At 44.0% G+C, this 72,089-nt stretch overlaps 1 protein-coding gene across 1 annotated transcript; it reads right to left on the reverse strand.

The window, feature by feature from the left end:
* Window positions 1-8,304: 8,304 nt before the first annotated feature.
* On the reverse strand, window positions 8,305-43,032 carry LOC144825084 (uncharacterized). The gene is made up of 5 exons (XM_078683989.1): window positions 43,001-43,032; window positions 32,257-32,330; window positions 16,407-16,844; window positions 11,619-11,834; window positions 8,305-8,579 (listed from the first exon to the last, which is right to left on the reverse strand). Exons 3-5 carry the CDS (start codon window positions 16,842-16,844, stop codon window positions 8,322-8,324), a joined length of 912 nt encoding a protein of 303 aa, XP_078540115.1. The 5' UTR covers window positions 32,257-32,330; window positions 43,001-43,032; the 3' UTR covers window positions 8,305-8,321.
* Window positions 43,033-72,089: the final 29,057 nt, after the last annotated feature.

A 72,089-nucleotide genomic window follows, 5' to 3' on the forward strand; every position in this document is an offset into this window, starting at 1 on the left:
GGGAAGCGGGCTGGTGGCCCCTCTCCAACTCAAGATTGCTGCCATCCAGGCCTGGCAACCCCCTACGAGCCAAACGGAGGTCCGGGCCTTCCTGGGGCTCACCGGATACTACCGGTGGTTCGTGAAGGACTATGGCAGCATCGTGGGGCCCCTCACAGAGCTCACCTCCAAAAAGAGCCCCAAAACCGTCAACTGGACCCCGGGCTGCCAATCAGCCTTCGAGAAGCTAAAGACCGCCATGTGCACGGCCCCCGTGCTCCAGGCTCCCGACTACAGCCGGGAATTCATTGTGCAGACGGACGCCTCCGATCATGGTGTGGGGGCCGTCCTCTCCCAACTCAACGCCGAAGGGGTCGACCATCCGGTGGTCTTCATCAGCAGACGCCTCTTGCCCCGAGAACAGCGCTGGAGCACCATTGAGAGGGAGGCCTTCGCCGTAGTCTGGGCACTCAAGAAGCTCCGGCCATACCTCTTCGGCACCCACTTCCGGGTGCAAACAGACCACCGACCCCTGCAATGGCTGATGCAAATGCGGGGGGAGAACCCGAAGCTGTTGCGCTGGTCCATCTCCCTGCAGGCGATGGACTTCACGGTGGAACATCGTCCAGGCCAGGACCACGCCAACGCCGACGGCCTGTCACGCTTTTTCCGCCTCAGCGAGGAGAGTCCCCAGGAAGATGGCTGACTCTCCCCGCCTTCAGCTGGGGGGGACGCATGTTGGACAGGCCGCATGTTCGAGCTGTACCCCCTCCCCGCAATGGGACCAGGACCCTGGCTCTCCCTGCATCCCCAGCCAGAGTCCACCAACGACCACCCGAAGTACCCTGCAATCCCTCCACTACAAGACACCAGCTCCGGACCCCGCTGGCCCGGGTCACCATCTACCCCACGACATCGACCCGGCCGCCATCTTGGGGCGCTGCAGCACGAGGCCGCGTGGCCTCAACTCGACCCTCACCCTGGGCCCGGCCGGGCCCGACATCGAGGCACCAACCTCCCCCCAGGAGGCAGAGTGACCACTTGGCGAGTCAATGGGAGAAGGAATCGTCAACGGCTCTCCTCCACCAGGTGTCGATCACCCCAGGCCGCCTGGGCACTGGCTCCACCCCCCTGCTGGGTGTCTGGACTCCCTCATCCCGGACCTCCCGGCCCCCAGGCGCGAGGGTCCGGACATCAAAGGGGACCAGACCTATAACTGGGGCAGGACCAGACCAGGAAGGCAGTTGTATCCTGGAGTCGAGAGACCCGAGAAGAACTCATCCGTGACTTGGCCTGCTGGCGCTGCCGCGGCCCTCTGCCTCGTGAAACCATCTTGGCCTGCTGGCGCTGCCGCGGCCCTCTGCCTCGTGAAACCATCGTCTTGGCCTGCTGGCGCTGCCGCGGCCCTCTGCCTCGTGAAACCATCGTCTTGGCCTGCTGGCGCTGCCGCGGCCCTCTGCCTCGTGAAACCATCGTCTTGGCCTACTGGCGCTGCCGCGGCCCTCTGCCTCGTGAAACCATCTTGGCCTGCTGGCGCTGCCGCGGCCCTCTGCTTTAGGAGACTATCACCTTGGCCTGCTGGCGCTGCCGCGGCCCGATCCACAGACCCTCCAGCTCGAGGATTGTGAGCTCGCCTTTTACCACCACCTGTACCGACCCGGTACTAAGACTGTCCCGCTACCCCCTTTCCCTACAGAGACTAGAAGTGAGAGGACCCCCGGGTCCAAGTTATCCTGTATCGCTGATATCCTTGCCTTAAGAACCTTATATAAAGCCTTGAACTCGACTTGGTGTGGTGCCTGTTTGTGGGGAGGGAGGGTACTTGTCTGTACGATCGCCGGAGACGGTCCCCCTCGGGGATCTCTCCCTCGGTATCCGGCCGACCCTCAGGGTCCCCGTCTAACACACTTCCTCCAAGTGTTTCTCATCCAATGCAATCAAAATTCACTCACCTGGTGCACTCAGGTCGATTGCGAATTCTCCACTGCCGACTCCTAGACAGACCGACACAGTCTGTGTTTCTCTCGGGTTAAGCCCGTAGGACTCCGGCGTAGGGTCTTCAGCAGCTGGGAGGGATACTGGGCTCGAAAGTGGAATTTCTTGTTGTTCGTACCACAAGCGGGTGTTTTAAATCAGGATCCACTTTCTGTCCACCCCCTCGGCCAGAACTCCTCCCTGTCCCTTCTACGCCTGTTTACAGGAGGGGACGACCCTATCGCGGAGTCCCGGCGGAGTCGCCAACTGAAGGAATCAAAATATTACACTAATGGACTATACTCACCAATAGCCCATACACCTAAATTCCAATAATAAGTCAGTCGGCAATGGAGAAGGTTCAATCGTTTATTCTGCATATACAAAACCCTGACAGGGGAGCCTCAGTCTACACGACCCTCAAGGGTGCGCAGAGGAGACTGCTTAAATACAAGTGATACAAGGCATATATACGTTTCACACATAACACGATGACACCTTACTAGGAAAGATACAACTTGTCAGTGAGCCAGCAGGAAGACCCATATAAGGCACAATTGATTGCTAGTAGCTAGGCCCAAGCTATTCCGGGGGCAGGTCAGTAAGGTGCCTCCCTTTCTATCTGTAGCTCGAGGAGTGCAAGAACGGGATCTACTAGAATGTGCGCATCCCACAAGAAGGGCAGGTGTGACCTTGGGTTTCCCTGAGCTACAAGCTAGCAAGTTGAGCAGACAGCTAAGTCAGCCATCGTGGTTTCGTGCAGAAGGCTTAATCACGTGATTTCAGGGAAACGGCACATGGAACAGAGAAACGAAACGCAATGGGCCCGGTCACACCAATATGTTTAAGCAGAGGGAAAGTGAATCATTCCTAACTACAATAATACAATGTGAATAATGCAATGCTAACGTGTGGTTATAAGGTTATATTGTATATATTAGGCCAATAACATGTATTTATCGAATTTATATCCCATCAACACACATGCCTTGGAAGGTTCCTGTATGGTGCACAGGCATGCACATTGCAGCAGGTGAGCAGGGCGACTAAATCAGGAGTAGCAGGAGTCTTCCCGGTTGCAGCATTGATGCCCAGAGCGAAGTCCAGAGTGCCCAGATGGTTGAAGAAGAAGTGGTGTCGAAAATGTATCTTGTCCCACGACGAATCTAGGGACTCGCCCTCAGGTAAGCCCTTAAATACCCTAAGGAAAGGGTTGGGACGATACAGGGGTCCCTCCCTAAGGAGGGGCTGGACAAGGGGGAGGATACTCCACTGTCCTTTGTCCAGGTTTATGCCAGAGGGGGAGCCCATGGCCCCCTGAACTGGTTTGAACTGGACTATGCATGGAGGGCACCTAGTGTGCCCTGCACGCAGACAATGTGGCACTGGCAAGCACCCGCACCCTGCCCCAATACACGAAACCTTGTGTGGGAGGTGGTCACACCTCCCTGTGACAGGATACCTATTGTTCTGCCTTCCCCTGCCTGGGCTTGGCTCAGCAGCAGGAGAGCTGAAACTTGTCTCTGGCCGGCAGCAGCCCTAGCTTGCTGTCCGGGTCTGGAAGACTGGTACCGGGAGCACTGAGAGCTTCCCAAAGAAGCTTTATGGTGCATGGAATCATACCTCTGCACCGCTTACGGTGAGGAGGTATGATTCCAACATGTTTGATACCAAACATGAACAGATTTGTTACAGCCAGTAATGACGGGGTGCCCCTCTAAATGTCATATGTCTGTCTCACAACCCAGGAGAATGGCCTCCATGGGCTGTAGGGGTGTCCTGCTCATGCAGGGGTACCCTCCCACTTAGAACCAAGCACCCTGCCTTCAGGTTTGTAAGGCCTGCCTTAGGGGTGACATATAGGTTTTAAGTGTAGTGACCCTAGATATAGGGAAACAAATAGCCTTCGTAAGTGGTGCTAGCACCAGCTTACACAGGCTGCAATGGCAGGCCTGTAGTTGCAAATTGAGTGGTCTCCCGTGGGTGGCATAATGCATGCTTCAGCCTATGGGGGACCCTTGGTGTACCTATGCTCTGAGTACCTTAGTACCATATACTAGGGACTGATAAGTGTACACCAGTGTCCAATCGGGGATGTACCTGATTACTTACCAAACCAATGTAGGGGAGAAAGCACAGAGAGTGGGGTCCTGATTAGCAGGATCCCAGTTAGACTAGTCAGAAACAGCATTATATCAAGCAAAAAATGGGGGTAACCATGACAGCAGATCCTACTTTCCTCTAATTATGGTGATCGCTTGCCGGTAACACTTTTTATTGGGGCGTTCAATCGTACCATGGAGCATGGACAAGTATTTGTGTCCTTTCACTGCTTATTTTGTGGTAGCTACTTTTTTCTTTATCTTAAAATTGTCCTTGAGAGTGCACCTGGATTTGTCGGCGGCGTTCGACACGGTCGACCACGCTGTTCTCCTCGATCGGGTCGAGAGCGCCGGCATCCGGGGCCCACCGCTGAGATGGATCGCCTCTTTTCTCCAAGACCGCTATCAAGCTGTCTGCCTCCCCCCCCTTCGCCTCAGAAGGAACAAGACTCACCCGTGGAGTCCCTCAGGGCTCCTCCCTATCCCCCCTTTTGTTTAACCTGTATATTCTTCCCCTGATCTCAGAACTCCAGAAAAGATCAGTAGTCATGTTCAACTATGCCGATGACCTGCAGCTCATTTTCAACATTGACCCCTCCCCCTCCTCTATTGAGAACGTTCAATCCACCATGACCTTCATCAGCAGTTGGATGAACGCAAACCAGCTCAAACTTAACCCCGACAAGGCTGAGCTGGTCCTTACGGGGCCCCTAGGTAACCCCTGGAACTCGACTTTCTGGCCCCTTTCCCTGGGCTCCCCTCCATCCCCTGTTAACTCGGTCAAGAGCCTAGGCATTACCATCAGCGACGACCTCTCCATGAGGGTTCAAATCAATTCGGTGGTCTCTGTCAGCTTTTTCCACCTACGCCAAATTAGGAAAATTAGCAGACGGTTGTCACATGAAGCTCTCGTTCAGGTCACCCTGGAACTAGTCATGTCCCGTATTGACTATGCGAACTCTTTGTATGCCGGTATACCCGCGTACCAATCCCACCAACTCCAACTCATCCAGAACCAAGCATCCAGGCTTATCCTTGGCCAGCCCAAGTTCAGCCACACTAAACCCCTCCTTAAGAGCCTCCATTGGCTCCCGGTGGCCAGCGCAGCCTTTTCAAATTGGGCTGCCTGATCCACAAAGCCCTTTCCTCCCAGGGACCCTCCTTCATTGCTTCCCGAATACACCGCTATATCCCTTCCCACGTCCTACGCTCCTCCTGTTCCAATCTCCTGTCCCCTTGCTCCTTCAGACGCAAGAAGCATGGTGGCCTGAGATTTTCCACCCAAGCCCCACTCTTCTGGAATTCCCACCCTCCAGAACTCCGCCTTATACCCTCCTATGCCCAGTTCAGGAAATCACGTAAGACCTGGCTTTTCTCCCTAGCCTTCAACTAATTCCAACACACTGCTGTGCCCCTCAGCCCCTCCACTTAAGCACCAAGAAACCGCTGGTGAACGTGCGCTCTATAAATCCCCTTTATCATATCATATCATTATCACGACTCACCCGCATACTGGGTTTTATCTCTTTTTTGTAAATTGCCTTTTTACTTTACACTTTCATTTTTCTTAATTTTGTTTTTACATTACTTTTATTGTTGTCACTAACGTTTAAACATACATTTATGTACCTGATTTGTTGTTACCTTTTTAACCACATTTCTTTATGTTCTTCCTCCCATGTTTCTTTCCTGCTTGATCCAGTCTCATGCTTTTACGGATTACAGACTTCTGACTGTGTCCTTTACACACTTTTGCGCAATTGGTTGTTACAAATACACTACTGTTCCTCCTTTTCCCTCCTCTGCCCCATCCATGTTGCTTTTTCTCTTCCCCGTTCATATTGCTTCTATTCCCTCCCTGCCTCATCCATTTTGCTTCTTCCCACCACCCATGTGGCTTATTTTCCCCCTCATCCATCCTGTCCCTTTTTCATCTAATGTCCCTGTTTCTTCTCCCCCATCCGCCTACATCCCTGTTTCTTCTTCCATCCTTCCAACAGATAACAAGCATTTACAATGCAATGGTTTCGCCTTTGGAAAATTTTGAGTTATTGGCATTGTATATGCCTAAATTTTGTTTATCTGTTTTTGTTTTTAAAACAGATAAGTAAATGGCATTGTCATTTACATTGCCCTTATTTTTTTTGCAGTTACTCTGCACTCCCTATGCACTCTGCACTCTTTATGCAGTCTGCATTCCCTATGCACTCTGCACTTCCTATGCACTCCCTATACACTGTGTACTCCCTATGCAGCACTCTGTACTCTCTATGTACTCTGCACTTTCCACTTCCTATGCACTCCCTATGCACTGTGCACTCCCTATGCAGCACTCTGTATGCACTCTGCACTTCCTATGCACTCATTATGCACTTTCTATGCACTCCCTATGCAGCACTTTGTACTCTATGCACTCTCTGTGCACTGTCTATGCACTCTGCACTGCCTATGCACTTTCTATGTTTTCTGTATTTCGCACTCTCTGCACTCCCTATGCACTCTGCACTTTGTATGCATTCTGCATTATCTATGCACTCTATGCACTTTTTTTTGCAGTCACTATGCACTCCCTATGCAGTCTGCATTCCCTATGCACTGCACTTCCTATGCACTCTGCACTCCCTATGCACTCTTTATGCACTCTGTACTCCCTATGCAGCACTCTGTACTCTCTATGTACTCTGCAGTTTCCACTTCTTATGCACTCCCTATGCACTGTGCACTCCCTATGCAGCACTCTGTATGCACTCTGCACTTCCTATGCATTCTGCACTCATCATGCACTCTCTATGCACGGTGCACTTCCTATGCACTCCCTATGTCCCTATGCAGCACTTTGTACTCTCTATGCACTCTGCACTGTCTATGCACTGTCTACGCACTGTTTATGCACTCTATGTACTTTTTTTTCCTGTACTCCGCACTCCCTATGCACTCTGCACGTATTATGCACTCCCTATGCACTGTGCACTCTCTGCATTCCCTATGCACTCTGTACTCCCTATGCACTCTCTCTGCACTCCCTATGCACTCTGCACTTTGTATGCATTCTGCATCACCTATGCACTTGCTATGCACTTTATTTGGAGTCACTCTGCACTCTACACTCCCTGTATTCCCTATGCACTCTGCATTTCCTATGCACTCTGTACTCCCTCTGCAGCACTCTGTACTCTCCACTCCCTATGCAGCACTCTGTATGCACTCTGCACTTCCTATGCACTCTGCACTCCCTATGCACTGTACACTCTCTGCATTCCCTATGGACTCTGTACTCCCTATGCACTCTCTCTTCCCTCCCTATGTACTTTGCACTTTGTATGCATTTTGCATTACCTATGCACTCTGCAATCTCTATGCAGTCTGCATTCTCTATGCACTCTGCACTCCCTATGCACTCTGCACTCCCTATGCAGCACTCTGTACTCTGAACTTTCCACGTCCTATGCACTCCCTATGCAGTGCACTCCCTATACAGTACTCTCTATGCACTCCGCAGGGTCTATGCACTCTGCACTTTGTAAGTTTTCTGTACTCCGCCCTCTCTCTGCACTTTGTATGCATTCTGCATTACCTATGCACTCTGCACTCTCTATGCACTTTATTTTTTGCAGTCACTCTGCATTCCCTAGGCACTCTGCACTCCCTATGCACTCTGCATTTATTATGCACTCTCTCTGCATTCTCTATGCACTCTGTACTCCATATGCACTGTCTATGCACTCTGCATTACCTATGCACTCTCTAGGCACTGTCTATACATCCTGCACTCCCTATGCACTCTACACTCCCTATGCACTTTGCATTTTTAATGCACTCTGCACTTCCTATGCACTCCTTCTGGACTTTGCATTCCCTATGTACTCTGCACTGCCTATGCACTCCCTATGCACTCGTCATGCTCTATGCACTCCTTACTCTGTACTCCATTTGTTAAAGTTTGAGCTTTTGATAAATGGTGTTTTGTATTTTCTTTCAATTATGTGTAAAACGTTGATGTGTTTTACTTTACACATAAATGTGCAGTGCATTTATAATGCAATTATTTGCAGATGCACTTTGTATTACAATACAAGTTATTTGATAAAGCATGTTAGCATTTTGTTTAGAGATGTAATATATATATGATAGCACAGTAATATATATTTATGTACTTTGTTTATAAGAATGAAAGGACATGAAAAAAAGTTTATCATTTTTTTATTAAAGTATATATATTGACTTTTTATTACTTTTTATTAATGCAAAGTTTTGTGCAGTATTTTTTTAGGAAAGTATTTTGATGATGTATCCATTCTGGAAAATCACATTTACTGTTTTTGGTAGGTGTTCTATTAATGCTTCTTCCAAGTCATCAATGTCGGCTGGTATATTGAAGTAGTCCATTATAACTGTATTGTTTATGTCAGCGTTTTGACAGTTTTCAGCATTTTCTATTTGTATAGCAATAGTACAATGTTCTTGATTTGTTTTTTCTATTGCATATATTGTTAACGTAATTTCTTCTTGTGGTGGTTGTATTTTCTGTGGAGAAAAAAGAAATGAGTTAGTTGCTGTTTTTTTGTTTTTTATTGTTTTTGTTGCCCTAAAGATAAATTTTTTTTTTAATATTTTGGTGCAAATGAAGTTAATACATGGTGAAGGTAATAGAAGATAGCATTTATGAGAGTATATAGTAGTTCATAGGGAGTGCAGAGTGCATAGGGAGTGCAGAGAGAGTGCATAAGAAGTGCAGAGTGCAGAGTTCATAGGGAGTGCAGAGTGCATAGGGAGTGCAGAGTGCATAGGGAGTGCAGAGTGCATAGGGCGTGCAGAGTGCCTAAAGAGTGCAGAGTGCCTAGGGAGTGCAGAGTGCCTAGGGAGTGCAGAGTGCATAGGGAGTGCAGAGTGCATAGGGAGTGCAGAGTGCATAGGGAGTGCATAGGGAGTGCAGAGTGCATAGTGCATAGGGAGTGCAGAGTGCATAGGGAGTGCAGAGTGCATAGGGAGTGCAGAGTGCATAGAGAGTGCAGAGTGCATAGAGAGTGCAGAGTGCATAGGAAGTGCAGAGTGCATAGGAAGTGCAGAGTGCATAAAGAGTGCAGAGTGCATAAAGAGTGCAGAGTGCATAAAGAGTGCAGAGTGCCTAGGGAGTGCAGAGTGCCTAGGGAGTGCAGAGTGCCTAGGGAGTGCAGAGTGCATAGGGAGTGCAGAGTGCTCAGGGAGTGCAGAGTGCATAGGGAGTGCATAGGGAGTGCAGAGTGCATAGGGAGTGCAGAGTGCATAGGGAGTGCAGAGTGCATAGGGAGTGCAAAGTGCATAAAGAGTGCAGAGCATAAAGAGTGCATAAAGAGTGCAGAGTGCATAAAGAGTGCAGAGTGCATAAAGAGTGCAGAGTGCATAAAGAGTGCAGAGTGCATAAAGAGTGCAGAGTGCATAAAGAGTGCAGAGTGCATAAAGAGTGCAGAGTGCATAGGGAGTGCAGAGTGCATAGGGAGTGCAGAGTGCATAGGGAGTGCAGAGTGCATAGGGAGTGCAGAGTGCATAGGGAGTGCAGAGTGCATAGAGAGTGCAGAGTGCATAGGAAGTGCAGAGTGCATAAAGAGTGCAGAGTGCATAAAGAGTGCAGAGCATAAAGAGTGCATAAAGAGTGCAGAGTGCATAAAGAGTGCAGAGTGCATAAAGAGTGCAGAGTGCATAAAGAGTGCAGAGTGCATAAAGAGTGCAGAGTGCATAGGGAGTGCAGAGTGCATAGGGAGTGCAGAGTGCATAGGGAGTGCAGAGTGCATAGGGAGTGCAGAGTGTATAGGGAGTGCAGAGTGCATAGAGAGTGCAGAGTGCATAGAGAGTGCAGAGTGCATAGGAAGTGCAGAGTGCATAGGAAGTGCAGAGTGCATAAAGAGTGCAGAGTGCATAAAGAGTGCAGAGTGCATAAAGAGTGCAGAGTGTGCAGAGTGCATAAAGAGTGCAGAGTGCATAGGGAGTGCAGAGTGCATAGGGAGTGCAGAGTGCATAGGGAGTGCAGAGTGCATAAAGAGTGCAGAGTGCATAAAGAGTGCAGAGTGCATAAAGAGTGCATAGGGAGTGCAGAGTGCATAGGGAGTGCAGAGTGCATAGGGAGTGCAGAGTGCATAGGGAGTGCAGAGTGCATAGGGAGTGCAGAGTGCATAGGGAGTGCAGAGTGCATAGAGTGCAGAGCATAAAGAGTGCATAAAGAGTGCAGAGTGCATAAAGAGTGCAGAGTGCATAAAGAGTGCAGAGTGCATAAAGAGTGCAGAGTGCATAAAGAGTGCAGAGTGCATAGGGAGTGCAGAGTGCATAGGGAGTGCAGAGTGCATAGGGAGTGCAGAGTGCATAGGGAGTGCAGAGTGCATAGAGAGTGCAGAGTGCATAGGAAGTGCAGAGTGCATAGGAAGTGCAGAGTGCATAAAGAGTGCAGAGTGCATAAAGAGTGCAGAGTGCATAGGGAGTGCAGAGTGCATAGGGAGTGCAGAGTGCATAGGGAGTGCAGAGTGCATAGGGAGTGCAGAGTGCATAGGGAGTGCAGAGTGCATAGAGAGTGCAGAGTGCATAGAGAGTGCAGAGTGCATAGGAAGTGCAGAGTGCATAGGAAGTGCAGAGTGCATAAAGAGTGCAGAGTGCATAAAGAGTGCAGAGTGCATAAAGAGTGCAGAGCGTGCAGAGTGCATAAAGAGTGCAGAGTGCATAGGGAGTGCAGAGTGCATAGGGAGTGCAGAGTGCATAGGGAGTGCAGAGTGCATAAAGAGTGCAGAGTGCATAAAGAGTGCAGAGTGCATAAAGAGTGCATAGGGAGTGCAGAGTGCATAGGGAGTGCAGAGTGCATAGGGAGTGCAGAGTGCATAGGGAGTGCAGAGTGCATAGGGAGTGCAGAGTGCATAGGGAGTGCAGAGTGCATAGGGAGTGCAGAGTGCATAGAGTGCAGAGCATAAAGAGTGCATAAAGAGTGCAGAGTGCATAAAGAGTGCAGAGTGCATAAAGAGTGCAGAGTGCATAAAAAGTGCAGAGTGCATAAAGAGTGCAGAGTGCATAGGGAGTGCAGAGTGCATAGGGAGTGCAGAGTGCATAGGGAGTGCAGAGTGCATAGGGAGTGCAGAGTGCATAGAGAGTGCAGAGTGCATAGGAAGTGCAGAGTGCATAGGAAGTGCAGAGTGCATAAAGAGTGCAGAGTGCATAAAGAGTGCATAAGGAGTGCAGAGTGCATAAAGAGTGCAGAGTGCATAAAGAGTGCAGAGTGCATAAAGAGTGCAGAGTGCATAAAGAGTGCAGAGTGCATAAAGAGTGCATAGGGAGTGCAGAGTGCATAGGGAGTGCAGAGTGCATAGGGAGTGTAGAGTGCGTAGGGAGTGCAGAGTGCATAGGGAGTGCAGAGTGCATAGGGAGTGCAGAGTGCATAGGGAGTGCATAGGGAGTAGAAATTGATCATAGAGCTATAGTTGTATATAGTAATGAGTAAGTAGCAAAATTAGTAGTAGTGTGTTATTAGAGTTCCAGAAAGTTAGAAAAACTTTATTATAGATGTAGTAGCAAATGAAGGTATAATATTGTATAAATAGTTTTACTTACTTGAAATTGCGTATTCCGTGTTGTATTTAACATTTTATTATTCTGAAATTCGTGCACTGATAAGTGAGTTATTTTGACGTAGGAGCCGATTTGTATTTGGAAATCTGCGGCATCTCTCCAAAGTGTTATTTTGATTGAGTCAGTTGTATCGTTTACTGTAATTGATTTAAGTTTTGTTTCCTGCCCAGCAACCAAAATATTTTTTGTTTCTTCTTCCTGTAAGACAAATCGAAATATTTAGTGTGGTGTGACAGAGTGTGGGAGCGACAGAGTGTGGGAGCGACAGAGTGTGGGAGAGCAACAGAGTGGGGGAGAGCGACAGAGTGGGGGAGGGACAGAGTGGGAGTGACAGAGTGGGAGTGTACGAGCAACCGAGTGTGGGAGCGACAGTGTGTGGGAGTGTCAGAGTGAGAGTGTGGGAGCGACAGAGTGTGGGAGCAACAGAATGACAGAGGGTGGGAGTGTAGTAGCGACACTGTCGCTCCCACACTCTGTCGCTTTCACTCTCCCAGTTTGTTTTTCCCACACTCTGTCGCTCCCACACTCTCACAGTTTGTTGCTCCCACACTGTGGGAGTGACAGAGTGTGGGAGTGTAGTAGCGACACTGTTGCTCCCACAGTCTGTCGCTCCCACAGTCCCAGAGTGGGAGTGTGGGAGCGACAGAGTGTGGGAGTGACAGAGTGACAGAGTGTGGGAGTGTAGTAGCGACACTGTCGCTCCCACACTCTGACGCTCCCGCACTATGTCACTCCCACACTGGGAGCGACAGTGTGGGAGCGACAGTGTCGCTACTATATTTCCACACTTTGTTGCTCCTGCACTCTGTCGCTCCCACAGTGTTGGAGCGACACAGAGTGTGGGAGCGACAGAGTGTGGGAGCAACAGGCTGGGAGTGTGGGAGCAACAGAGTGTGGGAGCAATAGTGGCGCTACTACACTCCCACACTCTGTCACTCTATTGCTCCCACTCTGTCGCTCCCAGACTGTGGGAGTAACAGACTGTGTGAGTGTGGAAGTGACAGAGTGTGGGAGCGACAAAGTGACAGTGTGGGAGTGTAGTAGCAACACTGTTGCTCCCACACTCTGTTGCTCCCACACTCGATCGCTCCCACACTGTGGGAGCGACAGTGTTGCTACTACACTCCCACACTCTGTCACTTTGTCGCTCCCATACTCTGTCGCTCCTACACTCTGTCATTTCCACACTCGCAGTCTGTTGCTCCCACACTGTGGGAGCGACAGTGTGGGAGCAATAGAGTCACAGAGTGTGGGAGTGTAGTAGCGACACTGTGTGTGAGTGATAGTGCGGGAGCGGCAGAGTGTGGGAGCAAGTGTCGCTACTACACTCCCACACTCTGTCGCTTTCACACTCCTAGTCTGTTGTTCCCACACTCCCACAGTCTGTCGCTCCCACACTCGGTTTGTTGCTTCCACACTGTGGGAGCGACAGAGTGCGGGAGCGGCAGAGTGTGGGAGCGAAAGTGCCGCTACTACACTCCCACACTCTGTTGCTCCCAGAGTGTGGGAGCGACAGACTGTGGGAGTGTGGGAGCAAATGACTGGGAGTGTGGGAGCGACAGTGTGGGACTTTTTTGCTACTACACTCCCACATTCTGTTGCTTTCACACTCCCAGTCTGTTGTTTCCACACTCCCACAGTCTGTCGCTCCCACACTCTCAGTTTGTTGCTCCCACACTGTGGGAGCTACGGAGTGTCGGAGCGACAGAGTGTGGGAGCGACAGGGTCGCTACTACACTCCCACCCTCTGTCATTCTGTTGCTCCCACACTCTGGGAGCGACAGAGTGTGGGAGCAATAGAGTGACAGAGTGTGGGAGTGTAGTAGCGACAATGTCGCTCCTACAGTGTGGGAGTGATAGAGTGCGGGAGTGGCAGAGTGTGGGAGCGACAGTGTCGCTACTATACTCCCACTCTGTTGATCCTGCACTTTGTTGTTTCCACAGTGTGGGAGTGTGGGAGCGACAGAGTGTGGGAGCGACAGAGTGTGGGAGCGACAGAGTGTGGGAGCAATAGTGTCGCTCCCACACTCTGTTGCTTTCACACTCCCAGTCTGTTGTTCCCACACTCCCAGTCTGTCGCTCCCACACTCTGTTGCTCCCACACTCCCACAGTCTGTTGCTTCCACAGTGTGGGAGTGACAAAGTGCAGGATCAACAGAGTGTGGGAGTATAGTAGCGACACTGTCACTCCCACACTCTGCCACTCCCGCACTCTATCACTCCCACACTGTAGGAGCGACATTGTCGCTACTACATTCCCACACTCTGTCACTCTATTGCTCCCACACTCTGTCGCTCACACAGTGTGGGAGCAACAAACTGTGAGAGTGTGGGAGCGACAGACTGTGGGAGTGTGGAAACAACAGACTGGGAGTGTGAAAGCGACAGAGTGTGGGAGTGTGGAAGTGACAGAGTGTGGGAGCGACAAAGTGACAGTGTGGGAGTGTAGTAGCAACACTGTTGCTCCCACACTCTGTTGCTCCAACACTCGATCGCTCCCACACTGTGGGAGCGACAGTGTTGCTACTACACTTCCACACTCTGTCACTTTGTCGCTCCCATACTCTGTCGCTCCCACACTTTGTCATTTCCACTCTCGCAGTCTGTTGCTCTCACACTCTGGTAGCGACAGAGTGTGGGAGCAATAGAGTGACAGAGTGTGGGAGTGTAGTAGCGACACTGTGTGTGAGTGAGAGTGCGGGAGCGGCAGAGTGTGGGAGCGAGTGTCGCTACTACACTCCTACACTCTGTTGCTCCCAGAGTGTGGGAGCAACAGACTGTGGGAGTGTGGGAGCAACAGACTGGGAGTGTGGGAGCGACAGTGTGGGAGCAAGTGTCGCTACTACACTCCCACACTGTCACTCCCACACTCTGTCGCTTTCACACTCCCAGTCTGTTGTTTCCACACTCCCACAGTCTGTCGCTCCCCCAGTCTGTTGCTCCCACACTCTGGGAGCGACAGAGTGTGGGAGCAATAGAGTGACAGAGTGTGGAAGTGTAGTAGCAACACTATCGCTCCCACAGTGTGTGAGTGATAGAGCGAAAGTGTCGCTACTACACTCCCACACTCTGTTGCTCCCAGAGTGTGGGAGCAACAGACTGGGAGTGTGGGAGCGACAGTGTGGGAGCAAGTGTCGCTACTACACTCCCACACTCAGTTGCTCCCAGAGTGTGGGAGCGACAGACTGTGGGAGTGTGGGAGCAACAGACTGGGAGTGTGGGAGCGACAGTGTGGGAGCAAGTGTCGCTACTACACTCCCACACTCTGTCACTCCCACACTCTGTCGCTTTCACACTCCCAGTCTGTTGTTTCCACACTCCCACAGTCTGTCGCTCTCCCAGTCTGTTGCTCCCACACTCTGGGAGCGACAGAGTGTGGGAGCAATAGAGTGACAGAGTGTGGAAGTGTAGTAGCAACACTATTGCTCCCACAGTGTGTGAGTGATAGAGCGAAAGTGTCGCTACTACACTCCCACACTGTGTTGCTCCCAGAGTGTGGGAGCGACAGACTGTGGGAGTGTGGGAGCAACAGACTGGGAGTGTGGGAGCGACAGTGTGGGAGCAAGTGTTGCTACTACACTCCCACACTCTGTCACTCCCACACTCCGTCGCTTTCACACTCCTAGTCTGTTGTTCCCACACTCCCACAGTCTGTCGCTCCCACACTCGGTTTGTTGCTTCCACACTGTGGGAGCGACAGAGTGCGGGAGCGGCAGAGTGTGGGAGCGAAAGTGCCGCTACTACACTCCCACACTCTGTTGCTCCCACAGTGTGGGAGCGACAGACTGTGGGAGTGTGGGAGCAAATGACTGGGAGTGTGGGAGCGACAGTGTGGGACTTTTTTGCTACTACACTCCCACATTCTGTCGCTTTCACACTCCCAGTCTGTTGTTTCCACACTCCCACAGTCTGTCGCTCCCACACTCTGTTTGTTGCTCCCACACTGTGGGAGCTACGGAGTGTCGGAGCGACAGAGTGTGGGAGCGACAGGGTCGCTACTACACTCCCACCCTCTGTCATTCTGTTGCTCCCACACTCTGGGAGCGACAGAGTGTGGGAGCAATAGAGTGACAGAGTGTGGGAGTGTAGTAGCGACAATGTCGCTCCTACAGTGTGGGAGTGATAGAGTGCGGGAGTGGCAGAGTGTGGGAGCGACAGTGTCGCTACTATACTCCCACTCTGTTGATCCTGCACTTTGTTGTTTCCACAGTGTGGGAGTGTGGGAGCGACAGACTGTGGGAGCGACAGAGTGTGGGAGCGACAGACTGGGAGTGTGGGAGCAACAGACTGGGAGTGTGGGAGCGACAGAGTGTGGGAGCAATAGTGTCGCTCCCACACTCTGTTGCTTTCACACTCCCAGTCTGTTGTTCCCACACTCCCAGTCTGTCGCTTCCACACGCTCACAGTTTGTTGCTCCCACACTGTGGCAGTGACAGAGTGTGGGAGTGTAGTAGCGACACTGTTGCTCCCACAGTCTGTCGCTCCCACAGTCTGTCGCTCTTACACTCGCAGTTTGTTGCGCCCACACTCCCCCAGTCTGTCTCTCCCACACTCCCAGTTTGTCCCTCCCACACTCTGGGAGCGACAGAGTGTGGGAGTGACAGTGTGGGAGTGACAGAGTGTGGGAGTGACAGAGTGTTTGAGGAAGTGTCTTTGTGAAAGATTGTTGTTTTTTTGTGTGAAAGTGTGTGCGCGAATGAGTTTGTGCGAAGAGTGTGTGTTAAAGATAGTTTTGGAAAGGGTGTGTGTAAAGATTGTGTATGAGCTTACTTCAGTAATTGTTCCTGATATGCTCATTAATGTGCGTAATTTTGCTCCTTTGACAGTTTTTATTGGTGAAATAGGTGGAGCAGGTGGTTGTAGAATATTTTCCGCTTCCTGCAATATTTCCGGAGGTATAGTGAAGGGTTTTAATCTTGCTATCTTAGTTTGCTTTGTGATGATGACGACATTGTTTTTAGTTAGGAAATTCCGAATTATTATTGCATTTCCTTCTTTTGTTTGTTGATAAAAGTCTTCATTGTAGCATGTTGCTTTGATGGAAGCACTGTGATCAGCTAGAGCAAGGTGATATAATACTCTGTCCTCTTGTTTTGCGTTTTTATAGTTTGTTTTTGTTGAACATTTCACAACGTTCGCTCTGATGGATTTTTGGTAAGGTTTGCTTTCGGCTTCTTTCATTTGTTTAAGTTCTTCTATGGAAATCATCTGAAATGAGAGTAAATGTTAGTACACATTCTGGACATGTTTTCCCCTTTGTAATTAGCTGGAATAAAAGCACATGTTAAAGGAGATTGTTTGCATTTAAACTGCTACCCATAATGCTTTGTGATCACTATAATATGATTCTAATGTACCATAGAGCATTACATCTACATTAGTATAGATATGGTCTAATGTTGAATTGTAGTCTGTTGTGTATTGTTGTACTTTTTGCTGACATTGAAATTGTTCTAGCATATATTCTAATAGCAAAGTTGTGTTTAGTGTTCTTTGTGTTAAATCTATGTTGAAGTCTCCCATGATTACATATTTATAATTTGGATAAAAGTTGAGTATGGTAGTTAAATCGTGTAATAATGTTTGTAGACATACATGTGGTGGTTTGTATAGTGTAACAAATAAGTAGTCACAATTATTAAGATGCTGAGTGAAATATAAAAAGTCGATTTCATGTAGTGTTTTATATATTGGTAATAAGCAAATGTTTTTTCTGTAATAAATGGCAATTCCATGTTTTGTTTGCTGATTGTGAAATTTATCAAATATTACTAGATGATATTGTTCTAGTAAGAAACTATTCATATCTGCTTTTCTAGTGGTATTTATCTCAGTGAGGCATATTATGTCGCTATTCATGATATTTTTGTCAGATTTTATAGCAGTGTAATTTCTTTGCAGGGATCTTATGTTATGCACAATTATGTTACAGTCTTCGTTATAGCACTCTAACTGTGGTACTGATATGTGCAATTGCATGTCTGTGCGTAAGCGTGTCATTTCTTCATGTACTTTTGGATGAACAGCTATTTTGTCTTGCTGGAAGTTTTTTACATATATGTTGGCTAATGATTTAGCTCTGCTTAAAGCTACGTAATGCAAATGATGTACTTTGCTATTGTTAAAGTGTATGTAAAGTGGTTCTATAGTTTCTCCCTGTGTCCTATGTATAGTACGTGCAGATGATTGGCGCAATGGGAATTGTTTGCGTATTATTGTTATATATTTCTGTGTAAATTGAAAATGTCGTGTTATAGCATGAATTGGTGTCCAATGAGGCAAAATGTTACTGTGATATATGTGTCTGTTTGCTTGTCTTGTTAGTTTTCCAACTGTTTCTTTATCAAATCTTATCCAAATTACACTTGGGCTGTTATTTATTGTTTCTACAAATTCCACTATTCCTGTTGCACCATTTGTTAATCCATCATTGACATGTATATTGCAAGTTAAGTCATATCTTAATTGTAATGCAATATGCAATATTGATTGCAGGCCCATTGTTTTAGTACTGTCTGCTGGTAACTTGTTTAGTATTTTTTTATTTACTACTTCACTTAGGTCTGATGCAACTGTATCTATTGCTGTAGCTGTGTATACTGTGTATTGCGTTATATGTTCTAATAAAACTGCACTATTTATGTTATTCACTTCATTGTTAGTTCCCATAATATATGGTATAGTTTTGGGAATGTTTTCAGGTGGTTCTATTTCTCGTGTTTGTATCTCTCTTATATCTTCATTAGTTTGTTTCCCTTCTCTTAATCGGTTTAGTAGTTCTGCAAATGCTGAATCATTTTGTTGTCTTATGATTTTAGTTAACTCAAATAACTTAAAATGTGTTTGCCATAAATTGGTACTTACTGGCCTGTATGAATGTTTCGGATTGTCAAATATGTATGTGTCAAAAACTGGCTTTAATTGGTAAAAGTCTCCTATTGCTAAAATAGATATTCCACCAAAAGGGAGATTAGACATTTTTATTTCTTGTAGTCTATTATGTATGAAATTAAATACATTAGCTCCCACCATTGATATTTCATCTATTATTAGCAATTTTAGATGCATTAGCTCACTTTGTAGTCTACTTCTATTTTCATGAGTTAGCTGTTTATAAGTTAGTGTTTGTGAAATTGGTATTTTAAAGGTACTATGTAGTGTTTTGCCCTGAATGTTATATGCTGCTTTGCCTGTTGGAGCTGTAAGCAATACATATATGTTATCTGGGTTTTCTCCTGCTTTTGTATTGTAATAACGTACAAATGTTTGGTGAAGTGCTGTAATAAGGAAGCTTTTGCCTACTCCTGCACCACCAGTACAAAATGTGTAGCAGGGTGTTTCTTCTGTTTTAACCCAATGCAAATGATGATATATAAAGTTAAGTTGTTCTGCTGTAAGATTTTGCATTATACTGTCATATTGCTCTTTTGGCATTATTTTATTTGTTAGTGTTTCTTCTATACTTGTACTTCTAATGCCTAAATCAAATGATAGGTCATATAATGGCCTTTCATTATCTTGCATTTCATGGGATATGGAATCTTCTGCTTCACTATCTATTGGTGGTATTAATGTATCTAATACACTGTTTTCATTGCTAGCAGTTGTTAGTTGTCTACAATGCTTATTATATTTATTATGATTAAAGTCTACTGTGTCTTTAAGTTGGAGATAGCGTTCATAATATGTTTTGTTGTTATTAATTATTTGATTTTCATTTCGCCATGGGTAAAAAAGCATTAGCAATTCTCTATAGTAATTTTCTGAGTCATTTTTTACATTAAATCTGCAATAGCGAATTACTTTTGCTTTTTTTCTTTTTATGTAGTCTGTTTCGTCTAGTAAATTTATCTCAAGTTCTTCTTCATCTGAGCTATGGAAGTTATTTTCAGTAAGGAAATTGTCATGTCCTGTTTCTTGTTTTTTTTGACATTTTTTCTTTTCATTATACATAGATGCATAGTCAGCCAATGTACATGTTTCTAATTTATTAGGGCGTTTGCTGTACCTCACTATAACATTATCATATTGTATTTTACAAGATGTATCTGGTAACAAATTGATGGTTTCAAGGTCTTTTAATAAGTATGTACGCTTTCCATTAGGACTTGTATTAATAAATACAAAAGATCTTGAACTTTTCCGTAAAGGAATTTGAAGTATAAGATAGGCTGCTTCTTGTGCACTTATTTCGCTACAGTTTAAAAATTTGTTACCAATATGCTTAAGTTGTTCTTTAATACTTGGATTGTGATGTACTTCTTTAGCTGCTTGGGCAATTAGTTTGCTCATTCCTCGCTGTGATTTACTTATATATGATACAATATACACAGCACATGCATATGCATCTAAAATGTATTGTATATCTATGTTTGCTTGCCATGCTTGCAAAATAGTTGGATTGTAGTTATTTATAAAGCATTCAGCTGGTGTCCTTTTTAGGAAAATAGTATTTTTTTGGATTATAGATCGTATACATAAAGTATATTGATTTAGATCTATGTCCATTGTATCTAAAAACTGTTCAAAAGTATAAGTTTGGAATTCTTGGCTGTTTATAGTTAGATGTATTAGTTCAATTTGCTGTAAGAGCTCTGTATCTGTTTTGTCTAGTTCTATTGGTTCTAGGAGAAAAGTTTCAGGCATTGGATATCTGGGATAATGATATTTGCATGTTCTTTTATGTTTGATACGGCAGTTTTTGGTATGGCCGTGTCTTTGTAGGGGTAGTAAAGACTGTATAGCTGGTTCTTGAGATTTTGCACATGTAACATACTTATTAATGAAAGTAGTGACTTCATCTATATCTGAACTTTCATATAGAGGGGCATTTTCGATCCAAAGGATAGCATGTATATGTGGTGATCCACGTTGCTGGAATTCCACTCTATAAAAGTAATCAATAATTTTGCCAATTGGATTACTTTCATGCAATAAAAGACAATTAAATAATTTCCTAACTTGGAAGTCGAAATGTCTTGCACATGTAATGGGATTTTGCTGAATTAATTTGCATTTAGTTTCCCATGACATATTTTCAAATTCTTCTTTTGTGCATTCTGGTTGTTTTTCAATACGCAATAATATGTTAATTAAGTGATACCATTTTGTTTCTGCTGCTGATAAGGTTAAAAAAAACGTGGGTAATCCTAATTATCTAATCATAGCAAAGAGGTCTTTTTTGCATTGCTCCCAATATGGTGGTGAACTACGTATTGTTTTAAGGATTTTGTAACCTTCATTAAACTGTAAAATGGTATCTAATTTTTCTTTTATGTCTTTTGCAGTTATAATGTTTCCATTCGTTAAGTATTTTCTAAGCGAGATAAATATTTTGCTCTGTATTTGTTTAATTTGTAATGCTTTTACTTTAAAGAAAATATTAGTAATAGACTTGGCTACTCTTAGATCATTACTTCTTACTTCTGCTTGACAGATTGTGCTGTAATGTATTGGTACATGCCTTTCTTTATTAGTTGGCCTTCGTTTCCCGCAAAATATAGTTGGGAATGCTAAATATTCTGAATCTTTGTCTTCATATAAGCCTCTTGGGGTGTTATATTCTGCAGGTGCTAAACTTAAAATATTATTTGTTTCAGTAGTAATCGTTTCATTATTTAACATAGTATCTAAATTTCCTGCTGGAAGGTTGTCTGAAGAATCAGATGTATTATTTGTATCTGAAGTCTCATCACAAGACTGTATATCTTGTGTTGTATAATCCCAATCTTTATTAATAGTTATTCCATATTCTTGAAACAAACTGCTAGTAGTTGCTAAATGTAAAGCTGCATGTTTTACTTTGTTAGGTCTAACATTTTCAAAATGGGTATAAGATTTATAACTTAATTTCCGTTTCAATTTTATCGGAATTGTCATGTTATCATCCATTTGTCTTGGTAAAACAGTTACAGTTGTCATAACATCAGCAGGTACATTTACTACAGCACCTGATAGGGATTTTTGGAATCCACGTGGTAATGTTTTAATTTGTAAAAAAGGTATTCTTGGTGACACTAATCTTTCCTCTAAGTTATGCAAGTTTAATACTGGTGGGATATGTGGGAATGTCATCCCATTATAAACTGAACATGGAGGTATTTTGTCCTTACAAATATACGTGTAACATGTTTGGCATATCTCATCAGTTGTACACTTGCTAAAGTTACATTCTATGAATTTTGCCCGCTTACTAATATTGTTTGTTTTTAGTAGACTTTGCTTATGCCATAGTTGATTGCAAATAGTGCAAGTGTACTCAGGACCATATCTTATTTCAGCATGGAATATACTAATTATATCATTTGTTGTTTGATCTGTATTATTCATGCTATTAAGTGCATTTTCTGTGCGTTGTGTGTGTTTTCTTTTCCTATTCCTGAGATTTTGTGTACTATTTGTTGTTTGAGTCTCAGAATCATTATTGGCTGTTATTGTCTTTATTATATCAGTATTGGTAATAGCTATGTGTGAATGCAAATTAGTGTGTGTTGGTAAATCTAGTGTATTGGCTTGACTATTGCTGCTTTGTATGTTTATTATAGTACTTTCTACTTGTAAGTTACTTAAAGGAATCTCTGGTAATGCATTTAGAGATATAAGTGTCTTATGGACATATATGCTTTTCATAGACTTACACTTTCCATTTTTATGGTTTCTTTGTGTCTTCTGTAATGATATTTTGCTAATTTTTTTATGTTCACTGTAGTGAACTCTAAAGTAACACTTGCTGAATTTGTAATCTTTTCTCTATCAGCTAACTTTAGGATGTATTCCATAATAAGATTAATAGAGTCCATTGGTATAGCAATACATGTTCCATTAGGATGTGGTATTGCATTTTCATTTTGGCTATGTGAATCAAATATAGAGTATGGATGTATAGTTTTAAATACAGCAATTGTATATTTACCTATACAGATTAATACACCATTTTGCGAATTTATTGTAGAAGCTAATGTCGTTATCAATTTACTATGTAAAGTTTGTGCTGATTTTGTTACTTCGTCTTTAAAGCAAGTCTTTAGCTTAATAGAATATACTATGTCATTGCTAGCTATATAATAAGGTAAATTTTGAGGTTGCATACAATGTTGTTTATTAATAGAGTGCATGTCTGTGTACAAAGCATCTCCGAGATTCATAATACATTGGAAATCTCCAGTATCCCAAATATATGCTGGTTTACAGTAGTTCTGTAGAATAGCAAATATACTATTTTGTAAAGACTGTGTATATTGTATACTATTTGCATTCTGTGTAATTGTTTCCTGTGTATGTGTGTTATTTAAATAAGCTAATTCTTGTTGTGCTTCTGTTAAAATATTTTGATGTATGTTGGTATTATGTGTGTTAGTTTGCTTGTTGTGCAATGTGCTATTGTCTATACTTTCAGAAAGTATTATGGAATTACTTTCAGTAATACTTGAATATGTGTTGGTATGTAACTTCTTTGTTGATATTGTGTGTTGTTGTACATTTATGTGTGTGCTACTAATATGTTCTCTTTCTGTGTTGCCTTTAAGTGTTTTCTTAAGTATACTTGCATATGTGTTAGTAATAGTAGTGTCTTGTGGTATATTAGTATATTGTGTTGCAGTTATGTTTTGGCTGTTTGTTTTATGTATATCTCTAGGAGTTGTTGTTGGAGTTAAAAGTGTACTTGAATATGTAGAAGTACTAGGAGTATTATGTAAAGATAGTAATGGCTGTTCTGTATAACTAAATTGCTTACATTTAGATCGGTAAATGCTTTGTTTTGCAGTTTCTATCCGCGTTTGAAATGCCTGTGTGAAAAAATGCGGACTTACTTTAGTAGAATACACATAAAGTTTTTTCGGTGCTACAGCATTCTGATTTTGTTCATTAATTACCATTGCTTTTTGAAGTGACTCTTTTTTTATCGTACTAAGCTGTATTGGAGTTAATTCATAGAGTACGGAATTTATATTTGGTTTCTTAAGATAGTGTGCCAGATTTGTGATGTACTCGAAAAGTTTTTCAAATGTGAACTGTATAGTAATACATGTTCCATCTGGGTGAGGCATTCCAGTGCTATCACAACTATGTGAGTCAAAAACAAAGAATGAATTATTTGTTTTAAAAATGGATATTACATACATTTCCATGCAAATTAAAACACCTGAGTTTAAATCAAGTGCATGTTTTAATATTGTTTGCAAATTTGGCAAAGAAGGGTCAAATTGGTGTAATATGTCTCCATAAGAAGGTTCTTTAAGCTTAAGTGAATAGATAGTCTTATTGTGTTCTATAAAGTTTGGTAACTCATCAGGATGCATAAGTTTTTGTTTATGAATTGAATGCATATCTGTATATAAAGCATCACCTAATTCCATAATGTAATGCAAGTCTTCTTTTGTCCATGTATTGGCATGTTTGGAATAGTTATGTAAAATTGCCAATGTACTATTTGGTAAGCACTGACACCCTCTTGAATTAGCTGAAAATGTGTAATGGCCTTGATGATAATCTGCGTGTAGTATGTGCAGCATCTTTCACTAATTGTAATAGCAATTCCTTATTGGATTACTTTTGTTATTGATTTAATTTTTGTTTTACCTATGTGTGTATGTATGTGTATATATATATATATATATATATATATATTTTATTTGAAGGAAGTAATTATTTACTTTTATGTGAAGGTAGTACCTATTTGTCTTTATGTGACAGTAGCAAATATTAAGGTACTTTATTTGCAAAAATGCTTTATAAATATCTATTTATATATATCTATATATCTATATCTATATTCACTGAAAAAACCATAGGTTATAGACCATATATAGTTAGGAATTAGCATTTAGAAAACCTTATTTTACTCACACAAAACCATTGAAATTCCATATATAGTTAGTTGCACTAACTATATATCGCGCACCCGCAATCCACTGCTGATGATGTCACATATTACATCATTCATGACATGGTCAGTGACATCACTGATGACATCTCAAATGACATCACTGATGACATCACTGATGGCATCTCAAATGACATCACTGATGACATCATGACACACCAATACCAGTTACTACATACACACTCACTGATTCCTACGTCTACACACACATTCACTCATTCACCCATACAATCACTCATACATACAGTCACTCATTATTACAACACTATCATATGCACTCATACACCTATGCAGACAGTCACACACTGCCACTCATCCATGGAGTTACTCACACACCAAGTCAGTCCTGTAAAGAATCAATCACACTTCCATTTCTTCATCTATACAGTTAAACACAGAACACCATACTTCAGTGACATCACTGATGACATCACTAATGACATCTGAAATGACATCACTGATGACATCTCAAATGACATCACTGATGACATCATGACACACCAATACCAGTTACTACATACGCACTCACTGATTCGTACGTCTACACACACATTCACTCATTCACCCATACAATTACTCATACATACAGTCAGTTATTATTAGAACACTATCATATGCACTCATACACCTAGTCAGTCCTGTGCAGAATCAATCACACTTCGATTTCCTCATCTATAGTTAAACACAGAACACCATACTTTTCACACATATACTAACACATACTTACTCTCTTATACAATCACTGATACAAGTACACATTGATATGCACAGAGTCACACACCTCCCAGCCAGCCACACACACACTCAGTCTTCCATACATCCACTCATTCTTCAATATGTAAAACGTATTTAAACTTTACAAAAACACACAGACACTAGATGATGTCATCAGTGATGTCATTTGAGATGTCATCAGTGATGTCATCAGTGATGTCACTGACCATGTCATGAATGATGTAATATGTGACATCATCAGCAGTGGATTGCGGGTGCGCGATATATAGTTAGTGCAACTAACTATATATGGAATTTCAATGGTTTGTGTGAGTAAAATAAGGTTTTCTAAATGCTAATTCCTAACTATATATGGTCTATAACCTATGGTTTTTTCAGTGAATTTTCAAGGTTTTGTAAATGCTAATTCCTAACTATATATGGTCTATAACCTATGGTTTTTTCTGTGAATTTCATTGGTTTTTTAACAGCTAATATCTGTAGCTGTAAAATGTATTCTTCTTTAAATCCAAAAATATATTTTATATGTTTATGAATAATTTTTTTTTAAAATATTTTTTTTTCTTCGTTCCCGCTTCGCGAATCGGGAAGCTTCCCGTTAGCTGACCTTGATGCCGCGAAATAGACCGCGAGCCGGTAAACGTTTCTTTACCGCAAGTGCCGCGTTAGAAAACAACATCGTGACGCCTCCCGTCCGCATGACGTTTCACGTTGTCGCGTGATACGTCATATGACGTGCTACGTTAGCGAACTGGTACGCGAAGCGAGTCGCAAAGCGCAGGTTTCTGGAAGCAAACCGGGAGGCCCTGCAAAGCGCTTAACGTAAACACAGCAAGTCATGTGACTTGGTAATAACACTTTTCATTGGTTCATTTCACTTTTGGTTTCCTAATGATGTAAGACTAGGTCATATAATCTAAAATGAACACTTTTGATTGGTTGAGAACTCTTGTTTTTCCCAAATGATGAAAATCCCTCCTTCTTTCCTCACTCTGACTTTCATCATTGTGAGAGAAAGACCCTTTGTGATCACTGAGCAATGGCTTCTTTAGTAGCTTCAGCTGGTGCTTCCCCACCACCTCCACCACATCCAAGGAAGAGTGGACCACCTGCTCAAGTTATAATTCAACAAGAAGAGGAAGAAGAGGAACAGGACGACGAGCACGAAGAGAGGCAGTTTTTGCCTGAGCAGCCCAGGACGTCTCACCGGAAAGAAAACTTCATTTGGCAATTTTTTAAAATTCCCAAAGGTCAGAAAAAAGTAAATGCAAGATACGTAACTTGCCTTATATGTCAAGATAGACTGTCCAGAGGAACCGAGAAAAAATACAGTTTTGGAAACTACACAATGCATTGCCATATGACTAGGTGGCATCCTAACAACTACAGTGCTGCACAGTTTCGGAACGACCTAGATAATCTCCCTATTATGGCCAGAAGATCTGTTGTACCGGAAGTAACGGGACCAGAGGGCAGGGAGATGGTGCCAAATATACAAATGAAATTTGGTGAAGTAAAACACATCTGCGTATTTTGCGATGGATTCATTTCCTACGGAGAAAGAAGCATCACTCTGATCAACAGAGCTATTGACTATCATATGCAAGTTTGTACGAAACGCCCAAAATAATAAATACTTCTTTTTTTGTTTTGTTGCTCCTGTTGAGCCCTTTACAATGAATCGTTTTCATTGCCCCCTCCAAGAAAACCCCCCAAAAATATAAAACTGTTCAGAAAAATTCAAAAAAAGTAAAAAAATGTTCTGAAAAATAGTAAAAAAAATATAAAACAACAAAAACAATAAAAAAAAAAGTTCTTTTCAGAACTACCTCCCCGTTATTAAAAAATTGGTACAATATTTGGAACTGTGCCAACCTCTATTTCTCTTAGTTCGCTTCCCAGTTCGCTCGCCGGTACGCGAACCGGAAGCGAACCAAAAACAGTAAGTATAAGGGAAGGAAACAGACACTTATGTTAAAAGAAAGACAGCTATAGGGGAGTAAACTAGAGATACTATTACCCGTAATCCACTGCTGATGATGTCACATATTACATCATTCATGACATGCTCAGTGACATCATCAGCAGAGGATTGCGGGTTTTTTGGCAACGTGCCTTATCCACGGTTTAATAACGCTGCCTTTTGCTTTATATAAGTTTTCAAATTGTATGAAATATATACCAATAGGTCGTTATGAACCTTTAGGTAGTGCTTTTCTTCATGAGGTCTGGTCGCTTCCATACACATACAGATGTTTCAAAGATGATCAAGAAGTTTATCTGAATGGAGAGGAATGCACTGAGACGCCAGATCATTCACTAATGTGTAGGCACATACAGTTACACGGTTCATGCAACAAACACCGACCAAATATGGCTTGCGTGTTGCAAGGCACGCCAGTTCCTGCTATCATCCCCACGTTCAAGTTGTTGGAAAATGGTAGTTATTTGATGCTCAATAATGAAGATTGTTCTGAGTTAATTAAAAGTATTCCTTTTATCGTAACAGTAAGTGAACGGGTTATTTGCTGCAGAAATGTTCTATTTCCTCCCACACATGAACATAGGGAGTTTTCAATCTGGCCACAAATACCAACCTTGGGACAGATTTCAACGGCATGGCAAGAATAAGAGCTCTTTTGTCTCAGAGAGAGGTGGCCTTGAGTTCGGCCCGTGAAACTTTCGTGCTTCACATAGCGAACACCCGTACAGAGGTGCAGACCCTTTTCAATTCAGATTTGCCTTTCAATTTCAGCAAGATGGTTCCGACTATCTTTAACGCATCCTCCACAAAGGCCCTGGCGCACTTTTTTAAAGTTGTTACCAGTGGTCTCGTGACTTCATTTGAGAAAATCTTTGGAGTCATCCCTGCTTCCTTTCATTCTATTTTCTCCACTCTGGTTCGTGGATTGGCATTTTTACTTGCATTACCAGCGGACGCTCTTGTGCTTTTTTACATTTTTAAATATGGATGTCCCTCCTATGCAACCTCCCACCCTGCAGCTGCTGACACTGTTCCGCAATCGCATGCTAGAATATTATGGCACAATGCCGTTGGCGATACTAAGCACGGCATATGGATTATCTTTTCGATTCTCCTACTTCACCTGTGTCCAGCCTGTATTTCACTGCCTGACCTGTGATTTCGATTGGGCCATTGATTTGTGTCTCTGCGGACCGGCTTCTCCTGACGTCGACTTTAATCAGCTGATGACTCCTATCATTACTCACGAGTTGGTTTGTCCTGGCGAAAGGATTATGGCTGTGGCATTGATGCATGGACTACTTGGTCCCTGGAATTTACTGGCGGCAGCACAGTCTTTCTTGGAACAGAGCTTTCTTGAAAACCCACCGAGCTGTCCTCTGATGGTGATAGAGGATCCGGTGCTGGGAGAGCACGTATGTTCTTTTCCGCTTTTAAATTGGATGGCTGAACTGTTTTCGGATGAAGACGATGACTTCCTATTGGAGGCTGTTGCAGCTTATTTTGCATACAGTTATGTCATAGACCTTTTTCATGTTTGATATGCTGAGTACTAGCATTTCATTGACAATTCATTGACTTATTTGTCAAGTTTTTATTATTTACCTTGCCTATTGGCTTAAGACTCGATAAAGTACTTGGCTGTTTTATTTTTCTTTAGCATTATATTTTCCTAGTTTTTAATGCTTTACCTTGCGGACCGTCCACATATAAACTTGCAATCTGCTCTCATGAGATGGCACTTCTATTATCTTATTCAGTTCGTTTCCGGATCATGGGGAGGTGTCATCTAGGTCCTGGATATCTTTACACCGTGTTAAGTTAGCATGGGCTCATTACCGGTTTAAACGCCATTTTTCCTTTTTTGCAACTTCTGCACACGACACTTAGTTGTTGCTTTAGCTTTCCACCTAGTAGTTCATCGTGGTTTACATGAGAATAATATGTTATTGCTCTACTATCTGCTTTGCTTGTTAAACTATATCTGTACAGCGAGTGCTAAAGTTTCAAGAACAACACGATACAGAATTGTTATGAGGTCTGATCTCCACGACTTCATACTCATAACATAAGTGCAACTTCTGCCAATTCTGGGCATGAGGCGGGTTTTATATTGCTTTGCCGAACACACATACACAACAGTTGATGCGGTTCACATGAAGAGAGAGCTGGTGTATGCTGATGTGATTCCTTCAAATCTAAGACACTAAAGTATGGGCACGCCCTAAACCAACACAAAGAGACCTTCTTAGCAAATAATATAATATGTGTATTAGGGAGGGTGAGATATAAGCAGCCGCGGGCCGTGGAGGGAGTTACGGTGAGGCAGGGAGGCGGGGAGGGGGAGAAGCAGGGTGGAGCCCTCTCTACCTTGCCCCTCCCCCTCCCCGCCTCCCTGCCCCACCGTAACTCCCTCCACGGCTGCTTATAAGTGTTGCTAACTCTTATTCATTTACAGCATGTTAACATACTGTCACCATTCGCTTTTTATGTACTAGTAACTATGCTGGTAATTTTGCTACTGATAATATGTGTACTTGTATTCTCCACCCTGCTTCTCCCCCTCCCCGCCTCCCTGCCTCACCGTAACTCCCTCCACGGCCCGCGGCTGCTTATAAGTGTTGCTAACTCTTATTCATTTACAGCATGTTAACATACTATCACCATTCGCTTTTTATGTACTAGTAACTATGCTGGTAATTTTGCTACTGATAATATGTGTACTTGTATTATCTAAGATACTACGCCTGAGAAGACGGCATTAGTAAATAAACATTTCAAATACACATGTGTTCTTCTTAACTCCATGTTCTGGTTTCTAAGAAATATATAACGACCGACTGTTCATGAGTTCCACGTATCCTGAGGTACTATAAGTTCATATTCTGGATTGTCTAAACATTGAGAGTTTGTTATATCCAATGTGACACTGTACCTAGCTTGCTAAGGAGTTTTTGATTACTAACGTGAGTTTTGGGACACCCTAATTCGCCGAGGTTCCAATCCTCTGTCCACAGTTCTGTGTGAGAACAGAAACCCTGCGACAGGGGCACCCCCGACCCTTGCTGGAGCTTCATCACACTTGCGATACAACTCCAGCAATGCGCCACCTTTACGGCACAGATACATCACGCATCTGTGCTGATTTTGCCCCATGATGCGCCGCATTGTAAATGCAGCACACCATAGGTGACGGAACAGCGGCACAGAATGACTAACACATCCCTGGTGATGCGCCAGTCATCATAAATGTATCCCTATGCTTCTTATCTTGTTAGAGATGAACCGCCATATGTATCATCAAAGTTTTTTGCATTTCCTAAATAGCGAACTTTAAGGAATAAATAGCGATTCTTTACCATTCATAGTTTGCGATTAGCTATTTGCTAATTACAAATTACCCATTCATTTCCTTCATTTCCATAGGGCGGTTGGACTCACTTTTAGCTCGAACGGCTGAATGGATTTCCACGAAACTTGGCAAAATTGTAGGGACTGGTAGCCCGATGTGCCTTTGCTATGTCTCAAGATATATGCTCCAGTGGTTTTTACGAAAATTAACTTTGAAAAATATATATTGGGCTACATTGGCCTATATATATGTTGGAGCCCAAATGTAGCCCAATGTAGCCCAATGAAGCCCAATGTAGCCCAATGTAGCCCAAAGATGGCCGCCAGACACACAAAAAAACAAATGTAGCCCAAATATCAGCCAGATGTAGCCCAACTATAGCCCAGTGACAGAATGACCAATCAGCTTTGCAAACCTCCGTTACGCGAAGCGGAGCGCTGTTACAGATATATATCTTTTTTTGAACGCTAATTTCTCAAAATCCACTGGAGCACATATATTGAGACCTAGCAAAGGCACATCGGGCTACCAGTCCCTAATATTTTGCCAAGTTTCGTGCAAATCCATTCAGCCGTTCGATTATTATTATTATTATTTTTTTTTGCCCCGCGGGGCCCTTTTAAAACCTCCACATCAAACCTAGGGGGTCAGCGAGGATCTACTATGCCCCCTTATAGTTATTTCCCCCTTTGTTTTGACCTCCTCTTGTCTCTCGATCCTACCGAGAGACAAGATGGCGGCCGCTACGGACTTTTTGGAATGTTGACAGACGCCGGAGAACCAATCAGCTTCGCTTCACAAAGCTCCGTTGCGCGAAAAGTACGCGTCCTGGGACGCTGCCAGGTCCGCTGTTACAGATATATATCTTTTTTTAAACGTTAATTTCTCAAAATCCACTGGAGCACATATATTGAGACCTACAAAAGGCACATCGGGCTACCAGTCCCTACAATTTTGCCAAGTTTCGTGCAAATCCATTCAGCCGTTCGGGCTAAAAGTGAGGCCAACCGCCCTATGGAAAACTCAATGTTAAAAACACGTTTTGGGACCCCCCTTTTTTCTCGGCCCCCCCTTGACGAACCCCCCCCAAATTTTCAAGGGCTGCTCAGAAACAAAATGTGCCATTTTCCTGAAAATTTCAGCCAATTCCGTCCACAAACGCCAAAGTTATTAGACATAGAATTTTCAAAAATCCCATAGAGAAAAAATCCTAACTATATATACCTACTGGCGACCGCCAGTAGGTAATATCTATATATATAGATATATAGCTATAGATATATATATATATATATATATATATATATATATATATATATATATATATATATATATATCTATAGCTATATATCTATATATAGATAGATATATTGAGGAGTTCTATTTGTTCTGATATATATATATATACCCTTCGGATATTGTGATTATGTTTTACTATTTAGGCTGTTAATAAAATAAAGGTACTTTGTCCTAGCGAGTGTTGGATAAAGAATTAGCAATGCTTAATAATGAAACAATTGTCAATGTTGGTGTGTATATATAGAGATTATATATATATATATATATATATATATATATATATATATATATAAAGTGTTGATATAGTTCTTTTTCTAACTATTTCTGTACTTACAGGTGGATATATACAAAAAATAGATACTTCTACCTTGGTGATGTTTTCACTGATGATGTTCTGACAAACAATGTTTCCAGTCTGATTTCCAATATATGAGTGGCAACCTAGTAAAGATTGAAAAGAAGCCTTATAAATGTGTTCACATAATGTTTTTAAAAAAATCATTTATGCTCTTACAAAAGTGTCTGTATGTTCTTAAATAACTTTCTATCTAAAAGTATTTAGCAAAGTATTTTAATTAATGCATTTGTAGTAATGAAACCTGTTTTTGAGTAAGTTTTAAAGAATAATGTAGCATATATTGTATGTTAAGTGTGTATGATACATTGTGTGTAGAGAGTGTGTGTGTGTAAAGAGTGCATGTGTAGAGTGCAAGAAGGTGAGAGAGGGCAAGATAGAAAGTGAAGATAAATGAGAGAGGGCAAGAGGGAGAGACACGGAGATTGAGAGCAAGAGAATAAGTGATAGAGATGGAATTTAAGAGAGATGGTGGAGGAAGGGAGAAGGAAAGAATGAGAGAGAGGACAGGAGGGAGAGTGAGGGCAGGATGTGGGGGGTGGGTGTGTAGGAGTAGGAGAGAAGTCAAAAAGGAAGGGGGAGGGATGTAGATTGAGGAAAGAAGGGAAGGCCAAAGAGAGTATGGTCAGGAAGGAGGGGGAGGGCAGGAGATAGCGGCAGAAGAGAGAGGAAGAGCAAGAAAGGACGAGAGAGGGTAGATGATGAGTGCAGAAGAAAGAGGGGGCAAGAAAGAGAGGTAGGGCATAAGTAAGAGAGCAGAACAGAGTGGGAGAGAGGGCGGCAGGTAAGAGAGGGAGGGCGGAAAGGAGAAGGAGGACTAGAGGAGGAGAGAGAGATGGAGGACAAGAAGATGAAAGAGAGATGGAAAGGGAGGGCAGTAGAGACTAAAAAGGCAGAAGAGAGAGATAACAGAAGAGAGAAGGTCAGAGGTAATAGAGTGAGAGAAGGCAGAAGAGATAGGGAGGGCAGGAAAGAATAGAGCAGGAAGGAGGGCAGAAGCGAGAGAGTGTTGAAAGAAAAAATACGGAGTGCGGGATAGAAAGTGAGTAGAAAATGTGGATGTAGATGGAGAGTGAAAGGCAGGAGTGTGAGAGATGTAGAGGGAGGGCGAAAGGAAGTGACATTGAAACAAAGGAGAGAGAAAAAAGATCTTGAGGACAATAAAGTGAAAGAGAGGTGCAAAGGGAGAGAGTGGGAGAGAGGGGAAAGGGAGTGAGTAGGAAGGATGTAGGGCAAGAAAGAGAGAGGGTAGAAGGGAGAGAGGGGGCAGATATTAGTGTATTAATGTAGACAGAAAGAGTAAAAAAATGCGTGAAAAATTTTACAGTGCCTCAGGAAAGCAACTCCATTGGAGTTTGCAGATTTTTTCTCATCACATAAGGAACACCATTGGAGTTTGCAGATTTGTTGTCACCTGCACTCACTTTCTCATCATAAGCACTGGTCAACTTATAGCCTCTACACATGCCCTTTCAAACATGCACTATTTGCACTTGATCTCTCTGTACTTGCCCTGCCCGGAAAACACCCTCTTTGCACACGCCCTCTTTACTCATGCCTTCTCTTCACTTTCCCTCTCTACACATGGACCTGTGCAGAGAGATCATATGGAGAGAGGCATGTGCAGAGAGGCCGTGTGTAGAGAGGCTGTGTGCAGTGATAGCGCATGTTGAGAGGGCATATGCAAAGAGGAGAGGACAAGATACAGAGGTAGTGTAGGAATGAGAAAGTGCAAGAAGTAGTGGGAGGGCTGCAAAAAATGGAAGAAGAGGGCAAAAAGGGAAGGCATGAAAGAGGACAGGAGTAAGAAAGAAGAAAGATCAAAAGGAAGCGAGTGCAGGATAGAGAGGGAGGGCAGGAAGGAATAGAGGCAGAAGAGAGTGTAAGGGCATGAAGGAGTGTGGGCGGCTGTTAAGAGGGAGTGCAGGAAGGAGGACTAGAGGAGGAGAAAGAGATGGAAGACAAGAAGGTGAAAGCAGAAGAGAGGTGGAAAGGGAGGGCAGTAGAGACTAAGAAGGCAGAAGAGAGGGATAACCGAAGAGAGAGCAAGAAGGAGGGCAGATGTAATAGAGTGAGAAAAGGCAAAAGGGATAGAGAGGCCAGGAAAGAATAGAGCAGGAAGGAAGACAAGAGCGAGAGAGTGTGGAAAGAAAACATAAGGAGTGCAGGATAAAGAGTGAGGAAAAAAATGGGGATGGAGAGTGTAAGGCAGGGGTGTGAGAGATGTAGAGAAAGGACAAAAGGAAGAGGGATTGAAACAAAGGAGATAAAAAAGAGAGATTGAGGATAATAATGGAAAAGAGAGGTGGAAAGGGAGACAGAGTGGGAGAGGGGGGAGGGAGTGAGAAGGAGGGATGTAGGGCAAGAAAGAGGATAGAAGGGAGAGAGCTAAAGGTATTAGTATCGTAATGTAGACAGAAAAAAAGGAAATAAAAGTTGTGCACAAGTTGACAGTGCCTCACGTAAGCAACACCATTGCAGTTTGCAGATTTTTCACCTGCACTCACTTTCCTATTATTAACACTTGGCAACGTATAGCCTCTATACATGCAGTATTTGCACTTAATCTCTTTGAACTTGCTTTCTCTGCAAAACACTTTCTCTGCACACACCCTCTTTACTCATGCATTCTCTTCACTTGCCCTTTACACATGGACCTGTGCAGAAGCAATCAGGTAAGGAGCATTTTGTTTACAAATGAGCTTTCACTTTGTAATTTTACCTGTCGGGCATGAGGGAAGATAGGAAAGTGTGAGAATGGCAGAAAGGAGAGGGCGGCATGTAAGAGAGGGAGTGCGGAAAGGAGAAGGAGGGCTAGAGGAGGAGAGAGAGAGATGGAGGACAAGAAGGTGAAAGATGGAAAGGGCAGGCAGAAGAGAGAGATAACAGAAGAGAGACGGTCAGAGGTAATACAGTGAGAGAAGGCAGAAGAGATAGGGAGGGCAGGAAAGAATAGAGCAGGAAGGAGGGCAGAAGCGAGTGAGTGTTGAAAGAAAAGATAAGGAGTGCGGGATAGAAAGTGAGTAGAAAATGTGGATGTAGATGGAGAGTGAAAGGCAGGAGTGTGAGAGATGTAGAGGGAGGGCGAAAGGAAGTGAGATTGAAACAAAGGAGAGAGAGAAAAGAGATTGAGGACAATAAAGTGAAATAGAGCAGAAGAGAGGTTGAAAGGGAGAGAGTGGGAGAGAGGGCAAAGGGAGTGAGTGAGAAGGAAGGATGTAGGACAAGAAAGAGAGAGTGTAGAAGGGAGAGAGGGGGCAGGTATTAGTGTAGTAATGTAGACAAAGAGGAAAAAAAAGTGTGAAAAAGTTGACAGTGCCTCAGGAAAGCAACACCATTGGAGTTTGCAGATTTGTTCTCATCACATAAGGAACACCATTGGAGTTTGCACATTTGTTGTTACCTGCACTCACTTTCTCATCATAAGCACTAGTCAACTTATAGCCTCTACACATGCCCTTTCAAACATGCACTATTTGCACTTGATCTCTCTGTACTTGCCCTGCCCGGAAAACACCCTCTTTGCACACGCCCTCTTTACTCATGCCTTCTCTTCACTTTCCCTCTCTACACATGGACCTGTGCAGAGAGATCATATGGAGAGAGGCATGTGCAGAGAGGCCGTGTGTAGAGAGGCTGTGTGCAGTGATAGCGCATGTTGAGAGGGCATATGCAAAGAGGAGAGGACAGGATACAGAGGTAGTGTAGGAATGAGAAAGTGCAAGAAGTAGTGGGAGGGCAGAAAAAAATGGAAGAGGAAGAGAGGGCAGAAAGAAAAGGGAAGGCATGAAAGAGGACAGGAGTAAGAAAGAAGAAAGATCAAAAGGAAGCGAGTGCAGAATAGAGAGGGAGGGCAGGAAGGAATAGAGGCAGAAGAGAGTGTAAGGGCATAAAGGAGTGTGAGGGCATGAGGGAAGGTAGTAGGGTGTGAGAAAGGCAGAAAGGAGAGGGTGGCTGTTAAGAGGGAGTGCGGGAAGGAGGACTAGAGGAGGAGAAAGAGATGGAAGACAAGAAGGTGAAAGCAGAAGAGAGGTGGAAAGGGAGGGCAGTAGAGACTAAGAAGGCAGAAGAGAGGGATAACCGAAGAGAGAGCAAGAAGGAGGGCAGATGTAATAGAGTGAGAAAAGGCAAAAGGGATAGAGAGGCCAGGAAAGAATAGAGCAGGAAGGAAGACGGGAGCGAGAGAGTGTGGAAAGAAAACATAAGGAGTGGAGGATAAAGAGTGAGGAAAAAAATGGGGTTGGAGAGTGTAAGGCAGGGGTGTGAGAGATGTAGAGAAAGGACAAAAGGAAGAGGGATTGAAACAAAGGAGAGAAAAAAGAGAGATTGAGGATAATAATGGAAAAGAGAGGTGGAAAGGGAGACAGAGTGGGAGAGGGGGAGGGAGTGAGAAGGAGGGATGTAGGGCAAGAAAGAGGATAGAAGGGAGAGAGACAAAGGTATTAGTATCGTAATGTAGACAGAAAAAAGGAAAGAAAAGTTGTGTACAAGTTGACAGTGCCTCACGTAAGCAACACCATTGCAGTTTGCAGATTTTTCACCTGCACTCACTTTCTTATTATTAACACTTGGCAACGTATAGCCTCTATACATGCAGTATTTGCACTTAATCTCTTTGAACTTGCTTTCTCTGCAAAACACTTTCTCTGCACACACCCTCTTTACTCATGCATTCTCTTCACTTGCCCTTTACACATGGACCTGTGCAGAAGCAATCAGGTAAGGAGCATTTTGTTTACAAATGTGCTTTCACTTTGTAAGTTTACCTGTCGGGCATGAGGGAAGATAGGAAAGTGTGAGAATGGCAGAAAGGAGAGGGCGGCATGTAAGAGAGGGAGTGCGGAAAGGAGAAGGAGGGCTAGAGGAGGAGGGAGATGGAGGACAAGAAGGTGAAAGAGATGGAAAGGGAGGGCAGTAGAGACTAAAAAGGCAGAAGAGAGAGATAACAGAAGAGAGAAGGTCAGAGGTAATAGAGTGAGAGAAGGCAGAAGAGATAGGGAGGGCAGGAAAGAATAGAGCAGGAAGGAGGGCAGAAGCGAGAGAGTGTTGAAAGAAAAGATAAGGAGTGCGGGATAGAAAGTGAGTAGAAAATGTGGATGTAGATGGAGAGTGAAAGGCAGGAGTGTGAGAGATGTAGAGGGAGGGCGAAAGGAAGTGAGATTGAAACAAAGGAGAGAGAGAAAAGAGATTGAGGACAATAAAGTCAAAGAGAGCAGAAGAGAGGTTGAAAGGGAGAGAGTGGAAGAGAGGGGAAAAGGAGTGAGTGAGAAGGAAGGATGTAGGACAAGAAAGAGAGAGTGTAGAAGGGAGAGAGGGGGCAGGTATTAGTGTAGTAATGTAGACAGAAAGAGGAAAAAAATGTGTGAAAAAGTTGACAGTGCCTCAGGAAAGCAACACCATTGGAGTTTGCAGATTTGTTCTCATCACATAAGGAACACCATTGGAGTTTGCACATTTGTTGTTACCTGCACTCACTTTCTCATCATAAGCACTGGTCAACTTATAGCCTCTACACATGCCCTTTCAAACATGCACTATTTGCACTTGATCTCTCTGTACTTGCCCTGCCCGGAAAACACCCTCTCTGCACACGCCCTCTTTACTCATGCCTTCTCTTCACTTTTCCTCTCTACACATGGACCTGTGCAGAGAGATCATATGGAGAGAGGCATGTGCAGAGAGGCCGTGTGTAGAGAGGCTGTGTGCAGTGATAGCGCATGTTGAGAGGGCATATGCAAAGAGGAGAGGACAGGATACAGAGGTAGTGTAGGAATGAGAAAGTGCAAGAAGTAGTGGGAGGGCATGAAGGAGTGTGAGGGCATGAGGGAAGGTAGGAGGGTGTGAGAAAGGCAGAAAGGAGAGGGCGGCTGTTAAGAGGGAGTGCGGGAAGGAGGACTAGAGGAGGAGAAAGATGGAAGACAAGAAGGTGAAAGCATAAGAGAGGTGGAAAGGGCGGGCAGTAGAGACTAAGAAGGCAGAAGAGAGGGATAACGGAAGAGAGAGCAAGAAGGAGGGCAGATGTAAGAGTGAGAAAAGGCAAAAGGGATAGAGAGGCCATGAAAGAATAGAGCAGGAAGGAAGGCAGGAGCGAGAGAGTGTGGAAAGAAAACATAAGGAGTGCAGGATAAAGAGTGAGGAAAAAAATGGGGATGTAGATGGAGAGTGTAAGGCAGGGGTGTGAGAGATGTAGAGAGGACAAAAGGAAGAGAGATTGAAACAAAGGAGAGAAAAAAGAGAGATTGAGGATAATAACGGAAAAGAGAGGTGGAAAGGGAGACAAGTGGGAGAGGGGGGAGGGAGTGAGAAGGAGGGATGTAGGGCAAGAAAGAGAGGATAGAAGGAAGAGAGACAATGGTATTAGTATCGTAATGTAGACAGAAAAAAGGAAATAACTGTTGTGTAAAAGTTGACAGTGCCTCACATAAGCAACACCATTGCAGTTTGCAGATTTTTCACCTGCACTCACTTTCTTATTAACACTTGTCAACGTATAGCCTCTATACATGGCCTCTTAAACATGCAGTATTTGCACTTGATCTCTTTGTACTTGCTTTCTCTGCAAAACACTTTCTCTGCAAAACAGCATCTCTGCACACACCCTCTTTACTCATGCATTCATTCTCTTCACTTGCCCTTTACACATGGGCCTGTGCAGAAGCAATCAGGTAAGCAGCATTTAATTTTTATTAGAAATGCTTTCACTTTGTAAGTTTACCTGTCGGGCGGACTGTTATGTTATTTTTGTGGGGGGGGGGGTACATTTCTTTGAATCTGTATTTTAAATTGCTTTTTTGACGAAAGCGCTATTGATGTTATGTTCTGGGTGGGGCGCGTTCTCCGGTAAGCTGTTCCACGACGCGATCAGGTAAGGAGCATTTTTTTTGTAAATGTGTTTTCACTTTGTAAGTTTACGTATTTTCCAGTTTTAGCTCTTAATGTATTTTTTCTGTTTCCTCCGTAGGAAATCCTTTGTTGACAATAAGGACTTCGGGAACGTCCCCCGGCTCTCATTGGCTAGCTCCATAAATGGAGGCTAGCCATTGAGTGCCGGATCTGTCCATCAAGGCCGGACCAGATTCGGGGGCGTTCCTGAGATTTTTTCCCTGGGCGGAGTTACGTTTTTTCCGTTCCCTCCCCTTTCACTGAAAGTGATTTCAGATGCGCTGTCCATTCCCGCCCCCTCCGTGTGCCTTTCCGCCCCCCCCCCTCGCTGTCCTGTGCACGTTTCCCGCCGTCCGTGTCCTCTCCCGCCCCCTCCCGCAGATGTAATAGAGTAAGAAAAGGCAAAAGGTATAGAGAGGCCAGGAAAGAATAGAGCAGGAGGGAAGACAGGAGCGAGAGAGTGTGGAAAGAAAACATAAGGAGTGCAGGATAAAGAGTGAGGAAAAAAAATGGGGATGTAGATGGAGAGTGTAAGGCAGGGGTGTGAGAGATGTAGAGAGGACAAAAGGAAGAGAGATTGAAACAAAGGAGAGAAAAAAGAGAGATTGAGGATAATAACGGAAAAGAGAGGTGGAAAGGGAGACAAGTGGGAGAGGGGGGAGGGAGTGAGAAGGAGGGATGTAGGGCAAGAAAGAGAGAGGGTAGAAGGGAGCAGGTATTAGTGTAGTAATGTAGACAGAAAGAGGAAAAAAAAGTGTGAAAAAGTTGACAGTGCCTCAGGAAAGCAACACCATTGGAGTTTGCAGATTTGTTCTCATCACATAAGGAACACCATTGGAGTTTGCACATTTGTTGTTACCTGCACTCACTTTCTCATCATAAGCACTAGTCAACTTATAGCCTCTACACATGCCCTTTCAAACATGCACTATTTGCACGTGATCTCTCTGTACTTGGCCTGTCCGGAAAACACCCTCTTTGCACACGCCCTCTTTACTCATGCCTTCTCTTCACTTGCCCTCTCTACACATGGACCTGTGCAGAGAGATCATATGGAGAGAGGCATGTGCAGAGAGGCCGTGTGTAGAGAGGCTGTGTGCAGTGATAGCGCATGTTGAGAGGGCATATGCAAAGAGGAGAGGACAGGATACAGAGGTAGTGTAGGAATGAGAAAGTGCAAGAAGTAGTGGGAGGGCAGGAAAAAAATGGAAGAAGAAGAGAGGGCAGAAAGAAAAGGGAAGGCATGAAAGAGGACAGGAGTAAGAAAGAAGATCAAAAGGAAGCGAGTGCAGAATAGAGAGGGAGGGCAGGAAGGAATAGAGGCAGAAGAGAGTGTAAGGGCATAAAGGAGTGTGAGGGCATGAGGGAAGGTAGGAGGGTGTGAGAAAGGCAGAAAGGAGAGGGCGGCTGTTAAGAGGGAGTGCGGGAAGGAGGACTAGAGGAGAAAGAGATGGAAGACAAGAAGGTGAAAGCAGAAGAGAGGTGGAAAGGGAGGGCAGTAGAGACTAAGAAGGCAGAAGAGAGGGATAACCGAAGAGAGAGCAAGAAGGAGGGCAGATGTAAGAGAGAGGCCAGGAAAGAATAGAGCAGGAAGGAAGACAGGAGCGAGAGAGTGTGGAAAGAAAACATAAGGAGTGCAGGATAAAGAGTGAGGAAAAAAATGGGGATGGAGAGTGTAAGGCAGGGGTGTGAGAGATGTAGAGAGGACAAAAGGAAGAGGGATTGAAACAAAGGAGAGAGAAAAGAGAGATTGAGGATAATAATGGAAAATAGAGGTGGAAAGGGAGACAGTGGGAGAGGGGGAGGGAGTGAGAAGGAGGGATGTAGGGCAAGAAAGAGGATAGAAGGGAGAGAGACAAAGGTATTAGTATTGTAATGTAGACAGAAAAAAGGAAATAAAAGTTGTGTACAAGTTGACAGTGCCTCATGTAAGCAACACCATTGCAGTTTGCAGATTTTTCACCTGCACTCACTTTCTTATTATTAACACTTGGCAACGTATAGCCTCTATACATGCAGTATTTGCACTTAATCTCTTTGAACTTGCTTTCTCTGCAAAACACTTTCTCTGCACACACCCTCTTTACTCATGCATTCTCTTCACTTGCCCTTTACACATGGACCTGTGCAGAAGCAATCAGGTAAGGAGCATTTTGTTTACAAATGTGCTTTCACTTTGTAAGTTTACCTGTCGGGCATGAGGGAAAATAGGAAAGTGTGAGAATGGCAGAAAGGAGAGTGCAGCAGGTAAGAGAGGGAGGGCGGGAAGGGGAAGGAGGGCTAGAGGAGGAGGGAGATGGAGGACAAGAAGGTGAAAGAGATGGAAAGGGAGGGCAGTAGAGACTAAAAAGGCAGAAGAGAGATAACAGAAGAGAGAAGGGCAGAGGTAATAGAGTGAGAGAAGGCAGAAGAGATAGAGAGGGCAGGAAAGAATAGAGCAGGAAGGAGGGCAGAAGCGTGAGAGTGTGAAAAGAAAAGATAAGGAGTGCGGGATAGAAAGTGAGTAGAAAATGTGGATGTAGATGGAGTGAAAGGCAGGAGTGTGAGAGATGTAGAGGGAGGGCGAAAGGAAGAGACATTGAAACCAAGGAGAGAGAAATAAGAGATTGAGGAAGAGGTCAAAATGAAGAGAGTGCAGGATAGCAGGAGTGTGAGAGATGTAGAGGAAGGGCAAAAGGAAGAGAGATTGAAACAGTAAGAAGAGATAACAAGAGAGAGATGGAGGATAAGAAGGTGAAAGATCATAAGAGAGGTGGAAAGGGAGGGCGGAAGAAGAGATATAGATGGCAGAAGAGAGAGCAAGAGGGAGGGCAGAGGAAATAGTGCGAGACAAGGCCTAAGGGATAAGAAGAACAAAAAAGAAGGAGCAGTAAAGCGGGCAGGAGCAAGAGAGAGTGAAAAAATAGGTAAGCAGTGCAGGATAGAGAGTGATGAGAATATGGGGGGTAGATGGAGAGTGAAGGCAAGAAAGAGAAGAAAGTAGAAAGGCTAAAGGAGAGAGGAGAGCCTGAGAGAGAGTGAAGATAGGAGAGACAGAGGAATGAGGTAGAAAGAGTGTAGGATGGAAGTGAGTAGAAAATATGGAGGTAGGTGTAGAGTGAAGCCAAGAGTGAGAGAAATATAAAGGGAGGTCAAAAGGAAGAGAGATTGAAAGGGAGGGGATATGAAGAAAGGAGTGCAGGAAGGAGGCCAAGAGCGTGAAAAGAAAAGAAAGAGTGAAGGATAGAAAGTGAGGAGAAAAAGGGGAGGTAGATGTAGAGTGAAGCTAGGAGTGTGAGAGATATAGAAGGAGGTCAAAAGGAAGAGAGATTGAAAGGTAGGGCAAAAAGAAAACAGATTGAAACAGAAAGTAGAGAACAAGAGAGATGGAGGAAAAAAACAGAAGAGAGCTGGAAAGGGAGGGCAGGAGGGGTAAGAAGGCAGAAGGGAGGGCAGGAGGGAGTAAGAAGGCAGAAGAGAGGGATGGCAGAAGAGAGAAAGAAGGAGGGCAGAAGGAATAGAGTGAAAGAAAGCAGAAGGGATAGGGACGACAGGAAAAAAGGAGAGCAGGCAGGAGCAAGAGTGTGAAAAGGAAAGATAGAGTGCAGGATAGAGAGTGAAGATAAAATGTGGAGGTAGATGGAGAGTGAAGGCAAGAGTGTGAGAAATGTAGAACAAAGTGTTTGTTACATGTTTTCCTTACCTTTAGGCTGGTTAATCTCTCCTTCTAAATGCGACCTTACTAGTGCAGACCTCCCTCACAAACAATACTTGAAGTTAGCATCACGAGTGAAAGTTTTTGTGCAATTATGCAGTAAAGAATGCCTAGGACAGACAGCAAGTAATACAAAGAAGAATGCGTAAAGTAAACAAACATTTGTTATTATAAACGTACCGTGTTCACTGAACAAAGTTTTAAGATGTGTAGGTGATGATGCAGCTGTCTCAAATGGTTTAACGTTTTTTTGCTCCTGTGTAAATAAATGATAGTGTTAGTAAAAGATAACAAGCGCAAGCAAAACAACATCATATTAAGCCAATGGCCTGTAAAGAAAAGCAGATCAAAGAGAAGTGAAAGGAGAAGTCGAGATAAATGGATAGAACTCTGTGCACATAAGTAGCGCATAGAGTTTACTTGTGAGGAGCGTCCAAGTTTGTATTATATCACATGAAATTAATAGTTAATATGAGTTACTGAAAGTGTGCGGGAGCCACATTCCTGTGCTACTCTTAGATTTTACTAGATGTCACTGTGCTAATTCCCTGCTTCACGTTAGTTAGTATGTGTGTGTGTATAGATATCGAAAAGTGCACATGCATGTAAATGGTGAAGGTAAAACACGTAAAGGTCAAAACAAATGGCTTACATTTTGCGCGCAATGTATCTAAATTTGTAGTGACGTGCGTGTAATGTTGAAGACTCTCTAAAGCTTACATGCAATAAATTGGTACTATATAACTAGACGTAAGTAGCGCTAGTAAAAACAAATTAATTTTGAGTCAAGTCTGAGCTCAGAAACAACATAAATACAACGGCCTGTAAATCAAACATGAGCAAACAAAGTAAAACAAATGCGACAGAAATGCATATAACTTTGTTCACGTTAGTAGCGCTGCTAAAAATAAAATACAATATATTAACGCAATGGTCTATAAAAGCAACATGTAAAAAGAGACGGTAAAACAAAAGCAGACATAAATGCTTAGAACTTTGTGCTCGCAAGTAACGTTGCAAAAAATAAATAATTCTTAGTGAAGCCTACGCTAAGAAACAATACATTATTAAATAATTCTTAGTGAAGTGTACGCTAAGAAACAACATATTATATCACATGCAACTAATAGTTACTATGAGATCGTGAAAGTGTGCGGGAGCCACATTCCTGTGCTACTCTTAGATTTTACAAGATGTCACTGTGTTAATTCCCTGCTTCATGTTAGTATGTGTGTGTGTATAGATATCGAAAAGTGCACATGCATGTAAATGTTGAAGGTAAAACACGCAAAGTTCAAAACAAATGTATAACTACATTTTGCGCGCAATGTATCTAATTTTGTAGTGACGTGCGTGTAATGTTGAAGCCTCTCTAAAGCTTACATGCAATAAATTGGTACTATATCACTACACGTAAGTAGCGCTAGTAAAAACAAATTAATTTTGAGTCAAGTCTGAGCTCAGAAACAACATAAACACAACGGCCTGTAAATCAAACATGAGCAAACAAAGTAAAACAAATGCGACAGAAATGCATATAACTTTGTTCACGTTAGTAGCGCTGCTAAAAATAAAATACAATATATTAACACAATGGTCTATAAGAGCAACATGTGCAAAGAGACGGTAAAACAAAAGCGGACCTAAATGCATCGAACTTTGTGCTCGTAAGTAACGTTGCAAAAAATAAATAATTCTTAGTGAAGTCTACGCTAAGAAACAACACATTATCAAATAATTCTTAGTGAAGTATACGCTAAGAAACAACATCTTAACACAATGATCTGTAAATGAAACATAAGCAAAGCGAAGGAAAAGCAAAAGTGGACATAAATGCCTAGAACTTTGTGCACGTAAGTAGCCCTGCTAAAAATAATTAATTCTCAGTGAAGTCTGCGCTACGAAAAAATATATTAACACAATGGTCTGTAAAAGCAAAATGTGCAAAGAGACGGTAAAACAAAAGCGGACATAAATGCATAGAACTTTGTGCTCGTAAGTAACGTTTCTAAAAATTAATTAATTTTTAGTTTTGTGTACGCTAAGAAACAACATATTATGAAATAATTCGTAGTGAAGTGTACGCAAAGAACCAACATATTAACACAATGGTATTGAAAGGGCAAAGAGAAGGGTAAAACAAAAGCCGAAAATAATACAAACACGCTATTGCAAGAGGCGTTGTTTTTAAAGGAAGACTAAGTTACTTACTGTTTTCCCAGAAAAGCTTTAGTCCGCTGGCTCGAAGTATACCTGCTGGGCTCGCTCCAAGAAATGAATCCGACGGTTGCCTTACTCCTTTAAATACTGTAAAAAGAAAAACTAACAGTTACTTAATTAAATAACAAAAGCGGTCAACTCTTTGTACTAAAGAACAGCATGTAGGTGTGATGTTGCGGAGGATGTTGCTGTCCCGCCGTATGTAAATTGCAGATAGGAGGCTGCCTGTAAGAATGAAAGGACTGTGGATGTTGTAGCTTGTTCGAATAGTTAGCAGCGATGTGCGACATCAGCCTATCTTGAATAACAAAGCATGGTGTCCGACAATTTGGAGCCATGTCCCTTATGGTCTGCAAAAAAAGGGAAAAAAAAAAAAGAACGTGCTGCTGAGTGGAATTGTAGAAATTTACAACAAAAACACGAGTTTACAGAATGTAACATTTTTGCTACACAGAAAGTACACAACATGCGCAATTTGTATTAAGTAAACCTAAAAGTACACTAAAGTATGAAATCGACCAAAATTGTTTACCCGACTTTACACAGCATCCATAGTTACCATGAGACACGATCCTGAAAAGAGGTGCATCTTCATCCCTACAGTTTTTTAAACAAAAAAAGAATACAAAATGCCTTACCTGAGGACACTTGCACCACGGGCAAAGCGCCAAAAAGAAACATTAGCTCCCATGAATTCAAAGAAATGTAACCCCCCCACAAAAATAACATAACAGTCCGCCCGACAGGTAATCTTACAAACTAAAAGCACATTTGTAAACAAAATGAAATGCTGCTTACCTGATCGCGTCGTGGAACAGCTTACCGGAGAAGCGCGCCCCACCCAGAACGTAACATCAAAAGCACTTTCGTCAAAAAAGCAATTTAAAAAACCGATTCAAATAAATGTACCTCCCCCCCCACAAAAATAACATAACAGCTCGCCCGACAGGTAAACTTACAAAGTGAAAGCACATTTCTAATAAAAATGCTCCTTACCTGATAACAGCTCACATGACACCGCCGAACATACAAAGGAAACAGAAAAAATACATTAAGAGCTAAAACGGGAAAATACGTAAACTTACAAAGTGAAAAGACATTTACAACTAAAATGCTGCTTACGTGATCGCGTCGTGGAACAGCTTACCGGAGAAGCGCGCCACACCCAGAACATAACAACAATAGCGCTTTCGTCAAAAAAGCAATTTAAAATACAGATTCAAAGAAATGTACCCACCCCCCCACAAAAATAACATAACAGTCCGCCCGACAGGTAAACTTACAAAGAGAGGGCATTTCTAATAAAAATTAAATGCTGCTTACCTGATCACGTCGTGGAACAGCTTACCGGAGAAGCGCACCCCACCTACAACGTAACAGCAATAGCGCTTTCGTCAAAAAAGCAATTTAAAATACAGATTCAAAGAAATGTACCCACCCCCCCCACAAAAATAACATAACAGTCCGCCCGACAGGTAAACTTACAAAGTGAAAGCATTTCTAATAAAAATTAAATGCTGCTTACCTGATCGCGTCGTGGAACAGCTTACCGGAGAACGCGCCCCACCCCGAACATAACAACAATAGCGCTTTCGTCAAAAAAGCAATTTAAAATACAGATTCAAAGAAATGTACCCACCCCCCCACAAAAATAACATAACAGTCCGCCCGACAGGTAAACTTACAAAGAGAGAGCATTTCTAATAAAAATTAAATGCTGCTTACCTGATCACGTCGTGGAACAGCTTACCGGAGAAGCGCACCCCACCCAGAACATAACATCAATAGCGCTTTCGTCAAAAAAGCAATTTAAAATACAGATTCAAAGAAATGTACCCACCCCCCCCCACAAAAATAACATAACAGTCCGCCCGACAGGTAAACTTACAAAGTGAAAGCACATTTCTAATAAAAATGCTCCTTACCTGATAACAGCTCACATGACACCGCCGAACATACAAAGGAAACAGAAAAAATACATTAAGAGCTAAAACGGGAAAATACGTAAACTTACAAAGTGAAAAGACATTTACAACTAAAATGCTGCTTACCTGATCGCGTCGTGGAACAGCTTACCGGAGAAGCGCGCCACACCCAGAACATAACAACAATAGCGCTTTCTTCAAAAAAGCAATTTAAAATACAGATTCAAAGAAATGTACCCACCCCCCCAAAAAAATAACATAACAGTCCGCCCGACAGGTAAACTTACAAAGAGAGAGCATTTCTAATAAAAATTAAATGCTGCTTACCTGATCACGTCGTGGAACAGCTTACCGGAGAACGCGCCCCACCCAGAACATAACATCAATAGCGCTTTCGTCAAAAAAGCAATTTAAAATACAGATTCAAAGAAATGTACCCACCCCCCCCCCACAAAAATAACATAACAGTCCGCCCGACAGGTAAACTTACAAAGAGAGAGCATTTCTAATAAAAATTAAATGCTGCTTACCTGATCACGTCGTGGAACAGCTTACCGGAGAACGCGCCCCACCCAGAACATAACATCAATAGCGCTTTCGTCAAAAAAGCAATTTAAAATACAGATTCAAAGAAATGTACCCACCCCCCCCACAAAAATAACATAACAGTCCGCCCGACAGGTAAACTTACAAAGAGAGAGCATTTCTAATAAAAATTAAATGCTCCTTACCTGATCACGTCGTGGAACAGCTTACCGGAGAACGCGCCCCACCCAGAACATAACATCAATAGCGCTTTCGTCAAAAAAGCAATTTAAAATACAGATTCAAAGAAATGTACCCACCCCCCCCACAAAAATAACATAACAGTCCGCCCGACAGGTAAACTTACAAAGAGAGAGCATTTCTAATAAAAATTAAATGCTGCTTACCTGATCACGTCGTGGAACAGCTTACCGGAGAAGCGCGCCACACCCAGAACATAACATCAATAGCGCTTTCGTCAAAAAAGCAATTTAAAATACAGATTCAAAGAAATGTACCCACCCCCCCCACAAAAATAACATAACAGTCCGCCCGACAGGTAAACTTCAAAGTGAAAGCATTTCTAATAAAAATTAAATGCTGCTTACCTGATCACGTCGTGGAACAGCTTACCGGAGAACGCGCCACACCCAGAACATAACATCAATAGCGCTTTCGTCAAAAAAGCAATTTAAAATACAGATTCAAAGAAATGTACCCACCCCCCCACAAAAATAACATAACAGTCCGCCCGACAGGTAAACTTACAAAGAGAGAGCATTTCTAATAAAAATTAAATGCTGCTTACCTGATCACGTCGTGGAACAGCTTACCGGAGAACGCGCCCCACCCAGAACATAACATCAATAGAGCTTTCGTCAAAAAAGCAATTTAAAAAACAGATTCAAATAAATGTACCCCCCCCCCACAAAAATAACATAACAGCTCGCCCGACAGGTAAACTTACAAAGTGAAAGCACATTTCTAATAAAAATGCTCCTTACCTGATAACAGCTCACATGACACCGCCGAACATACAAAGGAAACAGAAAAAATACATTAAGAGCTAAAACGGGAAAATACGTAAACTTACAAAGTGAAAAGACATTTACAACTAAAATGCTGCTTACGTGATCGCGTCGTGGAACAGCTTACCGGAGAAGCGCGCCACACCCAGAACATAACATCAATAGCACTTTCGTCAAAAAAGCAATTTAAAATACAGATTCAGAAATGTACCCCCCCCCACAAAAATAACATAACAGTCCGCCCGACAGGTAAACTTACAAAGTGAAAGCACATTTGTAATCGAAAATGCTCCTTACCTGAGAACAGCTCACATGACACCGCCGAACCTACAAAGGAAACAGAAAAAATACAGTAAGAGCTAAAACGGGAAAATACGTAAACTTACAAAGTGAAAACACATTTACAACTAAAATGCTGCTTACGTGATCGCGTCGTGGAACAGCTTACCGGAGAAGCGCGCCACACCCAGAACATAACATCAATAGCGCTTTCGTCAAAAAAGCAATTTAAAATACAGATTCAAAGAAATGTACCCACCCCCCCAAAAAAATAACATAACAGTCCGCCCGACAGGTAAACTTACAAAGAGAGAGCATTTCTAATAAAAATTAAATGCTGCTTACCTGATCACGTCGTGGAACAGCTTACCGGAGAACGCGCCCCACCCAGAACATAACATCAATAGCGCTTTCGTCAAAAAAGCAATTTAAAATACAGATTCAAAGAAATGTACCCACCCCCCCCCACAAAAATAACATAACAGTCCGCCCGACAGGTAAACTTACAAAGAGAGAGCATTTCTAATAAAAATTAAATGCTGCTTACCTGATCACGTCGTGGAACAGCTTACCGGAGAACGCGCCCCACCCAGAACATAACAACAATAGCGCTTTCGTCAAAAAAGCAATTTAAAATACAGATTCAAAGAAATGTACCCACCCCCCCCACAAAAATAACATAACAGTCCGCCCGACAGGTAAACTTACAAAGTGAAAGCATTTCTAATAAAAATTAAATGCTGCTTACCTGATCACGTCGTGGAACAGCTTACCGGAGAACACGCCCCACCTACAACGTAACATCAATAGCGCTTTCGTCAAAAAAGCAATTTAAAATACAGATTCAAAGAAATGTACCCACCCCCCCCCCCCACAAAAATAACATAACAGTCCGCCCGACAGGTAAACTTACAAAGAGAGAGCATTTCTAATAAAAATTAAATGCTGCTTACCTGATCACGTCGTGGAACAGCTTACCGGAGAACGCGCCCCACCCAGAACATAACAACAATAGCGCTTTCGTCAAAAAAGCAATTTAAAATACAGATTCAAAGAAATGTACCCACCCCCCCCCCACAAAAATAACATAACAGTCCGCCCGACAGGTAAACTTACAAAGTGAAAGCATTTCTAATAAAAATTAAATGCTGCTTACCTGATCATGTCGTGGAACAGCTTACCGGAGAAGCGCACCACACCCAGAACATAACATCAATAGCGCTTTCGTCAAAAAAGCAATTTAAAATACAGATTCAAAGAAATGTACCCACCCCCCCCCACAAAAATAACATAACAGTCTGCCCGACAGGTAAACTTACAAAGAGAGAGCATTTCTAATAAAAATTAAATGCTGCTTACCTGATCGCGTCGTGGAACAGCTTACCGGAGAAGCGCGCCACACCCAGAACATAACATCAATAGCGCTTTCGTCAAAAAAGCAATTTAAAATACAGATTCAAAGAAATGTACCCACCCCCCCAAAAAAATAACATAACAGTCCGCCCGACAGGTAAACTTACAAAGAGAGAGCATTTCTAATAAAAATTAAATGCTGCTTACCTGATCACGTCGTGGAACAGCTTACCGGAGAACGCGCCCCACCCAGAACATAACATCAATAGCGCTTTCGTCAAAAAAGCAATTTAAAATACAGATTCAAAGAAATGTACCCACCCCCCCCCACAAAAATAACATAACAGTCCACCCGACAGGTAAACTTACAAAGAGAGAGCATTTCTAATAAAAATTAAATGCTGCTTACCTGATCGCGTCGTGGAACAGCTTACCGGAGAAGCGCGCCACACCCAGAACATAACATCAATAGCGCTTTCGTCAAAAAAGCAATTTAAAATACAGATTCAAAGAAATGTACCCACCCCCCCCACAAAAATAACATAACAGTCCGCCCGACAGGTAAACTTACAAAGTGAAAGCATTTCTAATAAAAATTAAATGCTGCTTACCTGATCGCGTCGTGGAACAGCTTACCTGAGAACGCGCCCCACCCAGAACATAACATCAATAGCGCTTTCGTCAAAAAAGCAATTTAAAATACAGATTCAAAGAAATGTACCCACCCCCCCCACAAAAATAACATAACAGTCCGCCCGACAGGTAAACTTACAAAGAGAGAGCATTTCTAATAAAAATTAAATGCTGTTTACCTGATCGCGTCGTGGAACAGCTTAGGCGGCAGGGGGGCGGGAGAGGACACGGACGGCGGGAGGGGGCGGGAGAGGACACGGACGGCGGGAGGGGGCGGGAGAGGACACGGACGGCGGGAAACGTGCACAGGACAGCGAGGGGGGCGGAAAGGCACAGGGAGGGGGCGGGACGGACGGCGGGAGGGGGCGGGAGAGGACACGGACGGCCGGAAACGTGCACAGGACAGCGAGGGGGGGCGGAAAGGCACAGGGAGGGGGCGGGAGAGGACAGCGCATCTGAATTCACTTTCAGTGAAAGGGGAGGGAACGGGAAAAAACGTAACTCCGCCCTGGGAAAAAATCTCCGGAACGCCCCCGAATCTGGTCTGGCCTTGATGGACAGATCCGGCACTCAATGGCTAGCCTCCATATATGGAGCTAGCCAATGAGAGCCGGGGGACGTTCCAGAAGTCCTTATTGTCGACATAGGATTTCACCTGCGCTGAAGAGCGCAGCCTTCGGCAGGCGAAACCCAAAAACCACTTCATAGTGCTTTTTAGGTCTCGTCCTTTACCATTCCGAAGGAATGGGAAATGGCCGAGAATTCAAGTGCTCGAACTGATTGTCAAACCACCGCTTTTTTTCGTGGCATTTTCTTCGAGTGCACGTACAGGCACGCGCTTTTGGCCCATACACTTTCATGGCCATCTGTTCCTGTTCCTCAATGTCCCTCCCACCCTTTGTTTGATCTTGCCGCGAGTTCAGGCTAATGGCCCTCCCCCAGCACAGAGCGCGCATCGCGGCCGCACAGCACATCAAAGGGCTTCTCCCAGCGTGTGCTGTGCAGCTTCTCCTCCCCTAATTATGTGGCCGGCCGTACTTGTGTTTCCTGGCCGCTTCCCGGCCGCTCTTGTATTTAATTAGCAGCAGCAGCATTTCTCCTGCGCCAGGCCACATCAAAGGCTCTGTGCCACTTTCACCCACACAGCAACACTTACAGACACGCAACGCCACTCACACCCACGCAAGCCCACTATCATCCACGCAACACCACACTCACCCACGCAATGCCACTCACCCAAGCAACACCACTCACACACGCAACCCCACTCATCCACGCAACCCCACTCATCCACGCAACACCACTCATCTAAGCAACCCCACTCATCTAAGCAACCCCACTCATCCACGCAATGCCACTCATCCACGCAACGCCACTCATCCACGCAACGCCACTCACCCATGCAACGCCACTCACCCATGCAACGCCACTCACCCACGCAACACCACTCACCCACGCAACCCCACTCCTCCACGCAACGCCACTCCTCCACGCAACGCCACTCATCCACGCAACGCCACTCACACATGCAACGCCACTCACCCACGCAACACCACTCACCCACGCAACACCACTCACCCACGCAACACCACTCACACACGCAACGCCACTCACCCACGCAACACCACTCACTCACGCAACGCCACTCACTCACGCAACGCCACTCACCCACGCAACGCCACTCACACACGCAACACCACTCACACACGCAACGCCACTCACACACGCAACGCCAATCACACGCGCAACGCCACTCACGCGCGCAACGCCACTCACACGCGCAACGCCACTCACACGCGCAACGCCACTCAAATGCGCAACGCCACTCACACGCGCAACGCCACTCACACACGCAACGCCACTCACACACGCAATGCCACTCACACACGCAACGCCACTCACGCACGCAACGCCACTCACGCACGCAACGCCACTCACACACGCAACGCCTCTCACACACCCAACGCGACTCACACGCGCAACACGACTCACACGCGCAACGCCACTCACACGCGCAACACCACTCACACGCGCAACGCCACTCACACACGCAACGCCACTCACACGCGCAACGCCACTCACACACGCAACGCCACTCACGCACGCAACGCCACTCACGCACGCAACGCCACTCACACACGCAACGCCACTCACACACGCAACGCCACTCACACGCGCAACGCCAGTCACACGCGCAACGCCACTCACACGCGCAACGCCACTCACACGCGCAACGCCACTCACACGCGCAACGCCACTCACACACGCAATGCCACTCACATGCGCAACGCCACTCACACGCGCAACGCCACTCACACACGCAACGCCACTCACTCACGCAACGCCACTCACCCACGCAACGCCACTCACACATGCAACGCCACTCACACACGCAACGCCACTCACACACGCAACGCCACTCACACGCGCAACGCCACTCACACGCGCAACGCCACTCACACGCGCAACGCCACTCACACGCGCAACGCCACTCAAATGCGCAACGCCACTCACACGCGCAACGCCACTCACACACGCAACGCCACTCACACACGCAACGCCACTCACACACGCAACGCCACTCACGCACGCAACGCCACTCACGCACGCAACGCCACTCACGCACGCAACGCCACTCACACACGCAACGCCTCTCACACACCCAACGCGACTCACACGCGCAACACGACTCACACGCGCAACGCCACTCACACGCGCAACACCACTCACACGCGCAACGCCACTCACACACGCAACGCCACTCACACGCGCAACGCCACTCACACACGCAACGCCACTCACGCACGCAACGCCACTCACACACGCAACGCCACTCACACACGCAACGCCACTCACACGCGCAATGCCACTCACACGCGCAACGCCACTCACACGTGCAACGCCAGTCACACGCGCAACGCCACTCACACGCGCAACGCCACTCACACGCGCAACGCCACTCACACACGCAACGCCACTCACATGCGCAACGCCACTTACACGCGCAACGCCACTCACACGCGCAACGCCACTCACACGCGCAACGCCACTCACACGTGCAACGCCACTGACACGCGCAATGCCACTCACACGCAACGCCACTCACACGCGCAACGCCACTCACACGCGCAACGCCACTCACACGCGCAACGCCACTCACGCACGCAACGCCACTCACGCACGCAACGCCACTCACGCACGCAACGCCACTCACACACGCAACGCCACTCACACACACAACGCCACTCACATGCGCAACGCCACTCACACGCGCAACGCCACTCACACGCGCAACGCCACTCACATGCGCAACGCCACTCACACACGCAACGCCACTCACACGCGCAACGCCACTCACACGCGCAACGCCACTCACACGTGCAACGCCACTGACACGCGCAACGCCACTCACACGCAACGCCACTCACACGTGCAACTCCACTCACACGCGCAACTCCACTCACACGCGCAACGCCACTCACACACGCAACGCCACTCACACGCGCAACGCCACTCACACGCGCAAACGCCACTCACACGCGCAACGCCACTCACACGCGCAACGCCACTCACACACGCAACGCCACTCACACACGCAACGCCACTCACACAGGCAACGCCACTCACACAGGCAACGCCACTCACACAGGCAACGCCACTCACACACGCAACGCCACTCACACATTGTGGGTGCAGATTGTGGGTGCAGATTCAGAGAAAACTCAGCAGCACCACCACCATTGCAATGCAATAGGTCTCGTTTTAACGCAAATTTAAGCTATAGGCCTTGTAAATGGCAAAGCCTTTTATTTATGTTCCAAAAACCAGAACGCAAAAATAAAGGGCATAATCATTTACAATGCTAATAGTTCAGACTCGCGTTATTGCGAGACCTATTGCATTTTCAATGCTTGTTTATAACTGTCCTGCTCTCCCCGCTACAGTCCCTCCCAGTTCACCACTCTCACTCAATTGCCAAAACCAATATCTCTCCCACAAATGAGACCGAGAGGCTTTGCTAATGCTTGTTTGCTATGGAGTGACTTAGAAATAGTGTTAACATTTTTCAAGGTCATTAAGCTACTTTCTTGAACGGAAAGTGGTCTTGGCTAAAAAGCCAGGACTGGTTAGTGTTGTAAGTTAAAGAAGACAGGCCTCTTTCTCAGCTGTGACATGGACTTAACACTTCCCCCATGATATATCTGTTTTGCTGAATGTAATGATTTGCAGTAATGAAGATTCATACTCTAGTTAACTTAAGGCAAACAAGGCATCAGACTCCATCTTTACTGTTGCGTTTCGCTGTCCCACAGGAATAGTATTGTATTTTCATGTCTCACTAAAAAGGACTAGGGAGAAGGACGAAGACTTTCACAGACTGTCCGGAATAAAGTATACACTTTCAAGGCTAAACTAAGCTGTCCCAGGGAGAATCACATACGGTGTAACTTCACTGTTCCATGTGCAGATGTTGCTCGTGAGAAGCTCTATGTAGCAAAGTTATGAAAACTGTTGAATGTATTTAGTTGCACATGTTTCTCTTTGGTTAATTCTGATTGGTTTAAAGCCTGTGAACCAATTACATATGTATTGAATGCATTACATCTTTTGTTTAATACCCTTTATAAGAGTGTGACTCCTTGATGTAGAGAGAGACTCTGTCCACCTACTTTGAAAAGTGAATCACTATTGTCAAAAGTACTTCATGTTTAGGAAATATATTCTTATAGAAATATTACACACATTTCTGATTCATAAAAGAAAAAAGCGTAAAAAAGAACACAGTTTTAGTAATCTAAAACAACAATGCATGACTGTATCCTTCTACATGACTACTTGTAGATTATGCAATTTCAACTATATAAACATAAACATTTTCCCTACCCTGACTCAGTCCAAGTCCCGCATATCTTTAAAACCTTTCACTAACAATAATATAAAAATAACCAATATAAGAACTATTAATTCTTCCCCAAATGCATTTTAAAGTGCAAAGTGCATTTAACCAATATCAAGCCATACATTTACCCCAATTAGGATTCTAAAGTGCAATATTCATAGCAGCTTTTCCCAACTTTCCTATTTGGGGATCCCCTAAGTTAATTAACTTCACCTTGTTGAGTGTAATTACATCTATACAGACCAGACCTTAAAACCTATGGGGAAGATAATTCCAGTTGAGACTTAATGATTTTACAAAAATATTGACCAACAGCGACAGCTACATCTCAGAATCTAAGACTGTAAATCAGCTCTAACCCTGCATCCCCTGTGAATCCCATATTTTTTAAACACAGATTGAAGGATCTTTTTCCTTGCCTCAATGAAGAATACACAATCCAACAATAAATGACTCACTGAATATTTCCTCCCTCTCGTTCAGGGGCTTCTTAACAGCCTCTGTTTTTAATCCTTTAATGCGCCACCCAGGGTCAATTCCCACCCTCAAGCGCAAGACTTCATTCCACAAGCACTTGTCTGGAATATTATATAGGTATGGTAACAAGTCCTGGCTTTCTTATGAAACTAGGAAAGGAATGGCTGAGCTCTTAATTTTATGATAATACAAATCCTCTATCCAATCAGTTCCTTTGGCACTTTGCCTGAGTGAATCGATGCTGAAATTCTTTCCTATTTTGTACTCTGTATTTTGATGATCTGTACTTACAGAGTTCTTGATTAATTCTGTACTTTAGCTGAGCTTTGCACTCTGATGTATTGAGCAATGTATTGTGACTACATTAAGTGAAGTGCTGTTTGACAAAATTCTTAAATTAAACCCTGTAAAATTGAGACTTCATTAGCTGTCATTTCTTGTCATTTCTCGGTAACGACAACAAACATCCTGTGATTCTGGGCAAGTCACTTAATGTCCCCGTGCCTAACAAAAATGAATGTGTGTCCTCATGTAACGTAACTGGTGCTATGTAAAGCGCTCTGATAACCTGATTCGGTTCAAGTTCGCGCTATATAAAACTCTAAAAGAAAAAAAAAGAAAAGAGATTGATCCAGTGGAGAGGACCAGAGTAGATTTTGGTATTATGACGCTCCCGATCCATCAAGACGAGCTTTGGGCCAACATAAAGTGGGGTTTGTGCGCTGTCAAATCTGGTAGCAGAGTTGATGATTCCTACTGGACCATCTGGTAATGATTGGACCAGTACATAAATTGACTTTTAGAAACCGAGAACTGTACATTCATTATTCAGACAGTTTTGCCCAGAGATTCAAATTGACTTTGACCCAATCAGCATCTAGATTCCCCACGACCTTGGGGAGATGTGGCAGCTGTCCTGAGATTCCCATAACGGCTTTGTGAGTATCAAAAAGGAAAAACATTGTGCAGGCATAAAAGTGTGTATGAGCGCGAACCAAAGTTGTGCATGTTGAGATTTGTAGTGTGGTGTCATGCATTTTTTGGATTCTGAGTTCATGTATTATATGTGGCTTGGATTTGTGGACTTGTAGGGACTGCAATATTTGTCTTGTTGATGGTTTTCTTCAAGTTTTGAGGGCATGCATTGTGTGATTTCGCATATGTCCTGATGCTTAATGTAATCGCAATACAAAGTTGTGGTTTAAGTTGGTAGGACCCGTTTATATCTGTGATCTCGAAATCTAGTTGTTTTGTTGGATCGTCTGCTACCATTGAGGTGTGTACTGTGAAGAAGAGCTATCAGTCGCATCAAAATAGAGATGTAATATCACTGTGTGCAAATGTATTAGACTGGATTGATGTTTGTTTATTCCTAGGTGCACAGGAGTGAACATATCGGTTAAAGGTGGGCACCTGCAGGTAGAGAGTCTGCTGCTGAGTGATTGCAAGTGCTGTGAAAGCACTATCAGTATCTTCGAACTGAAATTTTCCTTTCTATTTAGGAGAAGCCGTCAATAGTAATTTAGAAAAGTTTATTGGGCTTTGTTCATTGAAATTATGCTGTGCTGATTGCATCACAAGGTGCAGGAAGAGGCTGGTTGGTGTTGAGAGCTGCGCTGTGATAGGTTGACATTTGCCCTGCTTGCACTGGAATTCAAAGACGGGTAGTATTACCCTTTTTCTGATTGGATCGAATGCGAGGGAGGCTTGCGTGAGGATTGGAGTGACTCGAGTGTTTGTTGTTTATTGAGGCAGCATGGGGAATCTCTCTTTAAAAATGTCAAGTCATTGACCAAGGAAGGAATATTACCACAAAGAGAGCACTTACTAGGGAGATGGCAGCAAGGAAAGCATTATACATGTGTGTAGGGTTCAAATGATGGCATCTGTATACCCAGAAGGTATAGTTATTGCAATTTCTATTACGGGGTACTTTCGACATTGCGAAACTGGACAATCTGAGAAAGAGAATGTATAACATTAACCACAGCCCAGACCCACACAGTGTGAGGCATTGAACCTCTTGGAACAGAGAATAAGGAGAAGCGTGAAAGGTATAAGATTCCGTCCTGAAATCAACTCTATACATGGGTGTATATTCAGGATGATGAGAGGCAAAAGACCTGACACGAAAACCTATTTGAGGCAGTGGGGACTTGCCCTGCAATAGTCAGTGTTGCCCCAGAAATTCCCCACCTAAAGGAAAGATGAGAATGACGTACGGATTGGGAGCGATAAGGATGATTTTCAAGATGACCAGCTACGATCAAGACCACCCTTGTACAACATAGTCCCACCCACAGGGTAAACCTTCAACATTCTCAGAAGGAGTAACAATGGTACATTCCTTTACAGAGGCGAGTGCACCCCCTATGAAGACACCAGTACGTCCCACACCCCATTGGTCCAAATTTTCCCCCATACACCAATTGCCTTGACACATCTCAGTCGTTGACCAGCAGAAGTCTTCCCCTGACTCCCATGGTTAACTGCACTTGACGAGTTCAGGCAACCAGTTCGCCAAAGCGTTCCTTTACCACATGGGATTCTTGAAGCAAGACCCACTGATACCATTGAAGGGGCTGCAGCAGCTATAACTCATGAACCTTTACCCCCACCTGGGGGAAATCTCCCACAGAAATTAGTTGAAAACCAAATTTGATGAGATTGTGATGGGAAACATGGGTATAGTATTTCTGAGACACTATGGCAAGGACTAATTGGTGTATATGAGCATGGAGGCTGTAAAAGTAACACGTGAGGTGTATGCTAAGATGGAAAGTTGGCAGATGAATGCACACTTGAATTGTCCCAAAGAAAGAAGTTCCAAAAGAATTTCAAAATGACCATAAGAGACAAGGATTTGAAAGGCAATGAAGCTGTGATGTCTGAAAACCTATGATATGGAATCAGTAGAGTGCATCAGAGAATGGAGGGATTTTGAAAAGTTCAGAGAGTAGTGGTCCAAGAAACAGAAGTTGAAGGTGAAATGAAAAAAGGAGGTGACAGAGGGCCGGCCAGAAGGGTGAAACCAGTGAGGAAGAAACAAGAGAATAACTCTTGAGAGATGTTCAGGGAGGAGCATATGTGCATGTCTCATGGACCCCAACAGACATTTTCCATTTCATAAACCGTCTCCTGAAGCTGAGAGAAAAATGATACACCTAAGAAGAGCAAATTTTGATAGTTTGAAAGGTTTTATGGAACGATCTGGACATGTTAGTTAAAGTAGTGGTCCCAAAAGATCTATGCGTTGAGTGTAAGTGAGTTATGGACTGGCTGACACAGATGCTTCTGAGGGTACCAAACATAAATGCCCCCTCTCCTGTAGTAAAGGGCACGTATGATGCAGTCATTGCACATTTAAAAACAAAGGTCCCTCAGAAAGAGGTGAATTGGCCCAAGATTTTCAGGAAGACACAAGAGCTGAAGGAATCAGTCCATGCTTTCTTTGAGCAATTGATGCAATTGTATCGAGAATACTGGAATGGAGGACCCCCTTGATGAGAATATGGGACGGTTCACTTCATCTTTGGTATTTGGTTTGCAACTGGATTTTCTCTCAGATACAGCAGAATGTGATTTGTTGTCAGTCAAACCCTCTTAATGAAATTTTGCAATATGCAAAATATTGTAGTGACACCTTAGAGGCGAAAGAGAAGAGTTTGAAAGAGAGATTCATGATTGCACAGACCAAGTTGGCACAGAATGGTAATGCAAGAGGTTCAGTAATTATAGATTCAGCTTTGAATAATGCAGGCAGTAGAGGTGCAAGCATGCATGTATTTGTCACAGTTTTAGGTCAAAGAGGGAATGTAGTCCTGCAAGGGAGAGGTAAAAGAATATTGATGGTACAAATATTGGTGCTTTGAAGAAAGTTACCCCTTGCCACAACTGCGGCGAGGTCAAACACTGAAAAAGTGAATGTAGCTGCAATCCTTATAGGGTGCACAGAATGCCATGTCACAGGAGACAGTATTGCTGATGCCTAAACCTCCTACGATCAATCAGAAAAACAGACCAAGTAGAGTAGAGGTTCTAACCTCCAGCCCGGTCCCAGTGTCCATCAGAACCCATTTACGGATCACATATTCCAGGTTCCTATAATGTTCGAGAGTCCTGTCGGACTTGATCAGTCCCAGTGATGGTGCAAGAGGGTGGAAGAGGCTTGCATGCGTGGATTAAAGCGGAACATATATGGAAGGTGAAGTGAATAAACACCAGTATTTTTTTTATATCTATAACAGAGCCACCCGTTGGACTGTCAGGATACTCGAGGTCATGAACCTATTTCACTCACAAAGAGAATTCCAAGTTGTAGGCATCACAAATCAGCAGTGTGCAAATAAAGTTTCAGCCCCAGTTCCAAAGAAAATAGGTTTGGTCTGAGATAATCACCAGTTTGTAATTTGTTATTCCAGTCCCATGAACCTACTGGGAAGGGACCTGCTTTGCAAACTCAACTGCATATTCTACTGCATGCCAGAGGGTGTTTAAATGGAGACGCAGGCAGCTGATGCAGAATTCAAATTAAAATCCTAAGAATATGCAATTAGACTGTACCGTGTACTCACCTATAAAGATCTACCCCCTGATTTAAAGCAACCAGTGAAAGAGGAAGTGTTGGATTTTAGATGGAAAGAATTTGGCCTGATCAAAGATGGCAAACCTCTCAAGATTATCTTAGAAACTGATGCAGTCTTCTCCCAGACACCCTCATGCAAGCTCTCACCAGAAACAATAGCTGATATAACCCCATTCACTAAAAGCATGACAGGACACTCTGAATGAAGTCATTGGGAGTCCATGCAACTCTCTGATTTGACTATGCAGAAATCTAATAAGAAGTGGCGAACAGTGCAGGATCTTAGTAAAATTAACAAATTAGTTGTCCCATGCTCTCCAGTAGTACCAAGCCCTGCTATACTCCTTTTCCAAATTATTCCAACGGCCAAATGGTTTACGGTCATTGACTTGTGTCAGCCATACTTTTCCATTCACCTCCATGAAGAGAGCCAGAATCTCTTTGCATTCAGATTTCAAGATGAGACTCTTCTGTGGTGTTGAGCTCCTCAAGGGTATAACAGGAAGTCTGTCATACTTTAATCAGATACGGAAGAAACATTTAGAGACCCTACAGTTGCCTTGCAGTTCGACATTGGTAAAGTACATCGATGATCTGCTTGTGGCATCAGCAATAAAAGAGGCCCTGCTCAACCACCTTGCTGAGAATTTGCACAAGGTTTCCCCCGACAAATTGCACTGTTACCAGAAGGAAGTCAAGTATCTAGGACATCAGATTGAAAGAGCAAGGATGATCGCAGTTCAACAGTTCTGAAGATCAAATATACCACCAAACAGAGTGAAGTGAGAATGTTCCTGTGAACAGCAGTGGGTCGAGGGGGGGGGAGTTGCCATTCTGTATAAGAATTCGTTGGTGTGCAGAGCCCAAAAAGGTGAGGTCGAGGATTGTGAGAGCTGTAAGTTCTCCCTCCAAATCTCACCCACTGTGGCCATGACTGGACTACTAGTCTATCGTCCCCCAGGGAATAATGGCAATTTTACCGGCTCTCTCTTGGAGACGGTAATGGTCCTTGCCGCCTCTGCGACTAACTTCATTACCTTGGGAGACTTTAATCTTCATTTCGACGACCAGGAAGATCGGTCGGCAACAGCCCTTCACTGTGACTTGAAAACCTGTGAGGTTGATCTCATAAACCTAGAGGCTACCCATGATAAGGGTCACTTACTGGATCCTATTTTTACCAACATCGCCACCATGAAAGCAGCCTCCCCGATCCCTCTTCCATGGACAGACCATTTTATGGTCCCCTTTGCCTGGCAAATCTTGCCGGAGAGTGCCCCATCCTACAGTATCGGTGCGCCTGAAAGACCGTGGGCCAGACTGTCTGTGGAAAATCTGACACGCAGTCTGGAGGCCTCACGCCCGTTACTAGCGAAGGACCCAGTTCTGGTGGACGCAGATTTCTGCAGTTGGATGTCTAACTCACTCGATGCCGTTCTTCCAGTAAGATCGGGAGGAAGGAGGGAGAAAAGATTGTGTACTGCCCCTTGGTACACACCAGAGCTGAGGGCTATGCGAAGGGCTTGTAAAAAATTAGAACGTGCCTGGAGGAAGAATTGGGAAGTAGCTTGTAAGACTGAATACCGAGAGGCGATAAGGAATTACAAGCTTACTATTCGGTGTGCCAAAACCCAATTCTTGGAGAAGAGAATCAGTAACGCTTCCAACTCCTCTAGAGAAACATTCCTGGTGGTCAAGGAGCTCCTGAGGGTTCCTACACCACTTGCCTCCACGGATAACCTGGAAGTAAAATGCAATAATCTAGCGGAGTACTTCCGCACTAAAATTGACAAGATTTTGACAACCTTGCCCCAAATAGACATAGGAGTCGAGCCGTCTGTGGTGGAGGGAAGATCTCTGAGGACCTTAGAGTCTTTTGGACCAGTCACGGAGGACGAAGCTCTTAGAGTCTTAACGTCTATTAAGAGTGGCTCTCCCTTGGACGTCGTCCCCATGAGGATTCTCAAAATGGTTGCCCCTTCCGTCGTGGAGCCTATCACGGAGGTGATCAATGCCTCGCTAGGCACTGGTGTGGTCTCACCTAACTGGAAGGGTGCAATTGTTAAAGCCCTCCTAAAAAAAAACAGCCTAGACCCCCTTGACATGGCGAACTACAGACCGATCTCGCTTCTTCCGGGACTCAGTAAAATCACGGAAAAGTTGGTTAACTGCCAACTATCCAACTTCCTCGAGTCCAACGGTGTGCTGAGAAGCTCTCAAACAGGCTTCCGCCTGGGTCAAGGCATGGACACTGCCTTATTGGCTGTCGCAGAAGAGGCACGCTGCATTTTGGATTCAGGAGGATCAGTGGCAGTGATCCTCCTGGACCTTAGTGCGGCGTTTGACACGGTTAACCATCTAGTGCTACTTCAGCGACTGTCTGAGGCTGGAGTGAGGGGGACAGCGCTGAAATGGCTTAGGTCGTTTCTCAGCGAACGGACCTTCCAGGTCTGGGAAGGAGGTGCACGATCGGCTTCCACCCACCAATGCAATCTATCTGGGTGCCCCTGAGATCACCCTGAAGAAACTCCAGCAAGTGCAGAATGCAGCGGCACGTATGCTTCATAACATCCCCTTGTCACGTTCGGCCAAACCCGCTTTGAGGGTGCTGCATTGGCTGCCAGTGCGAGAAAGGGTGAAATTTAAGTCCCTCTGCCTTGCTCACAAGATCTTGCAAGGCAGAGGCCCTCCTGCCCTTCATAAACTGGTGGCCCCATATAAGGCAGGTAGATCTTTACGGTCAGATCAACAACACTTGCTCATGATTCCCAGGGTCAAAAAGGCCCGCTCGGGAGGGAGGAGATTCTCCGTCAGGGTGGCTACTCTTTGGAACTCACTCCCCCTAGGCCTACGCTCAGAGACATGCCTTTTGCGTTTTCGTAAACAACTGAAAACGTTTCTCTTTTGCTAGACCGTTCTGCTCCTCTTTCTTTTCTAGATCTGCTACTATGTTTGGTGAAGCGCTGGGATGCTCAAGGGTAACTACGCGCTATACAAAACTGTTTTAATAATAATAACAGTGGGCTACTGTTGTCAGTGGAGTTCCAACATTTCCATTGTGGCAAAACCCCTACAGTGGTTCACCCACAATGATGTCATTAACCTGGTACCAATGGATGAAGAAAAAATGGAAATTCTTAATGAGCTCATACATTTCCTCTGCACTCTTGGAATGCCAAACTACAGCAAGCAGTTTGCGCTATTTTGCCTTGAACATGATGGGTGCGTGCTGTCTATTTTGATGCAGATACATGGGATGGCGAAGCAACTGGTGGTCTGTTTCCCAGCCACACTTGATCCTACACTTTCCGGTTGTCTTAAAGCAGTTGCAACAGGCAGTTAAAGTATACAGCAGAGTGAGGGTGTTGTTATGGGCCACCTGCTGATTGTAGTGGTCCGTCATTCAATCAAGGTTCTTATGACTCCTACTCTCAAACTCAACCCTGATAAACAGTCATCTCACACATTATGGAAGAGTCATTCTGGCACATGAAAATAAATGTCTCACTGCGGAGTTGCAATACACTGAACCCCACAACTCTTTTGCTTACTCTTGAAGAAGGTGATGAGTGTGAGTTTGACAACAACTGTATCTTTGTAACTGTGTTCTGCATGAAAGCGAGACCAGGCATTGTGGATGTACCCCTTTTAGAATCTGATCACAATTTATTTGTTGATGATTCTTGAGAGACAGGGACAGTGTTTTAAGAGCTACGTATGCTCTCTGTACATGGTTTTCTGAAATCATCCTACTTGTGCCATGTAACCTCTGCACAACTTGTTGAACTGACCCTTCTGACAAGGCAATGCTTTGCATCTAGGGGTTGAGAGCTATCATTTACATTGACAGCCCATATGGATTTAGTGTTGTCCATGACTTCGGACAGTTGTGATCACAGAAAGTGTTTCTGACCTCCTCCATTCGCAACAACCTTTAATGAATGAAGAGAATTAGAGCATAAGGCTCCAGAAAGTGAAAAGGTGAAATTGAAGAAAACAGGAGGTGCAAAAGGTTCCAGCGACATTTGGGTATCAAACTAGGGAAAGCCCATTCTGCTTGATTCTATGTTGCCTGCTATAATCTCACATATGCATGGCTCGACCGATGATGGTTGAGTTGGGTTGGTGCAGACCTTCAAACGTTATTGGCACAACTCTAATTTTCGTATCATGGCTGTAAGTTTTTGCAAGAGGTGTATCATGTTCCAAAACATGAATGCAGTAACATAGGAAAGTCGGATGGCCTTCTCAATGGACTCCAGATTGATTTCCTGGAGATGCCTGGTTATTACAAGCTGAAGTATATATTAGTCATTGTATGTTTATTTTCCAGATGGGTTGAGGCATATCCCGCTAGAGGATGTGACAGCTTAACTGTGGCCAACCTACTTTTCCGGAGTTAATGGTGAAGTGTGGAATTCCGGTTTATCTCAAATCAGATCAAGGGAGTCACTTTAACAACAAAGTGGTACTGCTATTGAGTTCAGCCTTTGTCATTAACCAGAGATTCCACTACAGTTACAGACCAAAAGAATCAGGAGAGGTAGAGAGGGTAAATGTGATGGTCAAAGCTAAGTTAGAAAACGTATGTGCCTCCACATCTCACAAATAGCCAGACACACTCCCTCTGGTACTCATAAGCATTCAGAGGACTTCATGCAGGAGGACAAGACTCTGCCCCCACGAGATGCTGATGGGGAGAGGCATGAGAATTCCTTCTGTACTGCAGCTACATTTGTAAATATTAAATATGGCTTAGTTCTTGAAAATCACAAGGGACTTACCGATGTAGTGCATTCTATGTCTCACCAGGTCAGCTTGACGACACCATCTGTGAGATCTGACCCATGCCATGATTGGAGCCCTAGAGACTGCGTTCACTCAAAAAAGTATGGTCACAAGTTGTGGTTGAAAGAACATCGGAAAGGCCCTTAACAGGCCATTCTCATACCCAACACCACTGTTAAATGTACAGGCTTACCAAACTGAATGTGTGCTTCACATACAAAAAGAGTGAGATGAGCAGAGGAAGAGGTGGGTCAACATCCACTACTTCTCCAAGTCATGCTCAACTCGAAGTTTCAGAAGCATCAGATGAAGAAGAAGGCGAGGCCTGACCTGAGGGTTTGAAGCATCACCGATCTGAACCACAACCAGGACAGAATTTAAGCGCAAACCAAAGAGTTCATGGTACAAAATGAAACTTGAGAATTAAGATTGAGTCACAACATCTGTCACAATTCTGGCAACTCCTGGACATTGGAGACAGATCAAGTAGTTACAAGTGCACAGCTGGTCGAAAGTGATGCCGGAGAAGCAGTAGGAGAAAGCGCTGAATCTGAGAGCAAAACAGTGCCTCAGGTCACTGAAGTGACCAGTACCTCAAAAGAAAGATTGCCTTTCAAAGATGAATGGCCAAGAACTGAAAGCAAGAGAATAGTGTCAAAGTGAAAAAGGCACAAGAATATTAGAGAGGATAGAGAGCTAGAGGAACAAGAAGACAAAGTAGAACATAGTGATAGTGACTTGTATCAACCTGAAATAAAGAAATCAAGTAGACTGAGAAAACTGAACCTACGTATTCAGGTCCCGACTGGACTTACTTCTTATGGAGTGACGCTCACTCAAGTGATTTCCAGATTGACTTTGATGAGCCTGTATGAACCCTAAGACAGTAGTTGAGGAAACAAAATACACGAGGACTTTGTAGAATGCTGCTGAAGAGAAAGAAGAGTTGAGACAATTTACCCTAGGCTGACAGATAAAGATCTTCGAGCCCCTAGGTAACCAGTTTACATAGTAGTCAACTGCCACTTTAGATTTCGAGATATGGTAGAGACAGTCAAGGGTCGAATAAAGATAGGTATCAAGATTTGGACGGAAGCAAAGAAATGATATTCCCTTCTGGCATGATCTGTAACAAGATTACCAAGTCAGAGATGTGCTGCAAATTTGTCCTAGTTTTTTGGCTTTTACTATAGTAATTCCTGTAGTTGGCTTGCTGTTGGATTTCTGTACAATGGAGGGAATTGCCTCACCTTATCATAGTAGAGTGAATCAGATGATAGTGATTTAACCAGAAATGTCAGTAGGGAGAATATCACATGGTTCGAATTCTGAAAACATTTTTGGCTATAATGCTTATTTCCAGATTCTTGCGAATATGTAAAGTTAATGCATGTGAAAGATTGCTTTGCTTTGTCTGTTCTTATCTTCTTACATCCACATCTGAAGGCTCAACATATTATCTTACCTTATTCTATGCATTTCCCTGTAATGTATTCTTAAATGTGTTTTATCATCAAGACTCGATTAAGATGTATTAGTCCGATTATAAGGTGCTTATAGAGAATGTTACCAATACTTTGAATATGTACAAACGGATGACTAATTAAATTTCTCGAATTTCGAACTGTCTTACCAGGTGCTAGTACTTGTGGATATTCCTTATCTTCATTGGGTGACACCAATATCCCCCAGTTTTTTTAAGTTGCAGCGACCCTTAGAAGCTGATTGGCAGATGCGGATGATGACCAAATCACCTTGGTGGTTTCATATGTTCATCCCGAAGTTGCAGCTATGAACTCAACCGAAACGATATTGGCGGTTGTCAAGTTCTCAGTTTCTGGAATTTGCCTTAGCAGTTGGAAGATGTTGCCTCCATTGAGTAGGTCAAAACGGCCTCTCGATTGATACTGTGGGCACATTAACAATACCTGGCTGCCTATTGCACCGATGGAAGAGAGTGTCAATGGCTTGGGACCTGATAGCATGAAACTGCCAGGCCTCTATTCTGGGGGCAGCATTCTAATGTTAGATTGCCCTTTGGGCCTGGCAACGATGATAATAGGACCTAGTTTGATGTTATCTCGTACCCATGTTTAGTCTTTCCCTAAGTTATATGTGCCCCAGTTTGGCTTGGTTATTAATGCCATTGTTGCCTGATCTGTAGCCCAAGTTATTACTCCTTCCTTCTGGTGATGCACTGTTAGTATCTAAACAGTTGCTTTCATTTTTGTTCTATGGCCCAATGGGAGGGCTGTTTTTGTTTCGTGATTTGGTTGCCTGCACTGAGCGGCTGTTGGCCCTTGCTTTTGCAATTGAACCCATCATGGGCATTGCAGGGTCTACCTTGTCTGCTTGAGTTGCCACCTGGCAACATTCTCTGCGAGCTCCTGTTATCTCCTCTTCCGGAGTGACTCCTACTTAAGATTATGCGATTACTGAAATAGCAGCTGGAGGAGCCGTGTAGTCGGCCTGGTCAAAGTAGGAGTCTGGTACTTGCTCCTCTGTTGTGTTTGTCTTGTGCAAGTTTGGATTATTGTTTGGGTTGCTGAAAAAGGAATAGCTACTTTTCCTCATGGAAATTATTTTCTTCTGTTTGGGTGCTTTGCGCAAATTCTTCCTCCGTGGGCCTCCTGACAATCGGTCAGGGGCAGATTGAATTGCTTGGTTACTACGGGAGGAGTTATGGGTAATTCCAGAGATGGGCCTGTCTGTGGGAAGGCACTTCACTGGAGCACCCAAAATTGTCGCTGTAGAGGCTATGGTTCCTGTGGATAATGATGAATCCTGTGAAATTTGGCCTTACGGTTACTGGGCATGCTCTCCTTTATTTCGTGTGCTGATTGCAAGGCAGACTGATGGGCCCCTTGTGGCTTTGGTTTGTCAATGAAGTGGCAAGTATAAGGTTGATTGCCAGATTTGTAGGCTTCAAGACCTTCTTGAGGTCGCTGAGGATGTCGCCCAGGATTGCAGGGAGTGACTTTTAACTGTGCAATGTTGACAATAGTCTCAGCAAAGAGACCATTAACTGAATGATCATGTATTGTGGTCTTACCTTGCACACGCTCAAGAAGATGTGATGTATACTAGTATGGTGTACACAAGGTAGCATAAGTTCAAGTTGTTTCTCACAGCTTCTATATCACAAATATCAGTAATATGGCCTTCCCTCACACAAAAAGGGCAGATCACTGGCAGACACTGGCAGGGTTCATAAATGATCCTGCCTTTTTTTAATAGTCCTCATATCACCTCAAATGCATGGTTTATAATTCACTGACAGCTTTGCATGTGATTGGTTTTTACCCATTCCGGCCTCAGGACATGCTTTCTACCACAGCCTTTCAGTAGGTACTTCTCCTGTCCCTTCATCTTGTGTAATTATCGGACGTTCAGAGGGATGGGAGCTTATTCATCTCGTAAGTGGTGCCCAAATTTGAGACCTCATCTGATTGAAGCCACGCAAGTCCTAGACACTTACAAGCATCAGGTATTCTAGCCAGCTCACAAATTGTGGAGTTGCTGTCCGAATCCAATGCTAGCATATTTCTCTCATATCCAACAATATCAGGTAAAGCAAGAACTGAAATTTATATACCAAAGCACTCAATGTTCACAAATAATTGTTATTATTGTCATGCACAGTATTGTAAAAAAAATAAATTACAACATTAAAATGACAGGAATCACGTACTTGTAAAGATTTGTATTGTGGTCCAAGATACATCCGACACGTGTTTCGTCACAACAAGTGACTTCTTCAAGGCTGTAAATAAATATTTTGTGAATAGTAACATGTAGTTTTAACATAGATATTCAGACAGTTCTCTTTATAGTAACTTATTTGCTAAACCACGATATGAGCCAACGTAAGCATGACAATCACAGGGAAACTAATATTAGAACCCCCAGTTGAAAATATAGTGTCCAAAGTGCGAGCATGCGTTGAAAGTGCATCAAAACAGGAGAAGAGGATATTTCCCCAAGATGAACGCCATGTGACTAACCTAACACGAAAAGTGAAAATTGATAGAAGGATTAACCTTGTGAATAACGAGAAGAGTTAAAATGCCGATCACCAAGTAATAAGATAAAGACGAATACTCTCTGTATAAAAGTTGAACATAATATGATAAGAGAACTGACCTAAGTAATAAGTCTGTTGTCACGGTCCCGTGGGTCAACAGGCCTGACGAAGGAGTTGTTCCTTGACTAATCAGAAAAAGTGACAATAAACAAAAAATTAATGATTGTCCTCAGCCCACTAGTTGTAATCAGACGGTTGGGAACAATACAAAATAGAAATAGGACCTATTGTTCCACTCACAGTAAAGGGCTGGAGCGGTATGATAATCCAGGTCAGCAACGCATGTTCCGATATTCCATGCTGTACTGGGATCCTATGGTCTGTCTGTGTAAGGTGACTTCGGTCTAAAGGGACAAGTGATAGGCGTAACAAAGCTAGAAAACTAGCATTGTAGTTAAATGCTATTTAACATTTTCCACTCACAGCAAAGTGACTGTCATGTCATTTCAAAATGATCCCAGTAGATATGCTAGATTGTCTTCTTCAACAATTTCTGCAACGATCCACAGTATAAAAGGAAAACGTGCTTGTCTTAGCTCGATATTCACCTGTTTGGCCCTATAAGAGAACGTAATCCGTTAAGGATGACGTGCTACAAATATTAATAAAATGATTTATATCCAAAGCACCATGTTTAGCCCACCTGAAGCTGTCTGTAACATTTCTAGAAAATGATTAGAGTAGATTTAATGTATTTATAATACAGTAATGGGCTCAGCTTTGTGTGCACTTTGTAGTATCAGGAGAAGACCGCACGTCTGTGTGCTGTGACTCCATCCCTGGCATCACTCCAAGATAACAAACAGTCGTGTTAAGTTAACCAAATGAAGATTTAAAGTATATTAAGTAAAGTTTTTGACACTGCACTTTGTGCACGTTATAGTCTCAAACGGTCGTACTGTGTGCACTCTTCTCGTTCTTCACAAAGTTCATCCTTCTATCAATTTTCACTTTTCGTGTTAGTCTAGTCACAGGGCATTCATCTTGGGGAAAGCCCCTATGGTCTCGTTTTCTCTTCAATTTCTTCTATTAGATTTGGATTTCTTTTGAGGACCATATAAAACTACTTCTTTTACCCTGTAGCCTAGCTATCTTTTTTCTTATCAAGGGTCAACAGTATAATTATAAACAAGAAAGTGAACTTGGGTAAAGCCAGCATTTTGATCAGGTTGACCCTCCCGTTGGTGGTTAGTGTCATGTTCTTCCATTGATTCACCTTTTGCGAAATTCACCTTCGGAACTTTTTCTCTAACTTGCTGGATAGGTATCCCAAGCTATCTCATACTCTTTTTTTAATGGGCCTTCATTGTTGGGACGGAAACTCGTCTGCATTGTAAGAGAAATGTACCCCTGCCCTGGATGCCCAACTGTACTGTTTGTCTAGATCCCTAATTCTGATATTTTTTGTCTTAGGCGAACAAGGACCATGCTCCAATACTGGGTGCAAGTGTGCCTGCGCTGGTATATTACATGGAGGACGTCTTCAGCCCGGCTTGCTTGAATCCAGTGGCAAAGTGAGCAAAGGACTCACGTCTGAGCATACCCTGCCACACTTATGGCGAACAAACAGAAACCGGTCCTCGGAAGCTTGTTTCCGGTCCAGGGAAGGCATGGCTTGGCAGTTCGGGCTGGACTGTTCCCATGAGGCACAGGGTCAGACTGATTTGCATATAGCCATGTCTGAACTGGGGTGGCAGAGTGGGCTAAAGAACGGTGATGGATTAAACCCAGATCTTTTGACTGGGTGTGAGTGTTTGATTGGTTCAGATGCTCCGTCCATCACCACCCCCTTTTGTACCGCTTTGTTCGCCATAAGTGTGGCAGGGTATGCTCAGACGTGAGGCCCTTGCTCAGTTTGCCACTGGATTCAAGCAAGCCGGGCTGAAGACGGTTGTACTGCCAGAAACCGGTCCTTGGAAGCTTGTTTCCAGTCCTGGGAAGGCATGGCTTGGCAGTTCGGGCTGGACTGTTCCCATGAGGCACAGGGTCAGACTGATTTGCATATGGTCATGTCTGAACTGGGGTGGCAGAGTGGGCTAAAGACGGTGATGGATTAAACCCAGATCTGTTGACTAGGTGTGAGTGTTTGATTGGTTCAGATGCTCCGTCCATCACCACCCCCTTTTGTACCACCATGTCTATTAAAGGCACAGGTGCTACTTAAAAAAAAAAGGTTTCCTCATTGTGAAGACATTGGGGGGCAGGCAATGGACACATCCTCAAATTGGGAGTCAGTAAATCAATGGCTTGCAGCCACAGTTACAGTCACAAACTATTGTTACATTTCTTTTCTTGCCCGGACAAGGAAGACAGCACGCGCGCTTCGCTGCTGTATTGTAGGCTGCAGCGCTCATATTTTAAAAAATATCGTTTTTCTTTGTTTTATTTTTTTTACCTCCTTATTTCAGTGCGTTTTTAATTGCACCAGTAGCGCCCACATACCTGCACATAAAGAGTGCCCCGCACCGCTCC

The sequence above is a fragment of the Lissotriton helveticus genome, chromosome 3_1, assembly GCF_964261635.1.
Source record: "Lissotriton helveticus chromosome 3_1, aLisHel1.1, whole genome shotgun sequence".
Lineage (NCBI taxonomy): Eukaryota > Metazoa > Chordata > Amphibia > Caudata > Salamandridae > Lissotriton > Lissotriton helveticus.

Excerpts from the sequence above, each read along its gene's own strand:
- LOC144825084 (XM_078683989.1), bottom strand. The coding sequence starts at position 16,844 with ATGATTTCCATAGAAGAACTTAAACAAATGAAAGAAGCCGAAAGCAAA. Across the intron at positions 11,835-16,406 it reads TATCAGGAACAATTACTGAA|GAAGAAGAAACAAAAAATAT; the intron begins GTAAGCTCATAC and ends TTTGTCTTACAG. Across the intron at positions 8,580-11,618 it reads CACGGAATACGCAATTTCAA|AAAATACAACCACCACAAGA; the intron begins GTAAGTAAAACT and ends TTTTCTCCACAG.